The sequence below is a fragment of the Schistocerca americana genome, chromosome 4 (genome assembly GCF_021461395.2).
Source record: "Schistocerca americana isolate TAMUIC-IGC-003095 chromosome 4, iqSchAmer2.1, whole genome shotgun sequence".
NCBI classification, from domain to species: domain Eukaryota; kingdom Metazoa; phylum Arthropoda; class Insecta; order Orthoptera; family Acrididae; genus Schistocerca; species Schistocerca americana.
In genome coordinates, this window is record NC_060122.1 from 493,504,392 (window position 1) to 493,576,480 (window position 72,089).

General features: G+C 39.4%; 1 protein-coding gene across 2 annotated transcripts; it reads left to right on the forward strand.

Annotated features, from left to right (window-relative positions):
* Positions 1-17,067: 17,067 nt before the first annotated feature.
* Positions 17,068-60,367, forward strand: LOC124612949 (guanylate kinase). 2 transcript variants are annotated; one of them, XM_047141464.1, is made up of 7 exons: positions 17,068-17,499; positions 32,059-32,112; positions 45,231-45,424; positions 45,540-45,807; positions 48,793-49,016; positions 51,735-51,845; positions 59,733-60,367. In XM_047141464.1, exons 3-7 carry the CDS (start codon positions 45,346-45,348, stop codon positions 59,750-59,752), a joined length of 702 nt encoding a protein of 233 aa, XP_046997420.1. In that variant the 5' UTR covers positions 17,068-17,499; positions 32,059-32,112; positions 45,231-45,345; the 3' UTR covers positions 59,753-60,367. The 2 variants fall into 2 exon arrangements, with proteins under 2 accessions (XP_046997420.1, XP_046997421.1); XM_047141465.1 differs by lacking the exon at positions 45,231-45,424 and having other exon boundaries at positions 17,104-17,499.
* Positions 60,368-72,089: the final 11,722 nt, after the last annotated feature.

The following is a 72,089-nucleotide window of genomic DNA, read 5'->3' on the forward strand; positions in this document are numbered from 1 at the left end:
GACTGTGGTAGGTGCTTACATGGACAATGTTGGCATAATCATCAGAGACCAAGCAGATGTGACACAACTAGAGATGGTACTTGTTCTGCATCAGGTGCATGGGTAAAAGAAAACATAAGCAAATTTCTACATATAAAGCAGCTTGCCAACTTGCGCATTGAGTGGGTGAACCATGTTAGTGGACACAAAGCTCTTGGAATAGCATTGATAACTTCCCTTTTAAAAATGATAGCAACAGATTGGAGATGGCAAGAAAAATCAAGGGAGGTTTGACTGAAAACTGTCAATGTAGCATAGACCAGTTCCAGAGAATACTGTTTAACAATGTGTATATTTTATCCAAGACCTACTACATAGCATAGGTTCTCCCCATTCCATCACTGGTCGCAAAGACGATCATGTCCACCTTAGCAAAGCTTTTGTGGAAAGGGGAATTGTTTTGAGTGCCAGTGAAGACAGCAGTTTTGGATCCAGGCCATGGAGGAATGGGACTAGCCGACATCAAGTCTAAAGCAATGGCATTGTATATCAATTGAACATGGAGCATAATGTGTAACGATCCATGGTGCATTACAGCAAAACTGTACGAGATTGTCATCCAGGAAGTGTAAAGCCACCGATAAATATACAAAAAATAAGTTTTAAACTAAAACATATTAGGGAGTATTACTTTGAACTAAGCTATCTCAGCAAAAAGCTTTTAAACTCCAAAAACGTTACAGTAAAGGCGATTTTAGCTGAAAGACGGATACATGAAAGGAAAAATAACATAGAAACTAAATATGCTGGAATAGTATGGAATGTGGTCTGGAAAAACACCAGTAGTGATGTTCTTTCGTCTGACGTGGGAACAGCGTGGCACAAGGTAGTTAGTAACATCTTCAGCACTAACGAGCATCTCTTTGCCATCACTTTAAGTAAAACTGACCTCTGCAGCAAATGCAACTTTGTTGATAGTGTGCCTCACCATTGCACATGTGGAGATCAAATTATCAACTGGAGGTGGACCAGGGAGAAAATTTGTCAAAGAACAAGAACTTCAGCAAACAATGTCCCATTTTATTCAGACCAGAAGAAATTTACTACCCTCAGGCAAAAAATAACAGAATGGTTTGGTTAATGGGCAAATATACAAGTTACATTTTTAACAATATTGGGAGTGATGAACATATTGAATACAAGATGTATTTGGAAAATGAATTCGAGAAACCACTTAAGTATCAGAATCACAATAATAAATATGGTAACATGCTCTGAATTGTCTTCAACAGAATGGGTATAAGTTAGGAACACTGGATTCCTCATGGAGATGGGATGGGTTGGGTCATGTTCCCAACCCTAACCTCACCTGCACGTCACACATGAAAAGAAATCAGTAGTACGGCAGATACAAGAATATGACAGCAAACATCTGGAGTCCGTTATAAAGGAGGATCTTGAACTCCCTAAGGATGCGTTTAGAAGGCTGAAACTGACAAAAAATCACAAAGCAGTGAAGGACTTTGCAATGTCACTGTTCGGTATTCCTCTTCTGTCAACATAATTTACCCTGGAAGGAACATGTAAGGGGTCCGTAGGCCCTTACTATAAGTTTTGCGACAGCACAGGTCGACAGGACAAACAATCGATAGTGTGCGTCGGGTGGCGAGAGCGAGAGCTAGTGTTGAGACAGTAGAGTGGGACCCAGGCTGCGGGCCGGGCCGTGGGGCGGCCGGTGGCCGTAATGCAAGGCCGTAACGACAAAGGGGGTGGCCATCGCCGCGGTTTAACCCCTTTTGTGTTAGAAATATACGGGAAAGTGAACAAGTACAATTACTAGTGTGATTCAGTGATATTTCAGTGCCAATATTTGTATTTTCGCGTCTACCGCGCCGGCATTATTTGGATTGCAGTGTTGGATTACAATGATTAAAATTTGCGTGTGACGATAATGAATAACAAAGAGGCCTGTGCTGAGATTAGCCGTTATTAATTTCGTACGACGAAGGCAGTGGCTGTCTCCTTACTTTGTGTTTTTGGTGATAAATATAGGTTGTTGATTAATGAAGCTGTGTTGTTGTTCTTCTTGGCACCAGACATATCATTATTACAGCATTTGAGAAGGACAAAATGGAATGTAACAACTCCATAGCAGTCCAATCTGATTGCCAGCCCCATTAGGTACATGGTCACATTAATTAATACCTGTTTTGGGCTGCTATCAGATCCCGATCGAGCGGGATAAGTCAGTAGATTAAATCGGAGTGTTACACCCTTGGCTTACCGTGAAAGGACAAGTGCAATTTTCGGACGAATCATTAAGAACAATAGGTAATTTTATCTTGCTTAACGTGAGAAAATATTTTTCTCAATGTTGGATCGGGACAGAGCATAAACTTTATAATCGCGACAAGAAACAGTGCATTGTGAACAATACGAAGTAATAGCACCTTACGATTGTGAATAAACTTTTTCTTGCCATATCAAATGAATATAATAGTGTCAATAAACTGTGTTATAATGTGCAAATGCGTAAATCCACACGAAAAACTGTGAAAAGTGAACACCAAAGATAGACACGTGTGAACATTACTATAACAAAACGAACTAAGAGTTCATCACGAAAGCTTTACAGAAGTGTTTAATAGTAATATTGTGGCTGAAATTGCTTTTTGAATAGTGAAATTCAGACAGCTTCATGCGGACCCATAAACTGTTATGTGGACGACAATTCGTGTGGCGACGCAATTGTTGAGTGATGTCACACAGACCCATGTAGCAGTTGTGCCAAAGAGTTTCGATCTGCGAGGTGATTTCACACATCATCCCAACTACCTGTGCAAAGAGTAGTTCAAGCACAGACGCACTACACCGAGCGCCGTCCCGACATCTAGCAGCCGAACTACACACTACGCCCGCCTGCAGCGCCACGGAGCGGCCGACGGAGAACTACGATGCCCAGCCACAGCGAGCAGCGCGACTTCACGCGGTACCGGCGGCAGTACAGCGCCACGCCCACTTCAAACGTCAAAACATCCCGACTCGTGGTAACGTCGGTTGGTGAGTGGAGACGACTGGTTGACATAACATTAAATTGCAATGTGCAGTTTTCGCGGTAAATAAACGTTTGTAAACTGAATTGCGTGTTAGGAAAAGTGCCCAATTGCAGTAATTTCCGAAAAGTTTGCGAAAAATACTCTGAAATTGAACATACTTATTTATGCATACTGCGCTGTCTAAATGATAATCATACAGATATGCTTATTATTTTTGGGGGATTTTATATGTATAGATTTTATGAATAGTATGATTTATCTTATTAAAACATTTTACATAAACTGTGTAGGTGAAAATTAATATGTGAAGTGATGAAGAAAGTTAAGGTGTAGGGAGCTAGCAACTCTTTTGCTGGTATACCAAGTGGCGACTGGTACACTCCCAGCCGGGTGAGACTTTACTTCTAATTTCAAGTTTCACTCCTCTACCATCTTTCTCTATCCTTAGGTTAAGAAAGTTAGTGTGTAGTAGTTAGAACAGGTAGTGGTTGTAAAAATGATAGTTAGGAATCTTGTAGCAAATTTATAGTTCACTCATATATGGAGAAGTAGTTAAGGTGTAGGGAGCTAGCAACTCTTTTGCTGGTATACCAAGTGGCGACTGGTACACTCCCAGCTGGGTGAGACTTTATTTCTAATTTCAAGTGTCACTCCTCTACCATCTTTCTCTATCCTTAGGTTAAGAAAATTAGTGTAGTAGTTAGGATTGGTAGTGGTCATCCAAGTAATTCAGTCAGGAACCATGTAGTAAATTTGTAGTAGTTGCTGTTGATGCAGAGTGTGAGATGTCAGAGAATCAATAACTTAAAAAAAAAGCTCAGTTTACTGTGAGTAAATAACCAAAATTAATAATGCCAGAAGGAATAAAATAAGAACCATATCAGAAAGCGAATGCTTACATAATGTCGTGGTAAGCTAATTGGTTAAACAAGAATTTGGGTAATCTTATAGAGTTGTTTTATGAGGCATGAAAAGGTGAAATTGTTGTAAGAAAATTGAAGTAATGTATCAGCTTGTAAGTAAATGAACATATAAAGAAACAAATACACAAGGAGATAGTTGTTCGGATAAATGATGTGAAATATGATGAATGGAGAGGCTAAGGAGCCTGAAGTAGTATTTTTATGTGGTTATTGCAGCGAATATGGAGAGTTGATGTAGGTTGAAGATATATGTGCAGTTGAAGTTGCTGTTAAGTTGAGGGAGTTATGTGTAATAATGTATATTGAGTATGAGAGGTTTGAAGTGTTGAAGTATATGGAGGATTGATATAGGTTGAAGATATATATGTATTTGCAGTTGAAGTTGGTGTTAAGTTATGTGTAATGAAGAGTATGGAGTATGAGATGTTTGAAATATTGAAGTATGTCATTTAGCGCATGAGCAACATCTGTTTGCAAGTTATTTGTAGGTATACATGTTTATCTGAAGTATGCTGATAAAACAAGGTGTAACTAATGAATAATTAGTAATTCATGTATCCAATTAGCTATCAGAGTCAATTATGGCTATACGTAGGTCAAGCTTTAGAAGCAGAATTCTGGCACTGAGTAATGAATGACAAATATCCATATAGTGGATTTAAATTAGTGTGAATATAACAGGAGATATTGTACCTCTCATCTAAGCTTTCTTGATGACAATTCACATACGGAAGTAATGTTTGGCAAAATGAAATGATCAGTAGTTTAAAATTTTTCATTGGGTGACCACATTAGTTGTAGGATTGCAAATAATTATGTAAGACATGCTTAGCGGTACAATGTAGCATTTAAATTTATGGAATCTGTAATGAACAAGTTGTGAATTTCTTCCTTAATTTTTATAAGTGTTGGGAAGGTGAGTTATAAATTAGAATGATAGTAATATGGACGGCACAAACCCCGCTGAAAGGACGGCATACCAAAGGGGTAGCTGGCATTCAATGTATAAATGTCATATTTTGTCTCAATTTCAATTTGCTTGTGTTAAAGATTTAAATAAGTTGTGATTTTTTCTTCCTTAACTTTTATATGCGTTGGGAAGGGAGTTATAAGTTAGTGTGGTAGTAGTATGGACGGCACGAACCCTGCTGAAAGGACGGCATACCAAAGGGGTAGCTGGCATTCACCTAGTTTGTGTTCTTGTCTTTGCTGTAGCAATAAGTTGTGAATTTCTTCCTTAACTTTTATAAGTGTTGGCCAAGTGAGTTATAAATTAGAGTGATAGTAGTATGGACGGCACGAACCCCGCTGAAAGGACGGCATACCAAAGGGGTAGCTGGCATTCACCTAGTTTGTTTTCTTGTCTTTGCTGTAGCAAAAAGTTGTGAACTTCTTCCTTAACTTTTATAAGTGTTGGCCAAGTGAGTTATAAATTAGAGTGATAGTAGTATGGACGGCACAAACCCCGCTGAAAGGACGGCATACCAAAGGGGTAGCTGGCATTCAACTAGTTTCTTTTCTTGTCTTTGCTATAGCAAGTTATAACAGATATGTAGTTAATGACTCGTACTAACCTTTGAAAGTGAAAAGTTTTTGGAAATTTTTGGTAAGATAAGTTTATAAAAAATATTTACCATGCTATGTTAAGTAAGTAGGATTGATATTGTGTGTGTTGTTTGGACAATGCCATATTTTTGAGATGTAATAACTTTTTGTAGAATATTATTGTAGAGGCAGCCCACTACCGGAGTCAAGGATTTTCTTGGTGATTGTAATTTCATTACTTATTTGCACTGTGTGTTTTGTTCATATGTAGTGATGTCTAATTCCCTAGCCGATTCTTTTACGCCTGTGGCTTCAAAGAAGTTTTCGAGGGCGGGGATGTAAGGGGTCCGTAGGCCCTTACTATAAGTTTTGCGACAGCACAGGTCGACAGGACAAACAATCGATAGTGTGCGTCGGGTGGCGAGAGCGAGAGCGAGTGTTGAGACAGTAGAGTGGGACCCAGGCTGCGGGCCGGGCCGTGGGGCGGCCGGTGGCCGTAATGCAAGGCCGTAACGACAAAGGGGGTGGCCATCGCCGCGGTTTAACCCCTTTTGTGTTAGAAATATACGGGAAAGTGAACAAGTACAATTACTAGTGTGATTCAGTGATATTTCAGTGCCGATATTTGTATTTTCGCGTCTACCGCGCCGGCATTATTTGGATTGCAGTGTTGGATTGCAGTGTTGGATTACAATGATTAAAATTTGCGTGTGACGATAATGAATAACAAAGAGGCCTGTGCTGAGATTAGCCGTTATTAATTTCGTACGACGAAGGCAGTGGCTGTCTCCTTACTTTGTGTTTTTGGTGATAAATATAGGTTGTTGATTAATGAAGCTGTGTTGTTGTTCTTCTTGGCACCAGACATATCATTATTACAGCATTTGAGAAGGACAAAATGGAATGTAACAACTCCGTAGCAGTCCAATCCGATTGCCAGCCCCATTAGGTACACGGTCACATTAATTAATACCTGTTTTGGGCTGCTATCAGATCCCGATCGAGCGGGATAAGTCAGTAGATTAAACTGGAGTGTTACAAACACGCATCAAGGATTTACTGAATGATTAATTAGGGTCTAGGAAATGATGATGTGGAATCTCGGGCAGAAGAAGAAAATGTGCACGCTGAACTACCACCAGTTGAAGGTGACAGTTAAGATGCTAAATGTCTGCTCATCCTTTGAATGCTCTAATTTACGACTGCAATTATCTGTTACCTTATTTATGTCATTTTATTGTAAGCTAGCCATTTTGTTACTGTTTTTGTGGAATAAAAAAAACTGCTGTGCGAAAAAAGGGAGGTCTGCAGTCCACAATTTTTTCTGTTGATTAACTGTTTTGTTGACTATGAACCAATGTCATTTTTCGTAGTTGTTTCCAAAATTAAATAACTGTAGATACAGTATGAAAAATGTGGAAACTTCAACCTTATACATTTTTACCATATATGTGCATGACCTGCTTATTTTTACAAATGTTTGTGCATGGGTGGCCATGGCTGTTGGAACTGCATTACGATCATTGTTACAAGGCCTGTTTCCTGTTGTTATGCTCAATTTGCTTCTGCAGTGAGAGAATTACTAGTGAGCAGCATTTTTACTAAAAATAACATACAAATATGTTACATATTTGAAGATGCAGAACCGCATTCTAACAAAGGCGATTTTGGTTTGGTACTTACCTTCTGTTTTGGGTTCTGACTACAAAGTGTCAAGTCCCTCATATATACATATATTTTTTGCTATATGGTCTAAATGCAATTTATTTAAGCACATGAGACAACAGTTAATGACAATGAACAGTCATAATCACAAGACTGCTAAGAACACTTCGTTTTTTAGCTCAGAGGCAGTGCAGACAGTCAAAGAGTTTACACTGCATGGTTATTTAGCAGACGAGTCATTGTTTGTATCACTGTACACTTCCTCCCCCCCTCTCCCCAATGTGTCAGTGGTATTTATTGTTCATATGTGCATGATGTGCAAAACAAGTTGTTACTTTCAGTTAATATGGAGTCATAGGCAGTGGCAGATTAGTTATGACTGGTGTTGTCATAGAACTGCATATATAGGAAGCATCCCAGTTGTAGCTGGGGTGAAGGCTGGTTTGAGTCTGTCAATTGATAATGGACAGAAGAATCATTGATATTAGCATTGAACATTTTATCGTAGCGTCATAATATCGTTTATGAACAGCTCTGTAGTGGTCAGAGAGCTTTTCAAATGGCGTTGTGTTGGATTAAAATCTGTTTTCATGACTTTAAATCACATAAAAAGAAAGGTCACTGAGTAGGGCATTCTTTGGAAATTGCAGGACCAAGCTTGCATATCTATGAGCAAAGATGGTGTGCAAAATCTGGGGCTCCCGTAGTACTGTTTAATGTGTCGATAAAGAACTACCTTAGCAATCCGTATGTCTGCTCATATATTAATTCAGCCATTGTTGCACTGAGATCTTCTTTGAAGGCTGTCCAGAGGCCTAATAAAACAATAGGTTGGCTGTCAGTCCAGTGCTCAGTGGCAAGGCATCTAAGAGATGTCTTTAACTGGTGATGAAGCCATTCCACAAGACTATTAGCGGTGGGTTGGCGAGCTCAGATTCGAATATGTCTTATGCCAAACAATGCTGAGAGTGCTTTAAAGAGATATAACTCAAATTGTTTGCCCTGATTAGTAGTGACATGGAGAGAAATGCCGAATTACAGGTTCCACTCACGGAAGGAGCTTATTGCTACAGTTGCTATTGTTCTGTCTTTCCTAGGAGAGGCTTCAGGTCAACTAGAGAAACAGTCAGTTGCTAGCAGGCAATGTTGGTACCCTCCAAACAGTGCCAAAGGTCCACTGATGTTGATGTGGACATGTTCAAAACGTTGACTCAGTGGGGCAAAGGTACCAAGCAGAGCCATTACATGCTGAGTTACTTTGTTGTGCTGACAAGCACTGCACTGATGAACAAATGCTTTAGAAACCTTCCTAACGTTTGTCTAAATAAACGCCTTCTTCACTAGACATACAGTACCCCTTACTCCTGGATGAAAGAGACTGTGAAGAGACAATATTGCCTGGTTGCAAAAAACTGCCATAATGAATGGTTGTGCTTGTGACACTGATATATCAGGGTATAGCACTGTTGAATGAATCAGAGCTGCTTTAAGCCAAGCCCTCAATTCACTAGCTCCTTCCCGGGCATTGGTAAGTGTTACAAAGTCAAATTCCTTCACAATGGCATCAATGCGAGATAGTGCATCTGTTGATACATTTTGCTCGCCATCAACATTCTGAATATCCATAGTAGATTGCGCAGTGAAGTCTACACGCTGTGACTGGTACATAGATGCCTTGTCTGACTTCTGACAGAAAGTGGACACAAATGCCTTATGATGTGTGTAAGGTGTAAAATGTTTACCTTCAAGCACACATCTAAACATTTAAATTGAGGCATATACCACATAGAGCTCAGTTATGCACTGATCAATTCGCTTGTGAAGGTGATAATTCCTTGCTGAAAAAAGGCAGAGGCTGCCAATTGTTTTGCACATATTGTTGTAGGGCGGCTCCATCTCTAGTTGAATGTGTCTACCATAACTCAGAGAGAAGCATAAGGAAGAGGATGTGCTAACAATGAACCCATTGCAATAGCAGCTTTTACTCTGACCAAGAATGATTTTGTTTCATCAGTCCACTATAGCGAGTCTCCAGGTTTAGGCAAACATTTTAGCATTTCGCTGAGGTGTGGCAGTAGTGCATGACCGCATGGAAAACGTCGGTAGAAGTTTGTCAGTGGTGTAATTCTCATATTGTAGTGGGCTTGAGCAACTGAGAAATAGCTTCCATTCTCCCCCTAGGTGGCAGAATTCTGTACGCACTGATAAAGCACCAAGGAACTTTACATCTGCCACTCCAAAGACACACTTTGTGGTTAACCACTAACACATGATCTTGTAGTCAAGAGAATAGTTGATGAAATGTTCAATGCTCTGCCTCACTAGGTGACATTACAACCAGGTCATCAATGTAGATCTAACAGAACTCTGAGTCTCTAGTTACTTCCTCCATGAAGTGCTGGAAAGTCTGAGCTGCACTCACAGTCCAAACTACATCCACACAAATTCGTGAAGTTTTGGGTATATCTTTTGGTGTGATTGGTACACGACAGAAAGTATCTATGAGGTCAATCATGGAGAAAACAGTCTTACCATGAATGTGCATAACAAATCCTTTGATACGTGGTGCAGAATAATGATCAGGTACGTTTCTGGCATTAAACTGATGATACTCGCCACATAGGTGCCACTCGTTATTCTTCTTGGGAAATGTATGATGTGGAGAGCTCCAGCTACTGTTTGAAGGGTCACATACACCTTGTACTAAGAATCTTCAGTTTTTCTAGACGCAGACAATGAGGCCATGTGTGAACTGGCTGACTTGGTGACATGATAATGTACTGTACTGTTGAACGTCTCAGCAATGCTGGCGCAGATGATGGAGAGGTGATTTCAGGGAACTGACAAAGTAGGTCATTACTGTACATCGTATGCAATCACTTTGATGCTAGTATGGTTAGCTTGGCTCAGGCACCCACGATTAGACGACTGTGTTACAGAGTCAAACAGCCACTGATTGTGAAGCTGTGGAAGGAGACTACAAACAGACAACAAAGCTGCTTGAACAGTAGGGTACAGCACATCATCACCAATGAACCTCCACATGGATTCACATCGAAGATTGTAGTTTAGATGTAAGTTGGTGTAGCCATAATATGTAGGTGACTGCTGTCACATTTCCACTGTGGAAAATGAGAAGGAGAGCAACTTGAGCGATCAGCGCCTGTGTGAATGAGAAACTGCAGCTTACTAGAGTGATCTATTCTAAACAGTCAACAGCTGACCGGTTTCAAATCAGTCACCATTGCTACTGATTTCTGGCAATGTTCCCCTCTCAGAGAGCGGTAGAACTCCCAACTTGCAGCTCCATATTTTTTATGGTACCAGCAGATATTCTCACTGTTAGGCAAAAATTGTTTCTTCTGGAAGAGTGTCACCGTCGCAACACATGTGGGGCATCACAGCTACTTATGCTTGCAGTGCTTTCAGAGAAATCTCTCTTTTGGCAGAGGCAGTTGCGATACCATTTGCTGTATACATATCAACTATTTGGACATCAGTTTGAGCGTGTGTGTTGAGCTCACCAGTGTCAACTGTGGGTATTTTCTGTGTATCTGTATGTAAGTGTGACAGCCATATATTCTGCAAAATATCGTCGTTAACTGGATTGTCTGCCAACATGTGTGTGGTCATAAATTTCTTCAGTGTGGTGCAATTTTTAAAGTAGCTTAGCTTCTGACTGCAACAAGCTTGCTGCAAGTCCATACTTGATACAGGGATATCTTTCAGCGTTTGATGGTGAAGCTAGTATCTCTTCTATTTCCATAGCCATTTCCTCATTAAGTGCAGTCACCATATAGCTGTATTTAGTTTTGTCCAAAGTGATGTGGTACAAGACAAACTGGCTCTTGAGTTGAGTGAACAATAGTACTGTAAGGGCAGGGATTTCCCTACAGATGGACTAGGTATCACATTTGCCACTAGCATATCAGTGTTGTCATGGTAGGCATAAATTATGTGATGCAGTTGTTCATGAGTCATTTCTGCAGCACAGCTGACATGAAAACTTATGTACAATGCATTTTATCATGCCAGCAGATGACACAATTTCTCTGGTATGCAATGTGATTCTTCTGGCATGATTCGGAAATGCAGGGTCACCAAATGTTGTGTGCAAATGCCATTAGTTTAAACACTGAACATAACAGCTAATTACAATGTGTAATCATAACTGTAAGACTGCTGAGGGTGTCTACATCAATACATTGTTTTTTAGCTCAGAAGCAGGATGGAGCAGGAAAGAGTTTACACTGCATACATGAAATATCTAGCAGATGATTCACTGTTCTCATCACTGTCCACAGAAACAAACAATTTGCTTCTGAAGTTAGTTCTAGCATGTTCCATTACAGAAGTCTCATTTTAGAGCTTTTTGTATTTTCTGAGCTTCTTTGTCTGCAGCTTCCTTTTTGAGTATCAATGTTTTGTTTTCTGTAGTTCTTTTTGTTTATGTTTGACTTGCTTTTAAATGAACTGCTATGATGCAAGATGTATTAGAGTGGTGGCACTAATGACCACACTATACTAAACAAGAACAGTGGAATTTTTCTCTTTAATTATCCCTTTATCAGCCTTACACAAAGTATCCAAGTCATTGTATGCTAATGTGCCACAAAACGATTTCCATATCGTCACATCTAATTCATTGTTGAAATTATACAACAGAAAGTAATAAGATGTCTTTTAATAGGTATTATCGCATTTTTACGCTTCTTACTCACTTTCCATGAAAGATCACCATTGCTTACATATTTTTAGGCTTTTATTTGTACAAAATTACCACATGCTTAGGCCGGTGTTACACAATCAAATTTCAATGTCGAAGATGTGATCAAATATTCCGTCAAATATATTTGACAAAGATCTTTGATGTAGCGCTAGAAGGGGTATTACACTGTCATATTTTTCGTCAAAGTTCAAGATGGCTGACAATAACTTGCTATTAACCGCAGCAGTTGCATGTACCACAATTACACTGTGTGCACATGTGGAAGAGAAGCGGGGGAAAAAAAGGAAACACACCTGGGTGGAGCCGTGGGTTTTACAACGACACGATAAAAGCATTCAAAAAAACTTGTTACGTGAGCTTATAGTGGAGGACGTCAAGTCGTACATCCATTACTTAAGAATGGATGAGCATACATTTCTGTACGTGCTCGATGAAGTGTATCCTCATATCACAAAGCACATTATTCACTTAAGAACTGCTACATCTGCAGAAGACAGGCTCACTGTAACACTCTGATTCCTTGCTACAGGAGAGGGTTAGGTTAGGTAAGGTCTCCAATATTCATAATCTATTTTTGTATTCAGCGTGCCTCACGTTGTAAAGCGCCTCATCAGCTTCATACATCTCTATTAATTTTGTAGTTGTCGGCACACACCAACTGTATTTATCAGCGATGTTTATAAAAACACTACAGATGACAGAATGCAGCGATGCTAGCGCTCCATGTGGTAACATGTCACATTGCAGTGAACAGAAGACAAGTGACTTCTTTGATCAAATCTACAGTGAGGCCCTAGATTTGATCAAATATTGGACGACATTTGACAAAGTTCCCTATTACACCATCAAACAGCTTTGACAAAGATATTGGACAAAGATATTTGACAAAGAAATTTGATAGTGTAATACCGGCCTTACTAACAGTTAAATGAGTGTCCAAATTCAATTTCACTTCAGGATTAAAGACTGCCTCGATACAGTCAGTCTGTATGTTTTGTAATGAGAATAATAATAATAATTATCTCAAAATACATAAAACTGAGACATTTAGATACAGTATGTGCCTTTACAGGACTGAAACACTTGTTTAAATAAAAATAGCAACACTGATGAAACCCAAAAGCGAGAATGAAAAGTAATCCAGGAAATTTTAGGTCCACATTCTACTTGGGAAGGTACACAGAGACTAAGCCCGGTCCACACCCAACGATCTGTCTGCGCAGACATCGGCGCAGATGTCTGTACATGCAAAAGATCGCTGCAAATGTCGTGTGTTCACACGACACAAACCCCAATCTACTACTCGCCCGCCATCTGTCGGTGTAGAAAAGAAATATCAGTGGCAAGCGACTACGCTCCCCGAAAACGTCAAAATTTAATTCAGTTATTTTGAAAAATAGAAATGGAGGAAGTTCTGTTGTGGTCTGTGTTCGCAACTTGTGTTGCAAAAAAACATTCAGACCAACCGCAGGAAACAGAGAAAGCGGTCAAAATGGTGCAGACAGTGGCTGCTAAAGCGAAAGCAGTTTTGTCACGTAAATTTACTGCGAGAGTTGCAGGGCGAACATGTTTTGTTTTACATAACCTCGTGTTCCATTTCCTCGCACATTGGCACTCCAATTTCATCTTCAATTGTACTCCTGCTTGGTCTTGGCGTTTCTTGATCACTAAGAAAGCCAAGTAGATCAAAATACCATAACGTTGGCTGGTATACTTGATCTACTCCTACACCAGATCTTCTAGATTTCTGAACTTTGGATAACTCTTTTCGGTAAACAGTTCGCTGACAGACTAATTTACTTGACTTGCCTTCATGAACTCATCTTTCAGGAAAGCGTAAATAGCTTCACATGTGTTGGGTATTATTTCACTCAATGCTTGTTTCGATATTGCAGATGAAAATTCCAAATCATTGTAGCTCCTTCCTGTTGCTAGGAATCTTAATGTTACTGCCAGGCGTTCATGAGGAGAAAATTCCCTTCTCATACAAGTATTTTTCTCATAATATGAGGGGTTACATGCTTTAAGAGATAATTATAAGTTTCGACATCCATCCGCAAATAATTTCGCCAGTTCGCAACGAAATTATTTTTTTATTACCGTTTCTCTGTTTGCCGAGGCGCCAACTGCCCGCAATTTTTCAATTAGAGCATTGTATGCTGCTGTCTTTTTATCTCGGTCACTATATTCTTTACTTTTAATCTTCCACAAACATGGGTGGTTTCTGTATATTTCAATGAATTCACTTACAAACTCTCGAGAACACTGACGAGTATCAGCCATTTTAATGCCCTGTGCACACAAATACAAACACTAGACTGAGCAAACAGCTGTTTCGCGCCAGATTTGCGACGATCTCCTGTCCACACGCTCCAACTTGTCTGCGCAGATGTGGTTTGAACCGACAGATTTGAGAGCTTTCGCTCAAACCTCCAACTCCAACTTCCAGGTTTGCACACACCTCAGGTTGGTGCAAATCTTCTGTTCACACGCAACGATCTGTCTGCGCAGATATGATGTGCGCAGACATTTGCGCAGACAGATCGTTGCGTGTGGACGGGCCTTAAGAGCAAATAAAGAAATGGAAAGTGTACCAATGTTTACTCACATATGGAGTAAAAACAGAGTATAATTCTGTAGGGTTATTAAAAGGATAGAACCAACCAGACTAACTACATAGGTTGTGAAATTCTACAGCAATCTCAGTAAAGCTTAAGCTCGGTCCACACGCAACGATCTGTCTGCGCAGACATCGGCGCAGATGTCTGTACATGCAAAAAATCGCTGCAAATGTGGTGTGTTCACACGACACAAACCCCAATCTACTACTCGCCCGCCATCTGTCGGTGTAGAAAAGAAATATCAGTGGCAAGCGACTAAGCTCCCCGTAAACGTCAAAAATTTAATTCAGTTATTTTGAAATATAGAAATGGAGGAAGTTCTGTTGTGGTCTTTGTTCGCAACTTGTGTTGCAAAAAACATTCAGACCAACTGCAGGAAGTAGAGAAAGCAGTCAACATGGTGTAGACAGTGGCTGCTAAAGCGAAAGCAGTTTTCACACGTAAATTTACTGCGAGAGTTGCAGGCCGGACCTAACGACTGTCGAAATTATTTGCGGATGAATGTCGAAACTTATAATTATCTCTTAAAGCTTGTAACCCCTCATATTATAAGAAAAAATACTTGTATGAGAAGGGAAATTTCTCCTCAGGAACGGCTGGCGGTAACACTAAGATTCCTAGCAACAGGAAGGAGCTACACGGATTTGGAATTTTCTACTGCAATATCGAAACAAGCGTTGAGTGAAATAATACCCAACACGTGTGAAGCTATTTACGCTGTCCTGAAGGATGAGTTCATGAAGGCAAGTCATGTAAATTAAGTCTGTCAAGTTACAGATAATATTTTTTGGTGTTTTAGACATGTTTGAAACACAGTAGGCCTATATTATTGGCGATGATATACATACATGGCCAATGAGCTATGGTTTACTTTGTTTCTGAGTAAGCATTTTCAGTTCGCTATTGTGTAGAAGCAACCTGTTACAAACTTTTGTTCCAGGATACAAAACTCCTACACCAGATCTTCTAGATTTCTGAACTTTGGATAACTCTTTTCGGTAAACAGTTCGCAACGAATTTTTTTTATTACTGTTTCTCTGTTTGCCGAGGCGTCAATTGCCCGCAATTTATCAATTTCAGCATTGTATGCTGCTGTCTTTTTGTCTCGGTCACTATATTCTTTACTTTTAATCTTCCACAAACATTGGTGGTTTCTATATATTTCAATGAATTCACTTACAAACTCTCGAGAACACTGACGAGTATCAGCCATTTTAATGCCCTGTGCGCACAAATACAAACACTAGACTGAGCAAACAGCTGTTTCGCGCCAGATTTGCGGCGATCTCCTGTCCATACGCTCCAACTTGTATGCGCAGAAGTGGTTTGAACCCACAGATTTGAGAGGTTTCGCTCAAACCTCCAACTCCAACTTCCAGGTTTGCACACACCTCAGGTTGGTGCAAATCTTCTGTCCACACGCAACGATCTGTCTGCGCAGATGTGATGTGCGCAGACATTTGCGCAGACAGATCGTTGCGTGTGGACGGGCCTTTTAACTGAAATGATAAAATGGATTGGATTTGTTAAAGGGGACCTGAAGAAGCAGGGATAACATAAGCTGCCAGATCATAATCATCAGCTGACCTAGCAGAGAAACCCAAGAAGACTCGAAAAACTTGACTTGATGAGCAAATACGAGCCCATTCTTTGAGAATAAAAGTAATATGGGCACAAAAAACCGTAAGAATCTCCGAAAATGACCATTGTTCTACATCATGTGGGCCACTGTGGGCCAAGTGTACAATTATATGGGCAAGTTACTTTATACATTTCTTCTTACTTCTGCTGTCACTCCATCAACAAAAGCTGACACACTCAATGTTATTGCCCTTCAGTAGGTGTAGTGGGTATCCATCTGCACTGAAACAATCAAAAGAGCAGCAACAGAAATATTTACGACAGACGTAGGAAACACATTGTCGAACAAAGTGGCAGTCTTGCGTTACTCTTCGTATAGGCCGATACTTCAGTGCACTAGACAGATATTTGTTAGATAGTAGCATTTTTTTCGGATCTTTCTTACAGAATCCTGTTTTATGTTCTTATTTCTGGAGGCATCGCATTGAAAGTTATTTTCGGTAAATACAGCATACTTTTCAGACGAAGATGTTAACTGCATAGTTCTGTATGAATGCCATGTTTAGCTATTCTTAGTTTCATAATTGTGAACATTAAATTCTCAAAATATTTGCAAAACTTGCATTTTCCAAGCACAGCTCGACATACTCTATCAAGCTAAATAATATTGTTTCAGGGTTACGCAGTATCCCGTAATATTGTTAAGACATTACAAAATACTTACTGAGTCCTTTTGTTCGGTACCTATCGACAACATGTTTTCCCATTTTCGATGACCATCTCACTATAACTAAACGATGCCACAATAAACAAGCAATAGGCATGGTATTGTGTTCATGGTCGAGACATTCCGATTTTCACGTCGTGTCGCTTGCCAAAATGGGCAACAGAAATTATTTTGCAATCGGACGCAGAAAGAAAATCGTTCGTTATAAATGTCGTCGCTATGGAGATAATCTGTACATAACGTAGATATAAAGTGACGCTGGAGCCAATACTCACCTGTTGGTTCCAGGAATGAAAACAGCATTCTTCAGTGAACATGCAAATTCTAGGGAGCAGAGACATAAAATGCCAGTTTTCATAAATTTACTCTCGCTTAACTAGTATCAATTCGTCAACGATCAACGTAACGTTAACATATTAATGCAAGACGTTCGTTATATCATACTCATCTTCGGTTTCTGTCAATGATTGGGGATAGTGCATCTTCTGCAGTTTTTTATTTTTGACGATTCGAAGTATATTGCTATCTTTGCGATGTTCGTAGACAGTAAGATGTCAAGTTTCCAGTAGAAGCCACACATAACCCCAATCCTATTAACTATAGTTACTAACTTTCCAGCGTAAAATTCTGTACCAGCCTTGGGACGCTGGGAACCGAACTGGAATTCTATTAAGTACGTTCTTATCTGAAAGAAGCATTATGTATGTTTGTAGTGTTTTGAACTGAATTTTTTTGTTACTGCTTATATGTATTTTCGCGTCTCTGTTGCTTCACACCCGTTACTGTTGTTACGTGTTCTTGTAATCAGCAGTTACAAACATGGCATTCAACTGTGGGGCGAATTAGTGTAACTCCACTTCAGCGAATGCCAAGCATTAATTCTCCATTAGCACATGAATTCGTGCAAGTGTACATTCTCATATTTATATACTTCGAATAGTATGGTTGATATTGATGAACTGTTGCAGTTGAATTATTCGTAATCACATAGAAACTCTTGGCTAATTTTACTATTACACCACACAGTAATGGGCTGAAAAGTTCATAGACGCTGACATAGTATACTACTAGTTTGAAAGCTGATAATAGGCCAACCGCATCGTGTAGATATTTGTTTAGTCGGTAGATGATGACAGTTCTCAGACTAAATCAGTTTCAAACAATTTTTCGTTTATTTTAATGAGTTTATTATAAACTATAGAACTGGCTTGCTAGTGTGTGTTTTTTTCACTTACGATGTAATGGCGTCTCCTTCGTAATTAATTTTGAATAAGTAAAGTTTGGAGAGTCTACCAGTCTGTGTTTACATAATTTATCCCTGTGTAAATAAACACCAGATATTTTTGGTATTTTTCAACGTTTATGAAGAATAGTTGTGTTTTTGAGAGTGCTTTACCGAATTGTGTTTTATTGCGATAAATGTTAGTAACTTATTACTCCAAATTTATTTAGGTACCAAAACCAGGCGTTATTTTAGTTCATTTGTGTTCATGTCGCACAGCTGTCAATAATGTGGAAGGATATTTGTAAATAAATTTTCTCAGTAATATAACGGCTAACATTTTTCTTCTCAGGAATGCCTATGTTGATGTATCTCCCTCCCAAACTACCACTGCCATACCCTATCTGATGTTTGATTTGACTTGTGTTGGAGTTCGTTGTACAAAAACTGCTACATTGAATAAAGATAAAATGTATAAGGCTGCGTTTGTGGAAATTGAGCATGTTTTATTCAGCCTTTGTCAATGAAATGAAAATTACTGAGAATTCAGTTTTTGTAGTATTTCATTTGCTTGATTTAATTTCTGCTATTAAATGTCACCACCCATAGAGAACACTGTCTGTATTTATACTACAATTTCTGTTGAAGTAAAGGAAATCAGTCTGTGAAACAGAAACGTGTGTAAATAACAATACTTTCATTCACTGTTTGTAGACTTACATACCGTAAGACAAATAGTGAGCCCTTTTCTAAATTTTTTCATTACAAATTTCGTGTTACATGAGCCATAGGTGCTAAATTTCTTAGTTTCTAGAAACGGGCTAAAAAGTGTGTTTTTGGTTATAAACTAATATTTGTTATTACATTTGGGATAGTGCTATTTATCTTGTGCTGTGTTTGTAAGCTAATACTTTGTATATATTTTTGGCTCCACAGCAACAAGTACTAACCAAGAATCTTATTCAGACACTCCCCCGTATGTTATTCTCAATTCACATACCTAATTGAATGTCCGCATTTCAACTCCTGACAATTATGCAGTTTCTATACAAACATTAGTTTCTATGTGTTCATCCCATGTTTTGAATTCCATACCTGGAAAAGAAAACAAAAATATCTAAATGTTATATTTAGTGTTGTACTTTGCATTGGTCTCACTGTTTGTTTAGTCTATTATACTCCAAATAACAATATGGCCCCATCATCAGACACCATGGATGATAGTGGTTAAGGCATATGACTCAGAATCAGAAGGATGGGGCTGAAACATACCCCCCACCCCTCTTACAGTTCCAATTTGGATTTTCATGGTGTCTGTAAATTAATTTTAGGGAAAATCCTGTGGCCATTCCTTCTAAAAGGACATAACCAGTTCCCTTCCTTATCCTTACTCAACCAAAACCAGTGCACTGTCACTTATAACCTCATGGCCAACAGGATGTTTAAACCCAACACTTTATTTCCAGGCACACACTTTGTTTCATTATTACATGGGTTGAAGCTTAAATTATTATTGTTGTTATTTCTCTTCTGAAATTTGCAGTGTTATATTAAACATAGTTTATTATCTTCATTATTCCACTAGGTTTTGACATTGTATTGCATTGTAGGAAATACACACATTAATTTAAGATGATAACACCTGGCAGCATTGGAGGTGTTTCACAAGGACTGAAATTCTGTTATGAAATATAAGGAAATGGAGTAGTCGTGTAACAGACAAGCATTTGGAATTAGCTGGAAATACCAATCTTATGCTGCCGGTGTGGTCTATATAGAAAAATAATTCAGCACCCATTAAGATTCTCCCTGCAGGTAAAACAACTTGAAGATAAAAAAGTTATTAACTGTCAGATGCACTCTGTTGTGTAAATCTGAAATGTACAGTACAGTTGCTAATTAGGTTAGTTTGTATTTAACCAATGAAAACCAAGAGTCATGCTCAACAACTGTCAATTTGAACTGGTGTCTTCCAGCTAGCAGAAAATTTCTTTACTTGTCAAACTGTTGGCTGACTCCAGTGCCTGTTCTTTTGTAAATCTCGTATTTTGTAATGATACTGAATTTTTGGCTTTAATGCAAGAATCACAATAAAGTCTGCCAGAAACACCTGATCAGAAGAGATTAGTCGAAATGAGAATTTGAATGCTGTTCTGTAGATTGCCTGTCACAGTAATGTTACAGCAACAGGAAATAAAGCAATGTATACAGGGATAAATTTCAATCACACTGATAAGAATGATTGATAGAAATCACATAGATTTGTGAAAAGCTCTGTAATATGAGTTCATCAGTTTTTGTTATGTGTGTAGCGCCTAGTTCTGGTATCAAAATTTAGCCTTAATTGTTCATTTTCATGTAGGCTTACCTATAGTTATTTTTTCCAAGCACTATTTGTGAATGAAATGTGGAAGAGTAGAAATGATAATATAGCCAAAAATACCCTCCTCCACCCATTGTGAGGTGGTTTGTGGAGTACAGATGAAGTAATATTCTGTGTTGTTATATTTTGGAGCAAATATTCGTTTACCCATGAACTATTCATTATGCAGAAACAAGCAGTAAGCATGACGTGCACTTTTTCCACAACTAGGTGCATTTAAAATCATCTCAAAGTATGTTTACCCCAGATGGGGTTTGTATTCATAACTGTGGTACCCCAGATGGGGTTTGTATTAATAACTGTAAAAATTCAAGAACAAAACGTTCATAAATATAAAGTTTATGCCAATAGCCATAGTATACATTTTTTTCTAAGGCAAGAAAATCAATAAAAACATGCATCATTGAAAATTAATCTGTCATACTACACTCCTGGAAATTGAAATAAGAACACCGTGAATTCATTGTCCCAGGAAGGGGAAACTTTATTGACACATTCCTGGGGTCAGATACATCACATGATCACACTGACAGAACCATAGGCACATAGATACAGGCAACAGAGCATGCACAATGTCGGCACTAGTACAGTGTATATCCACCTTTCGCAGCAATGCAGGCTGCTATTCTCCCATGGAGACGATCGTAGAGATGCTGGATGTAGTCCTGTGGAACGGCTTGCCATGCCATTTCCACCTGGCGCCTCAGTTGGACCAGCGTTCGTGCTGGACGTGCAGACCGCATGAGACGACGCTTCATCCAGTCCCAAAAATGCTCAATGGGGGACAGATCCGGAGATCTTGCTGGCCAGGGTAGTTGACTTACACCTTCTAGAGCACGTTGGGTGGCACGGGATACATGCGGACGTGCATTGTCCTGTTGGGACAGCAAGTTCCCTTGCCGGTCTAGGAATGGTAGAACGATGGGTTCGATGACGGTTTGGATGTACCGTGCACTATTCAGTGTCCCCTCGACGATCACCAGTGGTGTACGGCCAGTGTAGGAGATCGCTCCCCACACCATGATGCCGGGTGTTGGCCCTGTGTGCCTCGGTCGTATGCAGTCCTGATTGTGGCGCTCACCTGCACGGCGCCAAACACGCATACGACCATCATTGGCACCAAGGCAGAAGCGACTCTCATCGTTGAAGACGACACGTCTCCATTCGTCCCTCCATTCACGCCTGTCGCGACACCACTGGAGGCGGGCTGCACGATGTTGGGGCGTGAGTGGAAGACGGCCTAACGGTGTGCGGGACCGTAGCCCAGCTTCATGGAGACGGTTGCGAATGGTCCTCGCCGATACCCCAGGAGCAACAGTGTCCCTAATTTGCTGGGAAGTGGCGGTGCGGTCCCCTTCGGCACTGCGTAGGATCCTACGGTCTTGGCGTGCATCCGTACGTCGCTGTGGTCCGGTCCCAGGTCGACGGGCACGTGCACCTTCCGCCGACCACTGGCGACAACATCGATGTACTGTGGAGACCTCACGCCCACGTGTTGAGCAATTCGGCGGTACGTCCACCCGGCCTCCCGCATGCCCACTATACGCCCTCGCTCAAAGTCCGTCAACTGCAAATGCGGTTCACGTCCACGCTGTCGCGGCATGCTACCAGTGTTAAAGACTGCGATGGAGCTCCGTATGCCTCGGCAAACTGGCTGACACTGACGGCGGCGGTGCACAAATGCTGCGCAGCTAGCGCCATTCGACGGCCAACACCGCGGTTCCTGTGTGTCCGCTGTACCGTGCGTGTGATCATTGCTTGTACAGCCCTCTCGCAGTGTCCAGAGCAAGTATGGTGGGTCTGACACACCGGTGTCAATGTGTTCTTTTTGCCATTTCCAGGAGTGTATTTCAGTTGATGTTTGAAGGATCCAGTGAATCACAAATTGCAGTTTGTGATTCCTTTGTACTGTTCCCCTAAATCTTACCCTTTATAGACAAGTGGAACTTGGAAAGAAATGGGCAGATCTGTATTGCAAGCAGAATGCACTAGGATTTCAGTCACATTTAGCAATTTATTTCCTGCTCCACAGCTGACTTATGTGGTATGCACACTTGACTTAAGTGGTACCTAATGACAGATGCAATCTCCATCGGACAATGTGGTAGCAAAATCCTTGTCCTTCTTCCAGTTCCTGCATGATGTGCAACCTTCCTAGTTTCCTGATAAGAAACGCCACTGTAACTGCTTGTACTTTTTTTTTCTTCTTCTCCTGCCTTGTTTCAGGAGAAAGCTTTGTTTGATCTTACAGTGAATGTGTTTAACAGAATGATTATGAGTGATAGATAACTTCATTGTTACACAAACAATATTGGAAATTTTGTTAGAAATTGCATCTGTTGCACAAAAGGTACAAAGCAAAGCATAAAACATGGGTAGACAGTCTTAGCTACCAGAATGACAGTTCTTGAAACTTCCACTAACCACCAAAAAACCACTGTCATCAGAGCTCTGTCAAGACACCTTTTTTTTGCCATTTGTGAAGGATACCTATCACACAAAAATAAGTATCTGGACACTTCTAACATAGTGCCTTAACCATAGTTGCCAAAAAAAGGGGGGGGGGGGGAGCAGAGAGAGAGAGAGAGAGAGAGAGAGAGAGAGTTGAATTTTGTCTTCAAATATACCTTTACAAAGAATCAACAAGTGTTACCACTATTTGCCATATCCCCATAATGATAGGCGACATAATAATCATTGCTAGTGATGTGAAAAGCAACTGAAATCACTATAGCTCAACAGATTTTATGCCGAATTTGGTTGTGGTTAGCTTCACTCTTCACCGTAATTTACTGTATAACCACTTAGCAGTGAACATTGTCAACAAATCAGAATGAAATGCAAGCCACATCCAGTTACAAAAATGAAGCAGGCTGCGTCCACAGAGTTACCACTCTGCGTGTCACCTCCATTTAAAGCAAAAGTCTAAAATACAGGGTGTTTGAAAAAGAATAACTTGATTTAAAAACTCTGTTTTTTTGTGAAAACGAACTACAAACATCGGATGAATTGCAAAATAGTCACAAAATCTTAAAGTTTTACTATGCTATTGCAAATGATCTGTGTGTCTACCAGTGGCAGCACGTTCAACATCTAGACAAGAGCTAAATTCATCATCAACTTTACACAATGTATCTGCTTTTACAGAAGTTATGGCAGCTGTTATTCTGTTCTTCACTTCTTCTATGTGATGAGGGAAAGGGGGCATGAATACACTTTCCTTCACATATCCCCACAAGAAAAAATCACACGGGTCATGTCTGGTGATCTTGGAGGCCAGTGCTGAACATGGTGCACTGGACCCAAGACACTGTCCTGCATTCTTGGTCTCCCATTTACCTTATCGCACAGAAGAAGTGAAGAACAGAATAACAGGCACCATAACTTCTGTAGAAGCAGATATATTGTGTAAAGTTTATGATGAATCTAGTTATGGTCTAGATGTTTTTCATGCTGCTGCTCATTGACACATTGAGAATTTGTAATAGCATAGCTAAAACATGTTTTTATCAGTAAATATGTAGTCTTAAAATCGGGTCATTCATTTTGAATCACACTCTATATTCTTCATTCAAAAATAATAATCTACTGGGAACATAATGACCTTTCCAATGGAAATCAGTGTTGATTCCAGATACATTTATCACATAGATCCCAACCTAAACTCTTAATACACAATAATTTAATCATCATAAATACAGAGAAGAGTGGTTTCTGTGTTTCTTGACTTTCAATAAGTATTTGATTCAATAGCATACTGCTCTGACACACACACTAAAGAAATTGAATGTTATAGAGTATCGTGACAGGATTGCAATGGGATTGATTATTTCTTGATAAGCAGAACATAGCATATTATCCTTAGTGGAGAGTTGTCTAGTGACACAAAAGCATTTAAGATCTGCTGCCAGAAAAGTAATTGAAATGTACCTCAGAGCAGTGTGATAGGGTTATTCTTATCCTGTTATACATAAATTACTTGGCACATTGTATTAGTTCAACTATTGGGCTTTCAAAAATGATTCATCCATAAAGAAGTTGCCAAAAAATATAAATTTTGTTAACATATACTTACCTGAGGATAAAATGTCTATCTTTTGCAAGGACTGGGTACAAGCTCTTAAAGTAGATGAAGTAATCCTTTTACATTGCAATGCATAAGAAAATGTAAGTTAATGCAGGGAAACACAGTCCTATAATGTTTGAATATAGTATTTATAGTGTCTGCTTGATACAGTCAAGTTGATTAAATAACCAGGCATAATCGTTCAAAGCAATATAAAATGGGACAAGCATGTGAGGACAGTAATAGAAAAAGCAAAAACAAATGGTCAACTTTGGTTTATTGGGAGAGTTTTAGGGATGTGTGGCTCATCTACAAAGGAGACCACACATAGAACACTTGTGCAACCTGTTGTTGAGTATTGCTCAAGTGTTTGGGATCCCCAGCAGGTAGGATTGAAGGAAGAGATTGAAGCAATACAGAAACATGCTGCTAGATCTGTTACCAGTAGGTTTGATCAACAGCCAAGTGTTGTGGAGACACTTTGTGATCTCAAATGGGAATTCCTTGAGGGAAGATGGGATCATTTTCACAAAACACTGTTAAGAAAGTTTAAAGAACAGTTGTTTACAGGTAACTGCAGAATGATTCTACATACATTTTGTGTAAGGACCACGAAGACAAGAAAAGAGAAATTAGGGCTCATACTGCCACATATAGACAGTTGTTTTTCCCTTGCCACAATTGTGAATAATTGGAAAGGAAATGCCTACTAGTGGTATTTGGTACCCTCTGCCACACACAGTATAATGGCTTTTGGAGAATGTATGTTGATGTAGGTACAATTAATGGCTATACGTAGAAAAACTCAAGTCATATGGGTACCAGTAAGCAACAATGAAGTGGTATAATCATGTAGATTAAGTTGTAACAAAATGATTCACGGGATTTCATTCACTGCAGAATATTAATAAACTCTCTTAAGGGAGGAATTGTGGAAAAATGCTACATCCTGCTACTTATCTGCTTGTAGAGAACATGCAGTAAAAATTAGAATACTAGCAGCACACTCAGAGGTATATAAGTAATCATTCCGCCTGTAAATGAATGGGAAGAAATATATGGCCCAAAGAATATTTAAGAATATCTTCTGCTATGTGCTTTATAAGGATATGCAAAGTACAGATGTAGTTGCAATGTACAGATTCTGTCATTACACACTGAGCAAATCTTTGTCATACATGGAGCAATATGTAAACATGATTATGTAAAATCATAGATTTATTCACGTATAACATTCACTGTTCCAAGTTCTTGTCCAAAGTAGTGAGGACAACTAATCAACTCATTTGTTTTTTTGCAGCCATACACGGCTCGGCGTATTCTGTTTTCGGCAGTGAATAATTTTGTAGAAAGTATTTCTGTTAACAGAAATTCCACCGATTATGCTGTCAAAGTGGAATGTTGCTGTGAGCAATAGCTCTGTCTGTTGTGTCTCCTTTCTCCTTCAGTCAGTGCATTACTAGTTTCACGTTGCCAAAAGGTGAAACAGCTGGTTGTTTCTCACATATTCTGTTGCTCTTATGTACACCGTAAGAAAATGATAATGATAAAAATGAAAACTACTGATGGCGTCATAGTTCCATCATGAAGAGGAGAGAACTGCAGTAGTAAAGGTCTTTCATCCCCTCTCCAATGGTTAAAAGTTGTTAATAGAATACAAATCTACTTTTAAATATAAATTATTACTTCTGATTTATCTTCCCCATCTTTGCCACAGGAACTCTTAACTGAACAATACTACATATTTATGCACTCTTAACTAATAAATGTAAATCTACAATTATGTTTAATATATAAAATCATATGAAACACGCAATAAACAGCCAGTATGTAACATTATAAATTCAAATAAAATGGTATTTTGTGAACAAGTTGACACATTCCACATCATAAGAAGAAATGGTAAACATGATTTGTAGAATATACATGAATTCAGTAACAGAATTAAAGGAATAAGTTGTCTTATCAGTGAAGTGCTGGCAACTAAAATTTTTTGTTGTAGGCCATTTCATTTTCATTGTCAGCGACCTTGAACACCCTTTGAGGCACTGAAATCGGTTACACCATTTTGGAATGATACCTTTGTTGTGAAAACTGAGTCTAAAACTCAACACAGTTCTTGTGAAATGTATAAAGGTTGCAAGATTATTGAGTCATAACCCATTATACAAAGAATATGCAAATGTGCAGAAAATTTGTGTGTATAAGTGCTACACTGCTATTTAAAGAGTTTCGTGGAGTGTGTGTGCGTTAAATGAGACATGTTTTAAAGTGTGTGAAAGGAAGAATGTGGAATACATCATCATTACATCAGTTTTGATTTACTCATATTTCCAAATGACATCAAGATCATGTTCATTATTTAAAGTACATCCTGTTGGCAACTAATACATATTATCTAAATGCTTAAGATTCTGCATATCCAAATCCCTATTGGCACTTTACTTATTATCACATTAAAACATTTTATTGTTGATATTGTTATTGAAATCAGTGACTCATTAAAACTGGGGGAATGACAACATGTACTTGGGGAAGCGGACAGTAACAAACTGTGAACCCCTCTCGCAGAGCCAAACCTTGGACCCACACTTACTGAGCATTATTTCATTAATGATAAGTTAGTTATTACTGTACACTACTGATTCAGTTCGCTGTTGGTATATTTGTGTAATAATGTTAAGTTTTGACTCATTCCACACCCTTGAATCAGTCAATGGAGTACAGTGTCTAAATTATATATGTGCTCATACACAAGAGTTATCCACAAAGAAAGTGGTACCTATGTACAGGAAGAGAATACACACCATTTGCTACAGACTATCATTTACTTACAACAGTCATGTTGAATATTTAGGTCTTGATGTTCCTCAACATTTGTTCGAGTAACATCCCTCTTGAATGAGATTTTCACTCTGCAGCGGAGTGTGCGCTGATATGAAACTTCCTGGCATCCCTCTTACTGTGTAGTCATCTGATGATTCAGCCAAACCATGATTGGAATGTCATACATTGATCTGTTTGGTACTTCACCAATTTTGATTCAGTATGAGGAAAAGACTCAGAAATGCCCGATATTTGGTAAAGCACATGATAATGAACATAAGATCAAAGAAACTGAACCTGTCAGTGCAGATGACATGCAATGGATCACATGGAAAATAAAGGGAGAAAAACAGTGAGGAAATTCTGGAGCCAGAATATCAACTGAATTTATTGGCATCATTCACAAAATAATTAGCATGTTTTTTGCCCTAAGCCATTGACAGGTGTCTTAGGAAATACCACATTCAGTACAAAGATCATCAACCATGAGAGGATGCAGGTGATAAAGAATAATAGGCTTGTGGTAACTGTGAATCTGATGTTCTTCTGGAAGATGGCATACCCTTGCATGATAAACTGGGAACAGGAGATGGCATATCCTTACATGATGACCTGGAAACAAGATTCATGTGATCAGACAACTCATCTTCATTGTTCAATGGTTCAGAAACTATATTCTCCTACCCACTAGAATTCTAATGGTGAAAAAGTTAGTTCAGTAGTGGAATATGCATGGGATGTGTGCTGCAGAGCTCTGTTTGAAAAACCTTGGCTTGATCATTGTGCTACATACAACACATTCGAGACTCTCCCAGCACTTTGTTGTGCATTGTGGTGCCACAAAATCATCTCTACACTACTTTAAGTAACAGACAAACCTATGATTTCCACATTTTTTGACACCTATCACCTTGTCATATACTAATAAATTCATTGGCATTCATGCTATTGTGATAGGTATAATTGGCATCAGCATGTGTTCTTTCAGTGAGCCTCACTGTTCCCATGATACTAATCATCAGCTGATATGCTATCACAATCTGTTATTTGTCAAAATAGCTTAAAGCAGCAGCATTTCTAATTTTCTATGCATGAAGTTGACTTGATAATTTATTTCTATCTTCGTCACATGTTTATGTTCCTTCAATACAATGTCATTCACTGTGTGTGTGTGTGTGTGTGTGTGTGTGTGCGTGTGTGTGTGTGTGTGTGTGTTTGCTGTGCATAGGCACTGATTATGCTTGGTGGTTTTGTGGTTAATTGACAATATGTGGATCCAAATGCCTGGCATTCAGTTCTTAGTCAGAGTATATTTACCTGTCATTATCACTTCTTTCATCTCTGGCAATGTTTATTAATGTGAAACGTGCTGACTTTCATCATGATTTGGAGTCCTCATTAAAATGTAGTTGCTTCTATAACTGGTTGGGTAAGTCAGTTGAAAGGCCAGATGAAGGCAAGAGCTTACCACATCCTATGGGAATGTGTTTAGTAAAATACTTGTAGTGATACATCCTATTCCTTGAATGAGAGGTATCATGTCCTTAAATACGTATGTCAGAGAAAAGATGTTTGTGACAGAGTAGTGACCGCGCGGCCGCTACAGTCGCAGGTTCGAATCCTGCCTTGGGCATGGATGTGTGTGATGTCCTTATGTTTAGGTTAGTTAGGTTTAAGTAGTTCTAAGTTCTAAGAGACTGATGACCTCAGTTGTTAAGTCCCATAGTGCTCAGAGCCATTTGAACCATTTTTGACAGAGTAGTCAATAAGTGGTGAGCATTCCACTGTTGGGAAGTGCTTTAAATTGTAGGTGCTGATACCAGAGATAACAATCCAGTGACTGTACGGAAGTGGATATCAGTCAGACGACCCTATCTGCTGAGTCGGAGGTAGGGTCCTATGGAGTGGGTGGTGCAGAGAAAAGAGGCTCATGAAATCTAAGAACGCAAAATGTCAGACATAATGAATGTACTTTAATTGTTAATTATCAAGTTGAATATCAGATCTGTTAAGTACGAGATGGTGGCTGTCATCATTTATCATGTATTGAATTGTAATTTTGAATATAATATAAGAAGGTGAATTGAATCTCACTTTTTATTTATGTGGTGGAGTGAATGAGAACAAGAAGTTAATTATCGGTAGTTTTATCTACAGACTGTAAGCAGGCGAAGTCTTAGCCAACTTGGAGACGAAGGCACATGGAGTCAGGGTACAGACTAGCTGGACTGTGATTAATAATACTTAATGACACCGAATATTCAATAAGCAACATTCATTTTATAAAAAAGGTGTGTTCATGTGGCAACTTATTTGAGTGTTTGGTGCATGGGGTGAAGTACAACAAACTACCACACAGCCCAAGATGACCTGAAACACTTCACACTTTGGTGTTGAAACCAACCTTCATATTCAACAGCCTCCTCCTCCTCCCCTTCCTTCATGGATTAGGTGATTTCACTTTTTCCGATGTATAAGGTCCAGCCATTTCATCCATGATCTTCCCCTCTGTCTTGTCCCTGTAGGTTTGCAGACAAGAATTTGTTTTGGAAGTCTATTTTAACACTTCGTACCTACATGTCCCTGCCATCTGTTACTGCTAGGATTTATTTTCTTGTGCACTGAATCAACTTTTAATTTATTCCTAATGTCTTCATGTCTGAAGCAATCTTCTCTAGTTCCCCCTTTAACACTGTGAAGAAATGTTTCCACAGCCTAGATCCTGCTCATTTCTGTTTGCATGGGAACCCGGGTTTGAGATCCATGACCTCGTAAAACTTCATTTGTGTCACTTTTGTAGAATTTTTGTACCATATTACTAATTCTTTCCAGATTGCATTGAATTTTAGGATCTTGCTATCAACTTCATTGTCAGAATTTCATCATGTGTCACAGCTGAGACCGTGAAAGTGGGTTATGTGTTCCAATATTACATTATTGATTACAAATTTTGATCTTAAAAGTGGATGTTCCATTGAATTCTGTAACCTTTGTTTTTGTTAGTGGAGATGTTTATGTTATATTTAGAAGCCAGTGAACTGAGATGATAAAAAGATCTGTAAAGTTTATCTTCTGTTTACTGAATTATTAATTCATCATCTGCCTACAGTAGAATATTAAGATATTTCTCTCTGTCAACCTAATGCAGTAGGTGATGCCTTGTTCCCAACAAGGCCTTTTATGTAGATGCTGGAAAGAGTTGGAGTCTGCCTAACTCCCTGTGTTGTTGTTAACTGATAAGTCAAGTTATCTCTACCTTTGGTTATAATTATTGCCTCTTTGTAATGAATGTTTACAGGGTTAATTAAATGTGTTGGGAAACCTCTTGTTTTCTTAATCCACCACACTAGTCATCTGTTGGCTTTGTCAAATGCATTTTTAATCTACAAAAGCTATGTGCATCTCAAAGTTAAATTCTTTCCTTTTTCTGTCTGCTGTTTTATAGTAAAAATGGCATCAATATAGGATTGTTCTTTTCTAAAACCCATTTTTTCTTCTAATAAAATAGTATCTGAGACAGGGCACAGTCTATTACTTAAGATAGTACTATAGTTTTTATAGCCTGTGTTAACTAGGCAAATTACTTTATAGTTGTTTGGGTCACTTCTGTTGCCTTTCTTAAATGTGGAGAAAATTTTAGGCAGATTCCACTCTTCAGATACTTTACCCCTAGTCCAACATATGGTTATGAGTTGTAGAGTTAATTTTACCTGCTTAATTGTGAGGATGGACTTAGTTTGTATTTTCTGAAATGTATGAAGTTCTGCTCACCAGGCTACGTTTTCAGATGTGTACATTGTAACATTACAGAGTGTGTTATACTTCATACAGCTGATTACAGTAATGGGGCTAACCAATAGTCCTTTTGATCCTGAATAGTTTTCTTGATATTATTATTACAATAGTGCATTTTGTAAGCTACTTTCAGTGTTCATATTATTTTAGAGACATATACTTTATAGTTTTTAGAAGAGTACAGCTCTCAGTCTGAAATGGGACGTACTGTATATTTTGATTGGTAGTGAAACTTAATATGTTCCATGGTAACTGGCTCACTCATATTTTGAGAAACTGCTTACCTTGATATTGTAAGGACAATAATAAAGATAGGAAAGTTTGTCTGAGGATTGTAACAACAATATAATAGTCCATGCAACATGTTCCAATTCTTTGAATGTTTGAAACACACAAATAAAATGCGGTAAGATACTCAATACAGGAAACATAATTTAGGAAGTAAGTGGAGACTGAAGGAGGAAAAATGTTATAGAATCTTCTGCTGATTGAGAAGTGACACGAAAATTAAGATATTGGTTTGATGAGATGGAATAGCTACAGCAGAAAGTTCAAATAGAGAAATATTTCAGTTTAAGTGAAGGACTACAAATATCTTAGAATCTAAAATATCATATACATTACATGATAAATTAAAGACACATTTATCAGTTTTAAAGAAATCTGAACAAATAAGGCAATATATAAAATGTTTGCTCCAAGTCACATGATTTATTTAAGAGAAGGAAAATAGATTAAATAAGTATATTTTGCAGATTGGCAAAGATATGTAACAAATGTACTCTGATCTCATACAACACTATACTTCATGATGATGATTTTATAGCCTGTATTGGTCTGAATGCTTAACCTACTTAGTGGGTGAGGATAGAGCAGCTACACAATAAATGTTGGAATGCAATACTGTATGTACATATTTTTGTTATATTTTTGTTGACAGGTGAAAATCATTTAACTGCATTTGGTGGGAGTATTAGTGCTGAGGCGAAATAAGGTAATGACCATTGGTATTACAATATTTATTTTTAATAAAAATTTAAGCAAAGCTGAAAAGATGATTTGATATTACAAAAGTTTGTAAGTTCCAGTTAACCACAGTTCATAGAATATTTATGTTGTAGTTACTCATATGGCTTAACTCAGAACTCCAGCTAGCAAGACTACAGTACAGGTATTTGATGAAGACTGTGCAACATTTCTGTTACTTCTTTCTTATATTTAACACATGGATCACAAAAATAATACAAGAGAGATTAGAGTGATAGTGATGCAGTCTATTGTAATTCACATGAATGGGATAGGGGAGACGTGACTACTAATTATAAAATGTACCATTTGTCGTGCACTGTACAATGCCTTGTGTTAAATGGACTCATGTTTGCCCCATAAACACAACACAGGAACAGTTAATGCATGAAATCATGCAGAACAAAATTTAAACTATTTGTAGACAGATAGTGCACAAAACCTCCACTTTAATCTTCAACTCTGTGAATATGCAGAAGGGATCCGATAACAGAAAGAAAATAATGTCAGATTTAAATTCCATTAATGCCGATCATGTGCATATTCTAAAAGAGAGTGATAGTTTCTATTAAAGAGAGAGCTTACCAAAGGTCTTCCTATATATGATGTATCATGACAAGTACCTCATACTGCTGTTGGTTGTCTTTTAATTTGCTGAGGTGAAAGAGACATCTTTACACTTCTGAGCTTGCCCTGAGACTTCAAATTTCATCATCATGGATTTCACATAGCACACTTGATTAAGCGGGAGAATTTGATATACATACAATTTCCAAAGATGGCATGTGCTGACAGGTGTGAATACTATTGAACTATCAGTTTAGTAAGCCATAGTCACAAAATACTGACACAAATTATTTGCCGAAAAATCAGAAAACTGGTATAAGCCAACACAAGAGAAGACCATTTTGTGTTCCAGAGAATGTGAAAACACAAGAGGCATTAGTAACCCTGTGACATACATAATATGCTGAAGAAAGACAGACCTACATTTATAGATTTAGAGGAAGCTTTTGACAGTGTTGACTTGACTACTCTTTTTGGAATATTAAAGCTGACAGAGAGAAAATATAGGGAGTGAAAGGTGATTACTGCTTTCGTCCAGTCTGATGGAACCTGTCCCGACTCCCACGCCATTTCAGTTATCCTGTGTAGCCTTCTCAGGTATTGTTGAAAGGAAAGTGCGAGTATTAGTTGAGGACAAATTGGACGAAAATCAGTGTGGGTTTAGGCCTCTTAGAGGTTGTCAGGATCAGATCTTTAGCTTATGGCAAATAATGGAGAAGTGTTACGAGTGGAACAGGGAATTGTATCTATGCTTTATAGATCTAGAAAAGGCATATGACCGGGTTCCTAGGAGGAAGTTATTGTCTGTCCTACGAGATTATGGAACAAGACGCGAACTTTTGCTTTGCTGTCTTTAAATGACAGACAGGCAGCAGTTAGAGTTAACGGTAAATTGAGTTCATGGTTCAGAGTAGTTTCAGGGGTAAGACAAGGCTGCAACCTGTCTCCACTGTTGTTCATATTATTTATGGATCATATATTGAAAACAATAGACTGGCTGGGTGAGATTAAAATATGTGAAAACAAAATAAGCAGTCTCGCATATGCGGATGACGTAGTAGTGATGGCAGATTGGATTGAAAGTTTGCAAAGTAATATTTCAGAGCTAGATCAGAATGTAAGGACTGTGGCATGAAGATTAGCATCTCCAAAACAAAAGTAATGTCAGTGGGAAAGAGAGATAAACAGATTGAGTGCCAGATAGGAGGAACAAAGTTAGAACAGGTGGGCGGTTTCAAGTACTTAGGATGCATATTCTCACAGGATAGCAACATATTGAAAGAACTGGAAGCGAGGTGTAGCAAAGCTAATGCAGTGAGCGCTCAGCTACGATCTACTCTCTTCTGCAAGAAGGAAGTCAGTACTAAGACTTAAGTTATCTGTGCACCATTCAATCTTTCGACCAACTTTGTTGTATGGGAGCGAAAGCTGGGTGGATTCAGGTTACCTTATCAATAAGGTTGAGGTTACAGATATGAAAGTACGAGGGTTATTCCAAAAGTAAGGTCCGGTTATAAAAAAAAATCAAAACTAAAATGTTTTTTCAAAACAATTGTTTTATTTACATTCCTTACATCTTTATCTATTTTTCTACATAACTTCCATACTTATTTAAACATTTGTCACATCGTTCAACAAGCTTTTGAATGCCCATGTTATAGAAATCGGCCGCCTGTGACGATAACCAGTCCTTAACTGCTTCTTTCACTTCATCATCTGTGTCGAAGCGCTTGCCGCCGAGAAACTCCTTTAAGTAACGGAACAGGTGGAAATCACTTGGCGCCAGGTCCGGACTGTAAGGAGGATGGTCCATCTGTTCCCATCCAAATTTCTTGATCAGAGCTTGCGTTTCATTTGCAGTGTGGGGTCTGGCATTGTCATGCAACAACAAGATTCCAGACGACAAAAGACCACGTCGCTTATTCTGGATTGCACGTCGAAGTTTAGTCAGGGTAGCGCAGTAGGCGGCTTTATTAATCGTTCCTCTCTCCATAAAGTCGACTAACAATACTCCACGTCTATCCCAGAACACAGTCGCCATAACCTTACGTGTTGAGATTGTCTGCTTTGCCTTGACCTTGACTGGCGATGACGTGTGACGCCATTGCATTGACTGACGTTTAGACTCTGGAGTGATGTGAGAAACCCAAGTCTCATCCCCTGTGACAACATTGTCTAAAAGACTGTCACCTTCCTTATGATATCGCTCCAAAAAATCAAGAGCAAAAGCCATTCTTTTCATTCGTTGGGGCTCAGTAAGCAGCCTGGGAACCCAACGGGCACACAATTTGTGAAACTTCAAATGTTCAGACACAATTCTGTACAAAGTTGTTCTACTCACATTCGGAAAATGCATGTCTACGTCTGTAATAGTGAATCGGCGATCTTCACGAATTTTTTTGTCAACCGCATTGACCAAATCGTCTGAAATCACTGATGGTCGGCCACACCGTGGTTCATCGTGCACATTATCCCGTCCTTCATTAAAAGCTCGCACCCACTTGCGCACTTTACTGTCGCTCATTATGTTAGGACCGTACACTTCAGTAATCTGCCGATGGATTTCCGCCGCTGAATTGTTTCTTGCAGACAAAAACCGTATCACTGCCCTTACTTCACAATCGGCAGGCTAATCAATTGTCTTAAACATTGTAAAGTGACACTGTGAACTACACTCAGCAACAGTAACAAAGCGAATGGCGGCGTTTGACGCGCAAGGCTTGCCGGGAGTCGGCGCGCTTGCGTGTTTTGTCATTGGCGCCAAATTTCAATAGTTACGGCGAATCGGACCTTACTTTTGGAATAACCCTCGTAGCTAGAATGATTGCAGGTACTAGTAGATGGGAACAATGGCAAGAGGGTGTCCACAATGAGGGAATCAAAGAAAAACTGGGAATGAACTCTATAGATGTAGCAGTCAGGGCGAACAGGCTTAGATGGTGGGGTCATGTTACACGCATGGGAGAAGCAAGGTTACCCAAGAGACTCATGGGTTCAGCAGTAGAGGGTAGGAGGAGTCGGGGTAGACCAAGGAGAAGGTACCTGGATTCGGTTAAGAATGATTTTGAAGTAATAGGCTTAACATCTGAAGAAATCCTATACTATTTATGTATTTTTCGACAAAAAGGTGTACAATCTATAGTTTTTATTCCTCACTGAGGACTCGCTTATAAGACACAGGGCACGTTCTCTGAGTAGACAAGGGTAATGAGGCATCCTTTTCGAGAGAACCCACCGAATTTTTGTCTTAATAAATTTGGTGAAACGAGTCTCGGCTTGGTTCTTCTAATATACGCAGTCAGTTTCATTTTATATTTGATTTGTATTGGAATAAAGTGTTAAGGACGACTTGTTTTCCTTACTGGCAATTTCTAAGGACTATTTCATCCTCTATATAGGCAGGACTAGTTGAGTGTGGCTCATGACGTAAAGCCATTGCTTGAGTTGCATCAGTTCATTATTCCTGATGTTCTTCCATATCTTCGAACATTGCTACTAAGCACTATAGATGGAATAGGAAAATCATTTTGTTGTAATTTGCATAACACTCGCTAGTTTTCTCTCGTCTTCTTAGAGAATGGCATCTCGGCCGTTTTTAGCAACATCGTACCCAAGCCTCTCGATCCTTGTACAAATCTTCTTTCAAAATTTTTCATTACATCTCCTGTTCCATCTGATTTTTCCATTCCATACGGGGTCTCTTTTTTTCTTGTTTGGTGGTTGCCAATACTGTACTTCTTTCGGTCATCGCTGATCTGTTAATCTCATCACATGCCCATACCTATTTAAATACCTTTTTCCCACTTACTCAGTGATTTACTTGGGAGTATTCATTCGCTTTAACCTTTTCCTTGGTGTTTTTATATTTCTATTCCCTTGAGGTCTATAGTCTTACTAAAATACAAACTTGGACTAATTGTTTAGGATAACCTGGTGGTCTTTCCATTCTATTCCATAGCATATACCTGTCCATTGTGTCAAAGGCTTTTTCATAATCTACAAATGCAATTCGAGTCTCCAGATTAAATTCTCGGTTCTTTTCAGTTATATGTGGCACTACTGCAATATTCTCACTGCATTATTGTCCTTTTCTAAAACAATTTCGTTCCTCTAGTAAGAGTTTTTACAGGCGTTTCTAGTTCCGGTTTAGGCTTCCGTGCCTCAGTCTGTAAAACCGGAACCCTTGCAGGATCGCTTCCTTGTCCGTCTGGCTTTCTGTCTCTCTGTCAGACTGCTAATATCCGACTGATAATACCATTTTTTAAAGAACGAACAGTTGTACCAAGTTCAAATTTATGTCACATATTAAGGTCTATGGTCCCTTCGCTGTGAAAATATTTTAAGCTTCTGGGTGAATGAAATTAAAAGATACGGCCATTCATCCGCCATATTTTGCTGCTCGAAAACTCATTCATTCAAAATCTGTTAAGTGCTTCCCGTTGACCTAGACTCATGAAATTTTACAGAAGCAAGATTTCACTTTATAAGTAAAAGGAAAAACCCGAAATCGTTACTTTGTAATTATATCACACAAAGAAAAATATATCTTTTGTCATTCGTTCTCAGACTTCAGACTTGAAAATTAAACACCCTGGAAAGTCTTAGAATCCCTGGGACCGATATCTTTCCAGTGTCAGTGTCGATAACAGACAAAAAACGTCACCACCCTCGATTTCCGGAACGGATAAAAAAATCTAGTTTGTACGGAACTCTCAGAGAGCGAGTCCTATTCGCACCTAGGCAACTTTTTTTATAGTGATGTTACTTCCGCGACCCTGCAATAGGTATTATCTCCCATTCTCAACATTCACTTGATAAATGGAATAGCTGTTGTTCTAACATTGTTGTTGTGGTCTTCAGTTAGCACTGAATAGGAGATCATGGAGGAATTTTATAAGGGGGACTATGCTCCGGACTGAACGCTGAAAGGAATAATCAGTCTTAAATGATGATGATGATGATGATGATGATGAGTGAAAGGTTATTCACAATTTGTAGAGAAACCAGACTGCAGTTATAAGAGTCAAAGGACACAGATGGAAAGCTGTAGTTAGGGAGTGAGACAAGATTATAGCCTATCCTCAGGATTATTCAAACTGTGAAGGAAACCAACGTGAAATTTAAAAAGGGAATTGAAGTTTAAGGAGAAGAAATAAAAACTTTTGAGGTCATTCTGGCAGACATGTCAAAGGACTTGGAAGTGTAGCTGAAAGGAATGGATAGTGTTTGGAAAATAGTTTATAAGATAAACATCAACAAAAGTGAAACAAGGATAATAGAATGTTGTTAAATCAAATCTGGCACTGCTGAAGCAGATCAAAGTAGGTAATGAGGTGCTAAAAGTAATCAATGAATTATCTTATTTGAGTAGCAAAATAACTAATAATGGCTGAAATCAAGATGATATAAAATTTAGCCTGGTAATAACAATAAATGCATATCTGTGAAAGAGAAATTTGTTAACATAAAAAATAGGTATAAGTGGTGGCAAGTCTTTTTTGAAGAGGTTGTCTGGAATTTAGCCTTCTACAATAGTTAAACTGTATGATAAGCAGTTTGATGATACAGAAGAATACTGAAAATTAGGTAGGTTGATCAGGTAAATAATGAGGAAGTACTGAATCAAATTGGGAAGGAAAGACATCTCAATTTGACTAAAAGAAGGGGTTGGTTGATAAGTCACATCCTGTGGCATCTAGGAATATTAAGAGTTGGTGGGCAGTGGTAAAAATTTAGAGGGAGACCAAGCACATGGGTTCAAATGGATGTAGCTTTCAGTAGTTATGCAGAGATGAAAAGGCTTGTGCAGTAGAAAACTGCATCAGACCATCCTTTGAACCGACAACCCCAACAATATCATCATCATCTTATATGAGTTGTTGGATAATCCTCTTATAAAATTAAAAAAAATCAAGCACAAATTATACATATCATCTACATTATTCAGACATGTGTAGGTATAATGTTATTGACATTGTAGTAGCTTTCACCTAAGTTTATGCATAATTTTACATTTAGTTTTGTTTAACATGAACTAAAATTTGTCACAGGAAGGCATGATATTTCATAAATCTTTCTGAATGTCACAACCAGCCCCATCTGAAATCACATTAAATATTGTCATCGATGAACAATATGAAACAATTTATGGTACTATTCACGATGTCATTTATGCATATTGTTAATGTCAATGTTGTATTTGCTCAACAAGCACTGCATATTTAATTTTACCTGACAGGAAATTCATGTACCAGATGGATGTTGGATTAGATATTACATAAACCTGTACTTAATTAATTATATGCAGTTGTGCAGTAAACCTTTTGAAAGTCAAGGAATGCAGCACCCATCTGATCACACTTCTCTATAACCTTTGCAAGTTTGTAGTCAGAGTGAGTTTTACACAGTTTTTGCTTTTGAAACTCATGCTGATTCCAGTAGAGCAGCTTGTTAGATCAATATAATCACATTTACGTATAAAATATGTTCCAAAACATCTACAGAAGAATGTTGTTCTGATGTAAGTGTCTGTCTTGTTACACTTTTCTGAAAATAAAAGATACTTTGTCTATCTTTCAGTCAGACAGCATGCAGTAGTGCTGATGCTGTTAGCAGTAAACACAAGTTAGACTACTCTCTAACCTTCATAGGAACTGCAAGGAAATTGGTAAATGGATTCAAACAAGAAAAATGAATTTCATCTCTGTTTTGCTGCTACCACATTTGATCTCTTTTGAAGTACTGAGAGTTTTTGACCATCGCACCATTGAAATGAGATACCTGTGTAGGCATAATTTGACTTTCAAGTATGTCGAGGTGTTCTCCCATAAACTTTCTTGCTTTTGGCTTCACTTGGCAGATTTGCAAGTTTGGTTTATAAGCAGCTTCTTAGTATTGTCAAACCTCAATCAATGCTTGAAGCTTCCTGGCAACAAAACTGTGTGCTGGACAGAGACTTGAGACCTTTGCCTTTTGCAGGCAAGTGCTCTACTGACTGAGCTAGCCAAGCATGACTCACGACCTGTCCTCACAGCTTCAATTCTACCAGTACCTCGTCTCCTACCTTCCAAACTTGCTGTGGGGATGGGACATGAGTCGTGCTTGGGTAACTCAGTCAGTAGAGCACTTGCCCGCAAAAGGCAAAGGACCCGAGTTTGAGTCTTGGTCCACCACACAGTTTTAATCTACCAGGAAGTTTCGTTTCAGCACACACTCCGCTGCAGAGTGAAAATCTCATTTTCAATCAATACTTGTTTGTAAAATACCTCACTAGATTGGTCAGTGCATACTCCTTGAAAAGTGTGCAACAATAGTTAAAATTCCAGTTTATATTCTACATCTTTTTTCAGCAGAACAGACTGTAAGGCAATGACTACAAAAGTTACTTTTGATTTACCTTTCTTAGGTTTTATTTTTAGGTAAATATTACAGTACTGCTGAGGAGTATCACAGTCCACAGTGTGGTAGTTGTAACTGAGGAATCTGTTTTTCAGTGATTTACATTGTAAAAACACATATATTGAAAGTTGAAACAACTAAAAGCATAGATATGTATAGCTGTTGTCAATTTCTTAGATTAACCTTTGCCAGCTGAATCAGATGCCATCAATAGTGCATAGAATTAAATGAAGAACAGTGGTGTCTTTAGCTTTGTAAAACCAAAAGAGGGGAGAGTGGAGAGTGACTGATGTCCTATTTGCATGCCCCAAAAAGACGCTAAATGTGGTAGCTGATTGCACAAATTATACAGGCTTAACCATAACCTGGCATACAATGCAATGTGATGTAGTTTCACCGTTGAGATTTGTCTTCACTGTGCTGAGTTTTATTTTCTTTTTCGTTAACTCCGTGTGTCATATACGCTTTTTTATACAAAAGCAGGTGCTGTGCTCAGTTCAGTGCTGTGTGCTAATGCAGTGAGGCTAGGTTGGGAGCCAGGGTAACCTGTAAGTGCTGGTTAAGTACCTTCAATTTGTATCAGTTGAGCTATCCTCTGTCAGCCACTGCACCGAGTTTCCTCTTGGAAAGTGTAAATAGTATGTCTATTTGCAGAAAGGTATTGAATTTGCAGTGGACTATATTTTAACCTCTCTCTAGTTGCTAAGAAGTTGTTGTTGTTGTTGTTGTTGTTGTTGTTGTCTTCAGTCCAGTGACTGGTTTGATGCAGCTCTCCATGCTACTCTATCCTGTGCAAGCTTCATCTCCCAGTACCTACTGTGACCTACATCCTTCTGAATCTGTTTAGTGTATTCATCTCTTGGTCTCCCTCTATGATTTTTACCCTCCACTCTCCCCTCCAATACTAAATTGGTGATCCCTTGATGCCTCAGAATATGTCCTACCAACCGATCCCTTCTTCTAGTCAAGTTGTGCCACAAACTCGTCTTCTCCCCAATTCTATTCAGTACTTCCTCATTAGTCATGTGTTCTACCCACCTAATCTTTAGCATTCTTCTGTAGCACCACATTTCGAAAGCTTCTATTTTCTTCTCGTCCAAACTCTTTATCGTCCACATTTCACTTTCATTCATGGCTACACTCCATACAAATACTTTCAGAAACGACTTCCTGACACTGAAATCTATACTCAATGTTAACAAATTTCTCTTCTTCAGAAACGCTTTCTTTGCCACTGACAGTCTACATTTTATATCCTCTCTACTTGGACCATCGTGAGTTATTTTGCTCCCCAAATAACAAAACTCATTTACTACTTTCAGGGCACTGTCCATTCCGTTCAGCTGCTCTTCCAGGTCCTTTGCTGTCTCTGACAGAATTACAATGTCATTGGCGAACCTCAAAGTTTGTATTTCTTCTACGTGGATTTTAATTCCTACTCCGAACTTTTCTTTTGTTTCCTTTACTGCTTGCTCAATATACAGATTGAACAACATCGGGGAGAGGCTACAACCCTGTCTTACTCCCTTCCCAACCACTGCTTCCCTTTCATGCCCCTTGACTCTTATAACTGCCATCTGGTTTCTGTATGAATTGTAAATAGCCTTTCGCTCCCTATATTTTACCCCTGCCACCTTCAGAATATGAAAGAGAGTATTCCAATCAACATTGTCAAAAGCTTTCTCTAAATCTACAAATGCTAGAAACGTAGGCTTGCCTTTCCTTAATCTATTCTCTAAGATAAGTCATAGGGTCAGTATTGCCTCACGTGTTCCAACATTTCTACAGAATCCAAACTGATCTTCCCCGAGCTCGGCTGCAACCAATTTTTCCATTCGTCTGTAAAGAATTTGTGTTAGTATTTTGCAGCCGTGGATTATTAAACTGATAGTTCAGTAATTTTCACATCTGTCAGCACCTGCTTTCTTTGGGATTGGAATTATTATATTCTTCTTGAAGTCTGAGGGTGTTTCGCCTGTCTCATACATCTTGCTCACCAGATGGTAGTTTTGTCAGAGCTGGCTCTTCCAAGGCTATCAGTAGTTCTAATGGAACGTCGTCTACTCCAGGGGCCTTGTTTCAACTTAGGTCTTTCAGTGTTCTGTCAAACTCTTCACGCAGTATCATATCTCCCATTTCATCTTCTTCTACCTCCTCTTCCATTCCCATAATATTGTCCTCAAGAACACACTAAGAAGTATAGGGGCAAAACTACTTCTTTCCTCCAACCGACAGTGACAGTATCTTATATCCTCAGTTTATTTGACTTTTTGTACTTGTTCCCTTTGTCAATACTTGTTTTCCTTTTGTATCAACAATATAAGGAGATTGCTAGTCGCCATAAAGATGACATGTTGAGCTGCAGACAGACGCGACAAAAAGACTGTTACACAATTAACTTCCTGCCAAAGATGTCTTCAGAAAAGAAAACAAACACACACATGTATTCATTCATTCTCACATGCGAGCATACCTCACACACACACACACACACACACACACACACACACACACACACAACTGCCATATCTTACATTTCAGACCGGAATGCAACTGTCACATTGAACGAAAGCAGCAATCGGAGGGGGCGGGGAGGGGAAAGGGATAGCAGGGTCTGTTTGTGGGGAGAGAAGAGTGCTGCATAGCAGTGTGTGCAGAGGCTAGATGGGCTCAGGGCCAAGACATCCTATCCTTGTTCCTTCACAACCTCCACACTTTATCTCTCACCTGATTCACTTGGTTGTTCTTAACCCAGTGTGCCACCTTCCTGGACTTTGAATTTCTTTCCTCTGACAGTTCCATTCACATTTCTGCTCATGTTAAACCCACCAATGACCAACAGTACCTGCATTTTGATAGCTGTCATCCCTTCCACACCCAAAAATCTCTGACCTGCAGCCTGGGCACCCTACAGTGACAGAACTCCATTGCTCAGTATGCTGAAGGTCTCACCAAGGCCTTCACAAACAGACACTATTCCTCAGACCTAGTCTGCAAACAGATCTCCCGTGCCATTTTCCCCAAAACCCCCAGTCCTCTCACCGCCCCCCCCCCCCCCCCCCCCAGAAACAGCTGCAAAGGAGTGTCCCTTTCATTACCCAATACCACTCCAGACTGGGCCATATGAAGCACATCCTTTGTCAAGGCTTTAATTCCTTATCATCATGCTCTGAAATAAGTGACATCTTAACCAAGATCCTTCCCACCTCTCCTAAAGTGGTGTTCCTTTGCCAACCCAACCTCCATAACATTGTAGTCCATCTTTGTGCCACTCCCAGTCCCAACCCTTTGCCACGGAATCATATTCCTGTGGAAGATCCAGGTGCAAGACCAGCCCAATTCACCCACCCAACACTTCCTATTCCAATCCTGTCACAGGCTTGCCTTACCCCATCAGAGGCCAGGCCATCTGTGAAAGCAGCTGTGTCATATAACAGCTCTGCTGCAAACTCATTGCACAGCTTTTTATATTGGTATGACTACCAACCATCTGTCCACCAAGATAACTGGCCACCGCCAAACTGTGACCAAGAGTAAAGTAGACCACCGTGTGGCACAACATGCAGCTGGACATAATATGCTTGATTTCAATGGCTGCTTCACAACCCAGGCCATCTGGACCCTCCCCTCCACCACCAGCTTTTCTGAACTGTGTAGACGGGAGTTATTCTTTCAACATATTCTCCACTTCTGAAAATATCCTGGCCTCGAAATACAGTAAACTATTGTCCACACGCCATCCACCCAAAAGTTTCTGTCTCCTCTCTGCTATCACTTAACCTGATTGTGTGCCGTCCTATGACAGTGCACCCATCTGTCTTTCAATTTCCCTGTTCCTCTCCTTTTTGGCTCCTCCCTCCCCCCTCCCCCTTTCCCCACTTCCCAACCCCTCAGCCTCCCAATGCTGTACCTTGTAATCATGTCTTCCCTCCATCTAGTCCTTTTCCTTATATTGTTGATATTCCAACCTGGAGTTTCCATTGCTTGTTTTCCTTTTGACATTTCTCTGACATAGACAGACAATAAAAAAAAATGTGGAGACAAATCTACAACTGGTCTCAGTTTCCATGTACGGACTACAGTCTCACACTTGGTATCCTGCAGTTGTTTGGTTTTCCTCTTCTTGTTGATTACATCCAATTTTTCCGTTTTGTTATATAGAGATAATAATAATAATAATAATCTTGCCAAGTGACTTAATCTAGCTACCTCTCTTTTGTCAAAACAGTTACTTTACAGGCATAGTCCTGGTGTCTTCTGGAAAAGAATAATATAGCAGTCTGTTGCAAATTAACCAACCAACTGTTGATAAACCATTAACAGTGGTATAACCTGTGTGTGAGAAGAATAAAAAGTAGTATAGTCTATGTAGCCTTCATCTCGGCTGAAGTGGCGTCAACTAGGAAGACTTGCACCAGGCGATCCGCCTACCTGACGGGAGACCCTAGCCACACGACATTATTATTATTTATCTCATTTTATTTTGAGTGCCCTTTATAATAATAGTTATCTTTTTCATTTCATTCCAGGAATGATACTCTTATACTGGTCAAAATTTTAATTCTTGGCACGCAAAAAGCTATGTGTGTTCAAGATGCTAAAGTTAAATGTCCTGCATAACATGACTATGTAGCTGACATGTTTGAGTTTCCTATATAAATATATAACTGAGTTTCGTATATAATTCCCACTAAGTATTACAGTATCAACTATTCTGAAGAACATTGTGAATTTACTAATCCTTGCCCCCTCACTGTTTTTATGGTGTTTGCTTTGCTTTTACTGTTGGTGATGTCTGTCTGTGCCTCCCCTGTAATTCCTTTTGTGCCCCTTTTTTTATCTAACCCATCTTTTTCATTAAAATTGCTATCATTTATAAATCACATTTAGTATTCTGCTGTATACAGGGCTGTATATGATTGCTTTTGTCATGACACTCGTGCACTTTCAGATATGTTCACGTAACTAAACTAACACTTACCTCTGCCATTTGCATCATCCATTTCCAAATGCTTTAAACAGGTCCATACTTTTTATATTACAGAATGTTATATATATGGAATATCAATGAGAATGTTTTGGTTACTTGATATGTTTTGAAAAGTATGTATTTGATTAAAGGGATCTCACTGAAGAGGATGCCTTGGTATTCTCATCATAAATTTTTTAGTGGTATACCATCGGTATGGGTCAAGTTTTAATAAACTAAAGTGCACCACTTCTTAAAAAAACAAGAATGTCAGTTGTATTTGTGAACCTTTCAAAAATATGCTTAAATTTTTTGCAAAACAAGATCTCATTTACGAAGCAATTAGGTATGTAAACCATTGCTCTCATGAATATTTATTTGATTGTTATGGTCTTCTGTCTACAATACAAAACAGTATATCTGATGCTGAGACATTATAAGATGTCCTTTCTTTGTTACAGTTTATAACACAATGGTGAAAGAAAATCCAAAGGCCATGGTGATATGTGGCCCATCTGGATGTGGAAAATCAACTCTATTGAAGAAGCTATTTGATGAATTTCCAGATAAGTTTGGTTTTTCTGTGTCTCACACAACACGAAGTCCTCGTAGTGGGGAAGTGGATGGTGTACACTATAATTTTACAACAAAAGAGGCAATGAAAGCTGCAATCAACAATGGAGAGTTTCTTGAGTCTGCAGAATACAACCATAATCTGTATGGAACAAGGTACAGCATGTTTAGAGAAATCAAGAAATAAATTAAAAGACATTCCTTTTTTACAAATAATAAATAGTTCAGTGCTGAATGCTGAACAGCATTTTATATTTCAGCAGTCTTGTCTCTGCCAGCCAACAATCATCCAATATTTCTTACATTACTAGTGTACACAAATAAAATAAAATCAGTGAAGCCTGATTAGGATATCTAGTCTGAAATCTAATATAAGTCTGATGTGTTTTCTCTTTCTTGCACCAACAAGAAGTTAAGATATTTCTTTAACATCACAACACTTTATTCTTTACTATCTGAAAGGTATTGTTGTTAGGATGAAACTGTGCTGAATAAAAAAAACAAACACACACTTAAACAGATTCCAATTTTCTTTGTCTGCCTATAAAAGCCATTTACAAAATGGTAATCAGAAGAACAAGTTGAGAAAATTGTGTTATTCTCTAATAACACAAGCTGTGACATTGTTGCGAATAAAACAGTGACCCGTGTATAGAAATTCTCTAATAAGTTGAAACAGTTAAAATCTTCTGATATGCAGTCATGCTCTCTTCCTGTTTCTTTAAAATAAGAAATGTACTTCTACAAGACTGGTGCCTGTTCTTTCGGGCATGTGCGAAAGAGCAGATACCATTTCTACATTTGATCCCATGACTGGACATAGAATATATTCAGAAAGGAGAAATTCCAATCTCTGCTGCATTTGGGCAATGAAAGAATTCATTGGTGACAAATGTCAAGGTGGTATAAAATGGAAATGTCATGTGGCTAGGGCCTCCCGTCGGGTAGACCGTTCGCCTGGTGCAGGTCTTTCGATTCAACGCCACTTCGGCGACCTGCGCGTCGATGAGGATGAAATGATGATGATTTGGACAACACAACACCCAGTCCCTGAGCAGAGAAAATCTCCAACCCAGCCGGGAATCGAACCCGGGCCCTTAGGATTGACAGTCTGTCACGCTGACCACTCAGCTACCGGGGCGGACGTCAAGGTGGTGTGGATGGTTAAGACACCTGCTTAGTTAGCAGGAGACCCAGGTTTGAATCCTGGCCTTGGCACAAATTGTCATTTGCCATCAGTGAATTCTTTCATTGCCTAAATGCAGCAGAGGTAAGAACTTCTCCTTTTCAAAGATTCTGTATTTACAACCACGGGATCGAAAACAGAAATGGTGTCTGATCTTCAGGACATGTCCAAAAGAACAGACACCACTATATGTGTCATGAAGGGTAACATGGCCATTTGTGAAGGGAGCACTGAGCACTCTTCGCCCAACATAGTGTGGTACTTCGCATGATACGATGATCAAAAAGAAAAAAATGGGCTTTGGTAGTGTTCAGCAAATGGGAATTCGGATTGAGGCTACAGGGATGCCTCTAGTTTGTGCAGTTGTGTCTAACCACTGTGTAAAGATGGCGTAAATGGTTAATGAAGCTGCATTGTAAGCAGGAGACCCAGGTTTGAATCCTGGCTTTGATACAAATTTTCTTTTGTTGCCAATGAATTCTTTCATTGCCCAAATGCGGTAGAGACACCAATTTCCCCTTTCTGAATACACACACTTCTGCTTAAAACATGTGCCAAAATTGTGCCATTCTAACTCAGATAAATTACATTTTCTGTCCTTCTAGTTTATCACACTCTCTGAACTTTTTCAAATTGATATGGCCCTACAAATCCTCTTCCTCCCACCTGTCCACACAAGAAAAATAAATGTTTTGGATGTGCAAGATGTACATTGGAAGTTAGTAGATTTACTTCTCAAGGAAAAGAAAATACTGTAAATTCAAGAAGCACATAAACATGAAAAGAATTTTAGATTAGCCACTGCATGCTTAAAGAAAGACAACTTGTGTTTTTGGACATTGATAATTACTTTTTAAAGAAGAAAAAAGTTTGCACTAGCAAGGACTTCTTGACGAGATTCAAGATTTGAGAAGCACACATGTTTATTTGTAGACTCTGTTACTTAACAATGATGGCATTAATCTTCTCGCAGCCTTTGAATAGGCATGCTAAACACATTGAATAACTGTTAACACTGAAAGATCACTTAGAAATGGTTTATTGATAGACATTGAATGCACCACACTGTACCGCCATTACTGTAAAAGAAGTGATCAGAAATGTAAATGTTTCTCTTATTTTTCTGTGTGTAGTGCTGAATGGTGGATTCTTAGAATTATTCAGAGGTCACAAGAATGTTATAGTGTATGGTTAAATGTGATGCACCATGAAAGCTGTGACTTATATACCTTCATAAATGTGACCAGCCAAAATGAGAGTTTTGATGAAACTGGAAAATTTTAAGTGGTACACTCCACTGGAAATGTGCAAAAGATGTTGGAGAATATTACTGAATAAAGAGACATTAAACTTAAAAGAATTTCAGTGGTTGATTGATCATTTGTTACCTCACTAAAGAAGTTACTGGCAAGTTGCAACTCTGTCACAGTTTGACAATAAAGAAAGCAGTTTGAGTCACATCATTGTATAAAGTGCCAGCAAACTATAAAGCTGATTAAGAGCTTTGTGAGGCTGATGGAAACTTGTACTATTTACTGTGTGTTCATGCATGTGCCCCCCCTCCCCTCCAGACACACACACACACACAAGAGAGTTAGAGAGAGAGAGAGAGAGAGAGAGAGAGAGAGAGAGAGAGAGAGAGAGAGGGGGGGGGGGGGGGGGGAGTCAAGCTGCAGTGCTGGTGTGTGTGTGTGTGTGTGTGTGTGTGTGTGTGTGTGTGTGTGTGTGTGTTTCCTCTGCATTAGTTAGATTTGAAAAAGGAAACTGTCTGAAAGTTTAGAAACATTTTCAATCTTGTTTATGTGCCTCAGTTGTATGGTGTGGTTGCCTTTACACCTTGTATTGATTATATTTATGTGAATGTTTGTTTAATGTGTAGTTGACTTTAAATGTATTCAGAATGGATATTTGTCCCTCGTATTGCATTTGATAACATATGTTTATTCGTTTTGCAGCAAAGCAGCTGTTGAAAAAGTGAGCCAGAGTGGTAAGATATGTGTGCTTGATATAGAGATACAAGGTGTGAAACAAATAAAACAAACAAGTTTAAAACCTTTATATGTCTTCATAAAACCACCTTCTTTGAGCACACTTGAAGAACGTCTAAGAGGTCGAGGGACTGAAAGTGAGGAGAGCTTGCAGAGACGCTTGACCATTGCTGCTACGGAACTGGAATATGGTACTATAGTAGTCCATTGCTCATTCATAATTGTTGATGTTATTGTTTTGAAATTTGAACTGTTTTGTTTTTCCTAAAGTAAAGACAGTGAAAGTATTTCTTATATGATGTATAAAATGAAAAGTAACAACCCAAGGATGTCTGTCAGTGCATAAGTTGAAGAAGAAAGATGAGAGAAAAAAGATATTTACGGTACTTATATTATATAGCTCTGGAAAATTCAGAACTTACTTGTTGTGACTTTTCAGTTTTTCTTGGTCTTCTCTCTGTGGCTGCAACACTAAAGAATGCAGAGTACATTTATTGGCAAGCCATACAGTTGTGCAATTTCAGCTCAGCTGTTGCCATCGACTTTGCCATATACAAGCAGCATATCAGTCATTTCAGTATTTATAGAGGGGGTGAACAAAAATGTGGAAACACTGCATGCACAACACATTACATTGCCTAATAAGATTTAGCAAAACTGTTTGTATTCAAAACAGCTGGCAGTCGTCTGAGAAGGGATAAATACTGGTCCTGTATGGTTTCAAGGGAATCTTATACCATTCTTCCTGCAAAATAGTGGCAAGTTCAGATAATGATGATGGTGGTGGATAGTGATCATGTACCCTTATCTCCAAAGTAGACCAAAAGGCTCAGAAATATTTAGATCTGGTGACTGATGCCCAGGGGAGATGCAACAATTCTTCCTCGTGCACACAAAACCAGTCCTGGACAATGCAGGCTGTGTGAACAGGAATCCTATCGTCTTGAAATACAGCATCCCCATTGGGCAATAAACTTTGTACAATGGGTTGGACCTGATGAGCCAATACTGTCACACAATTCTTGGCAGTAATTTGACCTTGCAGAGTAACCATGGGGTCTATGGAATTCCACAATATGGCTGCCCAAATCATCACCAAACACCCACCATATTTTACTCTTGGGACATAATCTTGGCCAGAAGTAAGAAACAGTGTTAAACAAGACTCATCCAACCAAATGACATTCCTGCATTGATCCACAGGCCAAATTTTATGGCTTCCACACCACATTTTCCCATTACAGGCATTTATGTCACTGATGAGTGGTTTGGAAATTCCGGCTCGCCCTGCACCTGCAGTTTCCTGCATTTGGATCTCCCTTTGTATTGCTTAGATGTAGACAGGGTTTGTAAGTGCAACATTCAGTTATGCAGTGATTTTTGCAGTTGTCATCCCCTTATTTTTCATCACGATCCTCTTCAGCGATCAGTGATCACTCAACACACATTGTCCACATTGTGACTTAACAGATGATGTTTTTCCACTGTATGCTCTTTAAATTGTCAATTGGTGTCTCTTGAAACACCAAACACTTTGGCTAGCTTAGTTACATGAGCACCCACATACAAGCCCCAACAATTTGCCCACATCTGAATCCTCTTAGCTCCAACATAATGCACTCCAACTACACAGAACACTCTTCTGACGATGATTGACTCTTGCAACTTATTGGAGACATTGTACAGCTGCTGTGCATGGTCATATATAACAGCAGAACATGCAGGCTTGGCTAGCAACTGCATTTATGTTTAAGCATACATTTCTTACAGTCTTTCCATGATTTTGTCCAATCCCTGTATAGTGGTGATTTCATAATGCTATCAACAACACTACTGCCCAAATACACAACACAAACTAACCCTTTAATTATGAACTGTAGCCTGTTGTTGGCTGTAGCACATTCACAGCAAAGTTGAAGTCCTGTTATTTTACACTAGTAGCTAACAGGCTGAATAACTTCATATTAAGACACCAAAACCAATACAATGAAAGTATGTGTCAGATTGGATTCCTACTTCGGAAGTGATCAGTCTACCATCCTGCTGAAAATATTACCAATTAACCATGTTGTTTCTTTACACCCTCTACATATGTGTGATTTAAACAGAATCATAACTCTTTCACCTTCATGGATTTGCAGTATGCTGGGTTAATAATGGGACAGCAACTTGTGTTAACCAGTTTGATGTAGAGAACAGCCAAAGTTGCAAGCTTTATTTATTTAATGGATGACTAGTTTCAGTTTCCCAGAACCTATTTTTAAATAATCAAAGCATACAACATGGTATATTCCGTAATAGCATGCAAACCTTGTTAAGATTGTACATACACTTACATCAAAGTCAAATTTTTCAATGAAATTGGCAGGACAAACATGCACATGTGCGGAAAAAGACATGAACATGATGCAATAGTACTACCTGCCAAGTTGGCAGACCTTTTTCCAGCCAATGTTCATTGAAAAATTTGGCCAGTATAAGTGTATGTTCTATATGAACATAGTTTACATGGTATTATGAGATATATCATTTTATCTGTTTGGATGATTTGAAAATGGGTTTGTGGAACCCAAATTTAGTCACTATTAATTTTGAAAATTGGGTCTTGCAACTTTGCTGTTTTTGACATTTACATTTTTTGGAAACTACTTTTAGAATGTTCAGTTTATTGCTACATTAGTTCATAGATCAAGATAATTGTATTTTAAGAAATTATTAATTTTGTTCTGATTGGTGTAATTTTGATTGAACACTATGGATGATTCTTGTCTGCATTAAGAATCATGGAATGCGGAAGTTGTTCTAATATATGTATATTCACATAACTCACTAATTAAGTTACAATGTGCAGTTACATTTTGCAGTTAGCACTTGACTGAATTTAATATTTATTTAAAAATATTTTTCAGGTGAAACGCCAGGCAATTTTGATATTATAATTGTCAATGATGTACTGGAGAAGGCCTATTCTGAGCTTCGAGAATTTGTATTGAAAGAACTGCAAAGATGTAAAGACATAGGTTAGTAGTTATATCTTAATGTATTGTGTGGCTACACATTTTTGTTTAGATTTAAAGGATGACTGGTGGTGGTGATACGAAAAATGATTCTTCATGGACAAGAATCAAACAATGGAAAATCCAGGATGGAATGTAACAATACCAGTGAAGGAAAGTTGCAACTCACCATATAGCGGAGATGTTGAGTCGCGATGGGCACAATAAAAAGATTCACACACTCATAGCTTTCGGCCATTAAGGCCTTTGTTAGCAGTAACACACACACACACACACTATGCAAACGCAACTTGCACACATGTCTGCAGTCTCAGAGACCTGAAACTACATTGCGAGCAGCAGCACCAATGCATGATGGGAGTGGCGACTGGGTGGGTGTAAGGAGGAGGCTGGGGTGAAGAGGGGGAGGGATAATATGGTGGGAGTGGTAGAGAGTGAAGTGTTGCAATTTAGACGGAGGGCAGGAGAGAAGGGGGGGGGGGGGGGGGTAAGTAGCGGAAAGGAGAGAAATAAAAATAAATTGAAAGACTGGGTGTGGTGGTGAAATGATGGCTGTCTAGTGCTGGAATGGGAACAGGGAGGGGGCTGGATGGGTGAGGACAGTGGCTAACGAAGGTTGAGGCCAGGAGGGTTACGGGAACGTAGGATGTATTGCAGGGAAAGTTCCCACTTGCGCAATTCAGAAAAGCTGGTGTTGTGGGAAGGATCCATATGGCACAGGCTGTGAAGCAGTCATTGAGATGAGGGGTATCATGTTTGGCAGCGTGTTCAGCAACAGGGTGGTCCACTTGTTTTTTGGCCACAGTTTGTTGGTGGCCATTCATGTGGACAGACAGCTTGTTGGTTGTCATGCCTACATAGAATGCAGCACAGTGGTTGCAGCTTAGCTTGTAAGTCACATGAGTGGTTTCACAGGTAGCCCTGCCTTTGGTGGGATAGGTGATGTTAGTGACCGGACTGGAGTAAGTGGTGGTAGGGGGATGTATGGGCCATCTAGAGGAATCCTTCCTAAAAACCCAGAATCCTAAACCCCTCACCTGGTTCATTGATGACATCTTTGCTATCTGGATTGAAGGTGAGGACACCTTATTCACATTCCTCCAGAACCTCAACTACTTCTCCCCCATTTGCTTTCCTGGTCCTATTCAACCCAACAAGCCACCTTCCTAGATGTTGACTTCCACCTCAGAGATGGCTACGTCAGTACCTCCGTCTGTATCAAACCTACTAACCACCAGCAATACCTCCACTTCGACAGCTGCCACCCATTCCATACCAAGAAGTCCCTTCCGTACAGCCTAGCCACCCGTGGATGTCGCATCTGCAGTGACGAGCAGTCCTTCTCAAAATATACCGAGGGTCTCACAGAAGCATTCACTGACAGTAATTATCCTCCCATCCTTGTGCAAAAAACAAATCTCCCATGCCTTATCTTTCCAGTCTCCTACCACCTCCCGTCTACACTGTATTTTTCAACCTGAACAGCATTCGTAAATACTCGAACAATCGCAATGGTGCTATTACTGTGGTCTTTGGTGTGTCATATTCTGCTATGGTATCCACTTTTATGCCCTTTTGCAGTCAATCACACTGAAAATAGTTATTCCTGTCAGTACATTAGTGAAGTCATCGATATTTGGTACTGGGTAGCAGTCTGTGCTCATACGGGCATTTAATGCTTGGTAACTGTGCAGGACCTCCATGTGCCATCTTTATTTCTAACAAGATGTAACAGTGACACGCACGGGCTATCAGACCTTCGTATCATGCCCATTCACAGCTTTTTGTGACACACTACCTTTACCAACACAAAATGCTGAAGCACTAACCTTCTCAACCACTGTGAGATGGATTGCCCCAGTGTGGGCCTAATATAATACAAGGGTCATTCAATAAGTAATGCCCCATATTTTTTTAAAAAAGTCATTAATATACATAGACAAACATCCTTGTTGGTGCTTCACATCTGATGTATGTTCTGTGCGCCAGTGAAGTTTTGAACCACTCTGGCAGGGCCATAGTACAGTGTCAAAATGGCATCTACATATGACTCACGTTACAGGCAGCATCCAGTTATTGAATTCTTGTGTGCAGAAAATGAAACTATGGTGAAAATCCTCAAACATTTGTGTGCAGTGTATGGCGATGCTGCAGTTGATAAGAGTACAGTTGAGCGATGGGTAAAGAAAGTTACAGCCTCATGAAATGCAGAAACAGAGCTCTGTGGTTATCCACACTTGGGATGTCCTGTCACAACCACTGCTCCAGACATTCTGGATCATGTGGATGCCATTATTCCTGCTGACTGGTGCATCACATTTCAGGAACTGCCAGACAAAATAATGATCAGTGCATTGAAAGAAATGAAAAAAGTGTACATGCACATCACGCACACACACACACACACACACACACACACACAAGTTAATTCAGAATTAAACTTTCTGAACAAATCGACCTGCCTGAAACAGCATGAAATCATTGGTCAATGGGTTAAAATTCATCACAGTTCTGCTTTTATCTTTTCAGAAGACTTCTCCACTATGAACTGATTATACAGGAGTAGAGGCATGAAAATATTTTTTGCTACCATATGCTTACATTCATTAACACGTTGCACTTGTGATATTAGTTGTGTAAATATTTGTATGAAAATACTGTTGAGGTAATATAGGGTGTCCCATTCATAAGGGGTTCCAGGAAAACTGTATAATAATCTTAATAAAACAAGATATGAAACCAAATTTGTGCATGATGTACCTTTATTTTTGAGAAATGAAGGTACATTATAAGGTATGCTTGAAGTGGCTTCACCTCACCGGTATACACTGTTCAACATGGCAGGCACTGCAAGTTCGTGATTGTCACCACCAGACTATTGTATTTCATGATGCATTTTCTCATGTAACTCGTTGATGGTGTGTGGTTCGTTCTTGTACACATTATCTCTAAAAGTGTTGTTGTGGTCTTCAGTCCAAAGACCGATTTGATGCAGCTCTCTATGCTATCCTATCCTGTGCAAGCCTCTTCATCTGCATATAACTACTGCAATCTACATCCTTCTGAATACGAGTACTGTATTCAGTAAGCAGATTTTTACCCCACACACTTCCCTCCAACACTAAATCAGTGATCCCTCAATGCCTCAGATGTGTCCTATCAGCCAATCCCTTCTTTCAGTCCAGTTGTGCCACAAGTTTTTTTATCTCCCCAATTCTATTCAGTACCACCTCATTAGTTATGTGATCGACCCATCTAATCTCCAGCATTCATCTGTAGCACCACATTTCAAAAGCTTCTATCCTCTTCTTGTCTAAATTGTTTACCATCCATGATTCACTTCCATACGTGGCTACACTCCTGGCAAATACCTTCAGAAAAGCCTTCCTAACACTTATGTCTATATTCAGTGTTAACAAATTTCTCTTCTTCAGAAATGCTTTGCTTGCCATTGCCCTGCATTTTATACACTACATGATCAAAAGTATCTCGACACCGCCAAAAACATATGTTTTTCATATTAGGTGCATTGTGCAGCCATCTACTGCCAGGTACTCCATATCAGCGACCTCGGTAGTCATTAGACATCATGAGAGAGGAGAATGGTGTGCTCTGAGGAACTCATGTACTTCAAACGTGGTCAGGTGATTGGGTGTCACTTGTGTCATACATCTGTACGCAAGATTTTCACACTCCTAAACATCCCTAAGTCCACTGTTTCCAATTATATAGTGAAGTGGAAACGTGAAGGGACACATACAGCACATAAGCATACAGGCTGACCTTGTCTGTTGACTCACAGAGACCACCGACAGTTGAAAGAGATCATAACGTGTAATAGGCAGACATATCCAGACCATCACACAGGAATTCCAAACTGCATCAGGATCCACAGCAAGTACTATGACAGTTAAGTGGGAGGTGAGAAAACTTGGATTTCATGCTCAAGAGGCTGCTCATAAGCCACACATCACATCGGTAAATGCCAAACCATGTCTGTCTTGCTGTAAGGAGCATAAATATTGGATGATTGAACAGTGGAAAAACGTTGTGTGGAGTGACGAATCACAGTATACAATGTGGCAATCCGATGGCATGATGTAGGAATGGTGAATGCCCCGGAGAACGTCATCTCCCAGCACGTGTAGTGCCAACAGTAAAATTCAGAGGCTGTAGTGCCAACAGTAAAATTCAGAGGCAGTGTTATTGTTGTGTGGTTGTGTTTTTCGTGGAGGGGGCTTTCAACCCTTGTTGTTTTGTGTGGCACTATCACACCATAGGCCTATATTGATGTTTTAAGCACCTTCTTGCTTTCCACTGTTGAAGAGCAATTCAGGGATGGCGATTGCACTTTCAATGCGATTGAGCACCTGTTCATATTGCACGGCCTGTGGCAGAGTAGTTACATGACAATAACATCCCTTTAATAGACTGGCCTGCACAGATTCCTGACCTGAATCGTATAGAACACCTTTCGGGTGTTTTGGAACGCCGACTTCATGCCAGATCTTCCAGAACCTGACTGAACAGAGTGGAAGCTGTCATCAAGATTAAGGGTGGGCCAACACAATATTGAATTCCATCATTTCTGATGGAGGACGCCACGAACTTGTAAGTCATTTTCAGCAAGGCGTCCAGATCCTTTTGATCACATATTGTATGCTCTCTACTTTATCAGTTACTTTGCTATCCAAATAGCAAAACTCATCTACTACTTAAAGTCTTACAGTGTCTCCTTTCTTAATCTAATTTCCTCAGCATTGTCTGATTTAATTTGACTACATTCCATTATCCTTTTTTTTTCTGTGAATCTTACATCCTTCTTTCAAGACACTGTCCATTCCATTCAACTGCTCTTCCATGTCCTTTGATTTCTCTGACATTATCATCGGCAAACCTCATAGTTTTTATTTCTTCTTCCAGAACTTTAATTCCTACTCCAAATTTTTCTTTTTTTTACCTTTACTGCTTGCTCAGCGTACAGATTGAATAACATTGGGGATAGGCTACAACGCTGTCTCACTCCCTTCTCGGCCACTGCTTCCATTTCATGGCCCCTCAACTGCCATCTGGTTTCTGTAAAAGTTGTAAATAACCTTTCATTCCCTATATTTTGTTCCTGCTGTCTTCACAATTCCAAACAGAGTCAGCATTGTCAAAAGCTTTCTGTAGGTCTACAAATGCTAGAAACATAGGTTTGCCTTGCCTTAACCTATCTTCTAAGGTAAGTTGCAGAGTCAGTATAGCCGTGCATGTTCCTACATGTCTCAAAATTCAAACTGATCTTCCAAGAGATCAGTTTCCACCAGTTTTTCCATTCTTCTGTGTTTCTACCAGTTATTCCATTCTTCTATAATGAATTCAGTTAAGTATTTTGCCACCATGATTTATTAAACTAATAGCTTTCTTTGGAATTGGAATTATTACATTCTTCTTGAATTCTGAGGGTATTTCGCCTGTCTCGTAAGGTGACCTCAGAGAAAAAAATCAGCAGATATCATGTCAGATGACCCTGGGAGTCATAAACTTTTGGAAATTACTCTGTCAGCGTAAAATGATTCCACCAAAGCCTTACTCACTTTAGATGTGTGACGTATTGTCCCATCTTATTGGTGCCAGCCAAGTGTCAGTTTTTCGTCATCCAGCTGGTCCACGAATTCAGGAAACAGTACTTTGTATACTCCACTGGTGACAGTAGTGTAAAAAAAAACTGACCCAACATTGCGTTGCTGTGATAATGCACAGAACATGGGCACCTTCTGTGAATAAAGGTGTTCCTCAATAGCTTAATGCCTGGTTGTCACTACCCCTGAGAATTCAAGTATCCTGACAAGTGAAACTACACTTCATCACCATACCACGATGACTGCAGTATTCCTGGTCTTTCAGTGATAAATCGCGAAATGAATGGCAGTATGTTAGGCATTTATCATGGTCAGTCTGTATGGGTTCATAAACAACTGTAAATATGTAGGGATACAGGCCTGGTGTCTTACCAGCACTGTGACATATTCTAGGTGATAGTTCCAGATTCCTATGAAAAACCACAAAGAGATTTTGTGGGTGACACCAACAATCAAGTCTTTATCTCAGCCACACTTTCTTCCGATAAGTTCGGGTCAGCTTCGTGGAACTTCATTGTTGCCACATTTAACAGATGCTGCCTCACTGACAAGTCACATGAGAACATCCACCATGAAATACAACTCTCCAATAGTAACATTCATGAAGCTGTAGCACCATGTTGAACTATGTATAAAGGGGATGGGGCGAGGGGACGGGCAGCATAGATGATCAGTTCCAGCATCTCTTGTAATGTTCCTTCATTTGTAAAACATAAAGTTATAACATCTACAAATTTGGTTTCATATTCTCTTTTATTAAGATTTTTATAACACTTATACAGGGCCGTGTATAAGTGAGACACCCTATATATCCCTACTGCCCAGGGAGACAGAGGAAGATTATGAGAAATTGTAGAACAAATTGAGTTTTCCAGTGTTCGAGGTTCAGTGTCAAATACGCCACAGGGTGAACACCCTTCTCCTTATATCAAATGAAATGCCAAGTTTTGGAAATATACTCCATGAGAGATGAAGAATTGGAATTGGAAGTAGACCAAAGATGTGGTTGAACCTTCAAAGAACATTTTACAAACACAATGAGCTCATTTGTTTTTGGATTAAGTTTGAGATAAACATTGCTTTCAGAACTTCGTGAATTTTCATTTATTACCCGCCCACGACATTATTGCACTTGTCCTCTTCAGCCTTTATCAGAAATATGCGGCAACCTTAGAGTAAACAAGTACAGTGTGAGTAAGGAAACCCCATAACACTGTGAATGATTTTAACACAGTTGCGCATGCACCATCAAGTGGTTCAGCATATCCTCATGAAATATCACTATAAAAAAATCACAATAAACCAACTGATGCACCCTCATTCCCACATGCAGTAATATTGAGGTTGACTGATAGAACCAAACTCTTGTGATAAACAAAATAAAAAAGGGAGGAATGACAGTGCAGATGAAGAAATGCAGTGAAATACTTACTGTATTATAAATGCAAAAAGTACTTGTTCCATTTTCACACGTAAAAAGTTGAACCAAGTGGACTAAAAGCTAGTTTTCTTATAAAAGATACTGCCAAAATGAGGAACTTTGAGAAAATATTCCTCTACTGAAGTTGAAGGAACAATTTCATTGGTCAGTGAGTTGTTTGTAAAGAGGGAGTTTAGTATTTGTCGAAACAAACCAGTTGTTTCTCATTTCTACACAAATCGCTTTGTTGGGAAAAGTTATTACTTGTATGTGAGAAAATTACGCATTGGAATATATTTATCATACAGAGACGCATACACAGTTATTCTTACACACTGTTCACAAGTGAGATAGGATGGGATATAACTACAGTGGCTTGCAAAGTACAGATGTAGATTTATAGCTGTCCAAAGCCGGGCAGCCAATAAAATTTAACATATCCATCTCTGCATTATTGTTAATATTATGAAAATGTCTTATAAATTGTTAAGGTATCGGGAATATCAAGGATAAAATACACTAAATAAATATTTAGCATAATCCTATGCAGTGAAAGCAAGAATTTTGTACCAATGTGTTGGATGGCACACTGCTTGCGGGATGGTGTAATATTTATCATCTGATAAAATCATTGGAAGACAAAAATGATTTATTAGTATAAGAAGGATAGAATGTATAGAGGAGGCTGTTGGATAAAGGTTAATACTGTAACAAAAATGAAGAAACTTTTGGGGGGAATATTACCACTGTAATAAGTCCTACACTTTAATATATGGTTCCATCATTGTTATTTACATTACTACTATATAGTTCTGTCAAATTAAATTTTCCTCTTCCTGATTTCAGATGGTGCTTCTGATTCTTAGTGAAGCTAAATAAGAAGGCAGAAAAAAATCATTCCAGTTTGATCACTGTAGTTCCATGCATGTTTTACATAATTATTCTGTACCTGACATAAACTGATACCAAACAGTTGTTTAAACAGTGACAAAGGTAGCTATATTAGCTTCTACAAGATAAATTATTTTTAGCAGTCGAATAATAGAATTGTATATTATGTTGTCGAATTACAGGGAAAATGAGGATGCAATAACTGTGTTGTTATATCAAAATCATTGATCAGATTGAACTGTAGAAGTATTATTGTAATTAATTGGATGTTTGTATTAGACTTGCTTCAGAAACTTTCTGACCATGTACATTTCTTGCCAGCCAACTTGTGATAGCTTTAATAACAAAAGCAGCAATCATGTACCTAATTAGCTTGCCTGTAATAATACTGATGAATATATTAATGTATACGTATTTTGTGCGCTCTTTAGAAATGTGTTGTAGTGGTTCATTATGAACATTAAATATCAATACACATAAGCAAGCTATGCACACCACTAAAGCCAAGTCTGCTACATTCCCTCTTAAATATTCAGAGCCATAGCAACAAACATAAATGGAAACTAAATAAAATGAAATGTTAAAATTTAGTAGGAATTTCATTTCATTGAATCTCATTATATCCTGGCACCCCTCCTTTTTCTACCAATCCCTTGTCATACAGCTCAATTTATTCCATTTGTTTCTGCAGAAAATAGTAAAATATGATCTTTGACTTCAGATATTTGTTATGTGCTTTCCCAAAAGCAGGCCAACAAAAATATTTTTTTTGAAAAACTTTTTTTACTTTGATGGCTGATCTTTATAGATTTTTATGAGCTGAATTCAAATCTAGCCTTAGTTTTTTTTAAATCACTCAATATGCTTTTTATAATATAGTATAAAAATCCTTTGCTGTATAGTAAACAGAGAAATTAATGGAATTCTTTGTTACAACATAAGCGTGGTTTGTATGCAGGGTGGTCCATTGATAGTGACCAGGCCAAATATCTTATGAAATAAGCATCAAATGAAAAAACTACAAAGAACGAAACTCGTCTAGTTTGAAGGGGGAAACCAGATGGCGCTATGTTCGCCTTCCGTAATGTTCGCACATGCATTGACAAAGCGCTGATGCATGTTGTCAGGCATTGTCGATGGATCACAATAGCAAATATCCTTCAACTTTCCCCACAGAAAGAAATCCGGGGATGTCAGATCCGGTGAATGTGCGAGCCATGGTATGGTGCTTCGACGACCAATCCACCTGTCATGAAATATGCTATTCAATACTGCTTCAACCACACGCAAGCTATGAGCCGGACATCCATCATGTTGGAAGTACATCGCCATCCTGCCATGCAGTGAAATATCTTGTAGTAACATCGGTAGAAAATTAGGTAGGAAATCAGCATACATTGCACCATTTAGATTGCCATCGATAAAATGGGGGCCAATTATCCTTCCTCCCATAATGCCGCACCATACATTAACCCACCAAGGTTGCTGATGTTCCTCTTGTCGCAGCCATCGTGGACTTTCTGTTGCCCAACTGTGCATATTATGCCGGTTTACGTTACCACTGTTGGTGAATGACGCTTTGTCGCTAAATAGAACGCATGCAAAAAAATCTGTCATTGTCCCGTAATTACTCTTGTGCCCAGTGGCAGAACTGAACATGATGTTCAAAGTCATTGCCATGCAATTCCTGGTGCATAGAAATATAGTACGGGTGCAGTCAATGTTTATGTAGCATTCTCAAGACCGACTTTTTTGAGATTCCCGATTCTCGTGCAATTTGTCTGCTACTGATGTGCGGATTAGCCTCAACAGCAGTTAGAACACCTACTTGGGTATCATCATTTGTTGCAGGTCGTGGTTGACATTTCACATGTGGCTGAACATTTCCGTGTTTCTTAAATAACATAACTATTCAGTGAATGGTCAGAACACTTGGATGATGTCGCCCAGGATACCGAGCAGCATACATAGCACACGCCCATCGGGCATTTTGATCACAATAGCCATAAATTAACACAATATTGACCTTTTCCGCAATTGGTAAACGGTCCATTTTAACATGGGTAATGTATCACGAAGCAAATACCATCCGCACTGGTGGAATGTTACGTGATACCACGTACTTATACATTTGTGACTATTACAGCGTCATCTATCACAAAGCGAAAAAAGTTGTCCAACTAAAACATTATATTTCTTTACGTACTACACGAATATGTAATAAAAAAAAGGGGGTTCCTATATAAAAACACGCAGTTGATATCCGTTTGATCTATGACAGCGCCATCTAGGGGGCCAACCATAGCACCATCTAGTTTCCCCCTTCAAACTAGACGAGTTTCGTTCTTTGTAGTTTTTTCGTTTGATGCTTATTTCGTGAGATATTTGGCCCAGTCACGATCAATGGACCTTCATGTATACAGTTAGCCACTTAAAACAATGGTATGTGTTAATAGAGGTTTCACTTGTCAGCTGGAATTGGTTTGTATTTTCTTTCTCTTTTTTCTTGAAGCTTCTTGTGTAGCTTTTTCTATGAAGAGTCGCTTGTTGAACTTCTCGGTGAAGTGACCAACAGTCTGGGTCTTTTTCATGTCCTAAAAACTTTGTAACAACTTGCTTGAATGGTACCCATGCTTCTTTGTCATTTAAGGTCATTGTGAATTCAAAGTTAACATCAATTTTCTAATGTCAGATCCAACAGAGACACCTTCTTTTAGTTTAGCTTCTGAAAGATGTGGAAACTTTTGGCAGAGATACTTAAAACATGGTCCATCTTTAGGCAAACCCTTTACAAACTGTTTCATTAAGCCTAACTTTATATGAAGAGGTGGTAGGAGTACGTTTCTTGGATCTACAAGGTTTTTGCTTAGAATGTTCGTCTCTAAAGGTTTTGAAGACTCCCTCACCGGCCAGTTCTTTCTGCACCAGTGTTGATCCCTAGCCCTACTGTCCCATTCACACAAGAAACATGGAAATTTGGTAAAGCCACCTTGCTGACCAAGGAGTAAGCATATTACTTTTAGATTGCCACATATCATCCAACCATGAGCAGAATAGCCTATTTTATTGAGCACTATGTCTAAGTTTTCATAGCTTTCTTTCATATGTACAGAATGTCCAACAGGTATAGATGCATACATGTTACCATTGTGTAATAAAACAGCCTTTAAACAAGTTTTGGATGAATCAATAAACAGCCTCCAGTCTTCCTTTTTGTATTCACTACCAAACTCATTCATCAGACTGGGAATGTCTGAGCAGTACACCAAATCACCTTCTTGTTGAAAAAACTTGGAAAATTGCTGCTCTCTCTTTCTATACATGTATATGCTGGTTCCAACTGCCAATAAGTTCTTTTCTTTTAATCTAGAGCCAAGAAATTCAGCTTTTTCTTTTGTTAAGCCCAGATCCCTAACCAAATCGTTAAGCTCGGACTGAGTAAACAGTTTGAGCTCAACACTTTGTGTATTACAGTGGAATTCATCATCATCTGGTTCATCTAAATCACATTGTACATCAGAAAATAGTTCTGTTGGAATAGAATTTAAATCATCTGGTGATTTAGGAACTGGCAACTCTACACCATGCCCTACTAGTCGGCTGGCGGACGGAAGGTTAGGGTAGCTTAATACCCTGTTGTTTTCCGAATTATGAGTAGTATCAACACTGCAAAATTAGCAATCATCGGAATGATTTCTTGGCTCCCTCCATATCATAGGAACAGCAAATCTAAAGGCTTTTTTTCTCCTTTTTGGACAATTTTCTCATATCTTCAACACACACATAACATACCTTACGCGGTGCCCAAGATTTACCTTGATCACCAAGTTTAGATCTAAAGTATGATAGATAAACCTTTTTCACAAAGTCTGTAATGTTTCTTTGGTGTTTTTTAATCACAAATTCACTACAAATATAACAAAAACTGTCAGCAGAGTTTTTACAACCACAATTAGACATTGTACTGAGCACTTGTACAGGAAATGGGAAAGTGAGGTTAGGTTGACAGTAAACAAAACGCCATCTGTTAACACAAAAATAGAATAGACCCTTTTTTTGCCAGCAAATGTTTTTCACCGGTGCTACCAATGTCATCTACATTCATTACACCTCCTTTTTAAATTATTTTAACTTATAAAAGCTGTTAAATTCTTTAAAAAATTGCTTAATTTAATAAATTTAACTGTAAAATGTGAAGAAATGGTGGGTGATACAGTTTTTTAAGTATCATATTTGGATTTCCCACCCTAAAAAACATAAGAACAAGGTATTTTCAGCAAAAACATTTTTCCATCGCTGGCCTGTGTAATGTGTTGCCAGTGACCTCATTGATTAGCTTGCAGTATATATTTGCTAACCAGGCATTCTGCATATCCCATAATTACGTATAGAACAAAAACTAATAGTGTATCAATTGCTACGAGGAAAATAATTTGTTATGAAGCTGAGCAGAAAAATATCAATTTTCCGTAAAAGGTTTTTTTTTTTTTTTTTTTTTTTTTTTTTTTTTTTTTTTTTTTTTTAAAAAAAGCTCTTAACTTTTTTATTTCTTTAATTACTGGAAGTATGTAACTTCAAATGAGTTACACAATTAGTGAAATAAAAAGATAAATTCAATTACTTTTCTTGTTTTAAATAAAACTTTAGTACATGGGCTGTATTAATCATATGCCTAAATGTTGCAACCATCGTTTATATTGAGAATGAGATTTTCACTCTGCAGCGGAGTGTGCGCTGATATGAAACTTCCTGGCAGATTAAAACTGTGTGCCCGACCGAGACTCGAACTCGGGACCTTTGCCTTTCGCGGGCAAGTGCTCTACCAATTGAGCTACCGAAGCACGACTCACGCCCGGTACTCACAGCTTTACTTCTGCCAGTATATCGTCTCCTACCTTCCAAACTTTACAGAAGCTCTCCTGCGAACCTTGCAGAACTAGCACTCCTGAAAGAAAGGATATAGCGGAGACATGGCTTAGCCACAGCCTGGAGTGCTAGTTCTGCAAGGTTCGCAGGAGAGCTTCTGTAAAGTTTGGAAGGTAGGAGACGAGATACTGGCAGAAGTAAAGCTGTGAGTACCGGGCGTGAGTCGTGCTTTGGTAGCTCAGATGGTAGAGCACTTGCCCGCGAAAGGCAAAGGTCCCGAGTTCGAGTCTCGGTCGGGCACACAGTTTTAATCTGCCAGGACGTTTCATATCAGCGCACACTCCGCTGCAGAGTGAAAATCTCATTCTGGAAACATCCCCCAGGCTGTGGCTATGCCATGTCTCCGCTATATCCTTTCTTTCAGGAGTGCTAGTTCTGCAAGGTTCGCAGGAGAGCTTCTGTAAAGTTTGGAAGGTAGGAGACGAGATACTGGCAGAAGTAAAGCTGTGAGTACTGGGCGTGAGTCATGCTTCGGTAGCTCAGATGGTAGAGCACTTGCCCGCAAAAGGCAAAGGTCCGGAGTTCGAGTCTCGGTCGGGCACACAGTTTTAATCTGCCAGGAAGTTTCATCGTTTATATTATTCCACAGTACTTCTAAATGTATCTCTCGAAACTTCAGAATAATCAGATAACTGAATTAACTGTGGAGCCTATTTAATATTTAAATCAAACAATGGAAACTCAAGGTAGGAATATCAACATTGTAGGAAAACACAGATTGCTACTTACCGTAAAGAAGACACGTCAAGTTGCAGACATACACAATTAAGAGACACTCAAACATAGCTTTCAGCCACAGCCTTCATCAGTAAAACAAACAAACACACACACACACACACACAGATGGGCCAACTCCAGCAACTTGGGCCGGAATGCAACTTCACGTGGGATGCAAGCAGCAATCTGGAGAAGATGGGGAAGGGGAAAGGAAAGATATAGTAGTGTATAGGTGTAGAGAGAGGAACGCTATCTGGTGGAGTGTCAGGGGCTGTACTGGTAACAGTCGCAGCATCGGGAGGTTGGGGGGGCAGGGAGGTGGGGAAAAAAAGGAGAGGAGCGCAGAAAGACAAGCGGATGCATTGCCAGAGGGTTGCAAATAAACAGGGTGTGAGATGAGAATGGGGAGGAAGTGATAGGACAGAGGGGATGGAAACTGGTGAGTGGAGGTTGCGGGGATGGTATGTTACCATGGGTTGAGGCCTGGATAATTACGGGAACAGAGAAAGTGTTGTAAGGATAACTCCCATCTGCTCAGTTCAGAAAAGCTGGTGGCGGAGGCAAGGATCCAGATAGCTCAGGTAGTGAAGCAGCCATTGAATCCAGTGTTTATGTTCAGCTGCATGCTGTGCCACAGAGTGGCCTACTTTGGTCTTGGCCACAGTGTGGCGGTGGCTGTTCTTCGTCCTGGTAGACAGCTGGTTGGTAGCTATATCAATATAAACAGCTTCTCAAAGATTGGGGGTCCTCCACAGGGACATGATCCTTGTGACAAGGGGTTGGGATTGGGAGTGGCATAGGGATGGACTAGGATGTTGTGGAGGTTGAGTGGGTGAAAGAGCACCACTTTAGGAGGGGTGGGGAAGTATATTGTGTAGGATGTCCCTCATTTCAGGACACGATGATAGGTAATCAAAGCCCTGGTGAAGGATGTGGTTCAGTTGTTCCAGTCAGGGGTGGTACTGGGTGATGAAAGGGACACTCCTCTGTGGCTGGTTATTGGAGGTGATGGGAAGGTTGGGGGTGTGAAGGGAAATGGCATTTCCTTTGGCTTCAAGTAAAACCACGTGCATCACATAAATTCATTTCAAAAGCCTACGTATAAAGACTTGACATAAATTTTAAACACGTTCTTTGTACTGATTTTATCAGAAGTAGTGTGGGTGTTGTGATATATTGTGTAGCACTTAATCATCAGTTGTAAACATAACCTGTGCTTTACAGAGAATTATGTATTATATAGTATTATATCATCATAGAGAAACTTAACTGGGCTTTTCAGCAACTTTGGCCACAACTAATGGTTCCCACATTTCATTATGTATTTACATGAAAAAGGTATATTTTTGAGAAGTGTTGGATGCTTGCAAAGATTTTTATAAATAACAAGTGTTTTGCATAATCTTTTGTGCAATAAATCAGAGTTTGTGATGTACAGTTACTGTAAATAAATAACATATCGTGTCACATTAGTTCTCTCTTTTAATAGGAGTGTATATTGTCTGCTTTTATTGTGAATTAACGCTACTGTCGAATTTGACATCCATTTTTTAATTTGACATCAATTTGTTATAGAATTATGGAACAAATTCTAAGCTCAAATGTAATGAGGTATCTTGAACAGAATGAGCTTCTTTGTGCCAGCCAGCATAGATTTCGTAAACATATGTGTTGTGAACCCAAATTTGCACTTTTCTCTCATGACATTCAGAAAGCTGTGGGTCAAGGCAATCAAGGTGATGCAGTATGTCTCAATTTCCGAAAATCATTTAACTCAGTACTACACCTATGCTTATTATCAGCAGTACGGTCATATGGGGTATCAGGCAAAATTCATGACTGGACTGAGGATTTCTTGTTAGGTAAGCCGGTATTACACTATCAAATTTCTTTGTCCAATATCTTTATCAAAGAAATTTGATAGTTTAATGGGGAACTTTGTCAAATGTTGTCAAATATTTGATCAAATCTAGGGCCTCGCTGTAGATTTGATCAAAGAAGTCACTTGTCTTCTGTTCACTGGAATGTGACATGTTACCGCATGGAGCGCTAGCATCGCTGCAGCGTTCTGTCATCTGTAGTGTTTTTATAAACATTGCCGGTAAATACAATTGGTGTGTATCGACAACTAGAAAATTGAGACGTAAGAAGCTTATGAGGCGCTTTACAACGTGAGGCACCCTGAATACAAAAAGATTGGAGACCTGACCTAACCTAACCCAACTCTCTCCTATAGCAAGGAATCTGAGTGTTACAGTGAGCCTGTCTGCTGCAGATATAGCAGTTCTTGAGTGAGTATTGTGCTTTGTGATATTAGGATACAATTCACTGAGGACATACAGAAATGTATGCTCATCCATTCTTAAGTAATTGATGTACGACTTGTTGTCCTTCACTATAAGCTCACGTAACAAGTTTTGTTGAATGCTTTTATTGTGTCGTCATAAAACCCACAGCTTCATGCAGGTACGTGTCCTTTTTTTCCCCCGCTGCTCTTCTGCATGTGCACACAGTGCAATTGTGGTACACGCAACTGCTGCGGTTAATAACAAGTTGTTGTTGTCAGCCATCTTGAACTTTGATGAAAAATATGATGACAGTGTAATACCCCCTTTTAGTGCTACATCAAAGATCTTTGTCAAATATATTAGACGAATATTTGATAACATCTTTGATCAAATGTTTGACAAAGATATTTGATAGTGTAATACCGGCCGTAGGATGCTGCATGTTATCTCAGATGGAGAGTCACTGATCAGGAAAACAGTTTGGATCCCTTGCTTGCTGTTCATGTCGTATACCAATGAGCTTGCAGACAATACTACTATAACCTTAGACTTTTCATAGATGATGCAGTTATCTACAATGAAGTACAATCTGAATGAAGCTGCACAAATATTTAGTCAGACCTTCATAAGATTTCAAAGCGTTGCAAAGATTGGCAACTTGTTGTAAATATTCAGAAATGTAAAATTGTATACTTTACAAAATGAAAACAACAATAGTATCCTATGAATATAATATCAGTGAGTCACAGTTAGAACTGGTAAACTCATACAAATATTGATATATAACAATGGAGAAAGCAGGTAGTGAACTTTAGTTTCGTTGTGGAACACTGGTTTTTTTAATTTGTTTATTTGGTACAACGCATTATGGCACAACATGCAGTAGCACGAAACTGCTCAAAGGCAATGCAAGGTATTAATGTAACAATGTCCACATATTGAGGGCTGAATGATAAAGTAACAGCTGACAGCATGGCATAGACTGAGGCTGAGAGGCTTGCATCAGCCTAGATATAGACAAGTGTAGACATCACTGATGTCCGTGGTGCTAGTTTTGAATCTGTGCATGCAGCTGGTGTTGTAGACTTACTGTGGAGGCCGACGGTGGAGCTTCTGGTGTCGATCCTCACATCCATGGGTAGTGAGCCTTAGCTCAGTGCATTGAATAACAGTCAGTTTCTGATGTGGCCAGCACAGCATACAGATCTGGAGCGAGGTGGACAGCAAAAGGTAGTGGTAATTGTGGTTTTATCACACACCTGCCCTCCTGGAGGGTTGTAATGGGGCAGGTTGATGACATTGCTGGGCGCAGCCCTGCACCACACATAGAACAATGTGTGCGATCTCTCTCTCTTCGGCAGCAACCAACCCCCCCCCCCCCCCCTTTCCCCACTCTGTGCCCTGTTGGCTGAGGCTCCCGGAGTCCCCAGTCTCCAGGCATTTGGACATAACCCAGCTCACACTATTCATCCATGAGACTCAGGGGGCCATAGACATGGGTTTCCAGATAGATGCCGTGTTTCTTGACTTCTGCAAGACGTTTGATACAGTTCCCCACAGTTGTTTAATGAACAAAGTAAGAGCATATAGACTATCAGACCAATTGTGTGATTGGATTGAAGAGTTCCTAGATAACAGAACTCAGCAAGTCACTCTCAATGGAGAGAAGTCTTCCAAAGTAAGAGTGATTTCAGGTGTGCCACAGGGAGTGTCATAGGACCTTTGTTGTTCACAATATATATAAATGACCTTATGGATAACATTGGAAGTTCACTGAGACTTTTTGCGGATGATGCTGTAGTATACGAGAGGCTGTAACAATGGAAAATTGTACTGAAATGCAGGAGGATCTGCAACGAATTGATGCATGGTGCAGGGAATGGCAATTGAGTCTCAATGTAAACAAGTGTAATGTGCTTCGAATACATAGAAAGAAAGATCCTTTATCATTTAGCTACGATATAGCTAGTCAGCAAATGGAAGCAGTTAATTCTGGGAGTACGGATTAGGAGTGATTTAAAGTGGAATGATCTTATATAATTCATCATCAGTAAAGCAGATGCCAGACTGAGATTCATTGGAAGAATCCTAAGGAAATGCAGTCTGAAAACAAAGGAAATAGGTTACAGTACACTTGTTCGCCCACTACTTGAATACTGCTCACCGATGTGGGCTCCATACCAGATAGGGTTGATAGAAGAGATAGAGAAGATCCAACAGAGAGCAGCGCGCTTCGTTACAGGATCATTTAGTAATCGCGAAAGCATTACGGAGATGATAGATAAACTCCAGTTGAAGACTCTGCAGGAGAGACGCTCAGTAGCTCAGTACGGGCTTTTGTTGAAGTTTCGAGAACATACCTTCACCGAGGAGTCAAGCAGTATATTGCTCCCTCCTACGTATATCTCGCGAAGAGACCATGAGGGTAAAATAAGAGATTAGAGCCCACACAGAGGCATACCGACAGTCTTTCTTTCCACGAACAATACGAGACTGGAATAGAAGGGAGAACCAATAGAGGTACTCAAGGTACCCTCAGCTACACACCGTCAGGTGGCTTACAGAGTATGGAATTAGATAAGGTCGAAAGTGGCCGGGCTGGTGGTGGCTACAGTGGGTGGGCAGTGGTGGGAACAGGATGAGACGGCGGACGTTGAAGGCAGCATCATGACCATGCCTGGGCTCCAAAGTGGTGGCTGCTCCATTGGTGCACCCTCTAGTGACATCCCCAGCTGCAATATCTCAAGGCAACGAGTTGGTCTGCTCCAGGGCAGAGAAGCTGGCAATGTGACAAGACTCACCCCTGTGGCTATGGTTGCCTGGAACAACTAACAGTTGAAATAGAGGAGGGCAGGAACTTGAGGATGTGTGAATCGGGCTTGAGGATGAGATCTTCTGCTGAAGGAGAAGAAAATGAGGTGCAGTGGAAGGACTGGGGAGAAAGACTGGGGTGCAGTGCTGCATAACTGGAGCTGGTTCTGGTCTTAGGCAATGGGCCAGTCTCTGGTATAAGATGTAAAAACTCATCACCCCCATTGCTGATGAAAGGTGCCTGGGAACCACCTTGCTTGTTGGCCGAACTCCCAGGCCCACACCTGCATGCCAGGCTGGAACTTCAGAGAAGATGGAAGAATGGGGGACTGGGTGCAGGCAGATGTATAAACAGGAGTGAATGTGGTTGACATTCATGTAAGAGCTCCAACAGGCTCTTCCTGCCAAACAGTATTGCTCGATATGAACTTAAAGAAAAAAGTCAAGGGTCTTGCTTGGAAGCACCTTGGATGTACTTCTTCATGTGCTGTTTGAGAGGTGAACCTCTCAGCTTCTCTGTTCAGCTGGGGATGGAAATGAGGGAAACAGATGTGCTTCACTATATTCTTGGTACAGTAATTTTCAAAGACCTCCACTCTAAATTGTGGACCGTTGTCTGTCTCTAGTGTCTGTGGCAGTCCCATGATGGCAAAAATCTTCGACAGTGCTGTCATGATGTATTCTGTTATGGTTGTACAACAGTTAACAATACATGTGAGCCTGAAAAAAATGTCAATGACAATGACCCACATCATATTCAGAAACAGGCCTGTAAAATCAAGTTGCATGTGTTCCCAAGATTTGTTGGGTGTTGGCCAAAGCGAAAACCCAACATGGGGCTGCCTGCTGTTCTCCACTTCTGTTGCAGCGACAGACAAGGCTCTTTATTTCTTAGCCAATAAGTTGGGTGCTGTATGAGTAGCTTGGTCATGGAAGTACCCCAATGCCCCCGATGCAGCAGCTGTAGGATCTGTTGACATAAGGCTGGTGGAATCACAACATGTGATGCAGTGTGGCCTGGGGTTGAAAGGCTCACAACATCAACTAGAAGCAAACAGTGTCAAAGCCCATAGTAATGCTAAAGAGGAGTAGACTTTTGCCTGGCCAATCGCTCTGGCCACCCTCTCAAGATGAAAGTGTGAACTTGCTTGAGAACTGTGTCCATGTCCATGGTGGTGGCGATGCAGTTTCCTGTAGTGGGAAAATTGTCCACAGCTTGTTGCTCCTCATCCTCCAAGAAGAAGCAAAGAATTTCCTCTTGGTCGAACTTGCAGACCCCATGAGTAAGCAGAAAAGAGCATTTGTGTGTGGGGATGTGTGTCTGAAAAGGATTCCATAGGTATATCTTGAGAGGATCAATGCCCAACAATGGAGCTTATGACAGCAGTATGTTGAGTTGGACAACGAAGATCAGTGGCTTATGATCTGTTACCAGATGGAACTTTGGGCCAAAGAGAAAGATATGAAATTTCCTCAAAGCGAATATAATTGCTAGTGTGTCTTTCTCAGTTTGAGAATATTTCAACAGTGTAAATGTGAGGATTTTTTAATCATAAGCAATGGGATGCTC

Bases quoted from the DNA above. Each gene is read 5' to 3' on its own strand.
- LOC124612949 (XM_047141464.1), top strand. From the start codon at position 45,346: ATGTCAGTTGTATTTGTGAACCTTTCAAAAATATGCTTAAATTTTTTG. The intron at 45,425-45,539 runs GTATGTAAACCA...TCTTTGTTACAG, and splicing joins CTCATTTACGAAGCAATTAG to TTTATAACACAATGGTGAAA. The intron at 45,808-48,792 runs GTACAGCATGTT...TTCGTTTTGCAG, and splicing joins CATAATCTGTATGGAACAAG to CAAAGCAGCTGTTGAAAAAG.